The following is a 72,089-nucleotide window of genomic DNA, read 5'->3' as shown; positions in this document are numbered from 1 at the left end:
TTTTAGGAAATCTATTACTACACAATTGTATGTGCGCCAATCTTTATGAACAAAATGTAGCGTTAATAATTACATCTACAAAAAAGAGTGACAGTGGTGGTCTGTACAGCCCGGAAAATAATGCTTACTAGTTCTGTGTACAGAGGCGGGTCCAGTAATTTTTTAAAAGGGGTTCCCAACCAAGGATAAAGGGAGAGGATCCAATCTTATGTTCCTATTAAACTAGAGGCTCTAAAGAGCCTGTGTCGCTCACCTTGGTATATGTGACTATTAAACAAAGGAAGCAGATTGATTCATGACAAAATTGTATTTTGGTGATAGTGATGTGTTTGTACATCTTACTTATGAACTTGGCCCAGTAGTTTCAGTGGAAAATGTTAGTAAAAATTTACAAATTTTATAAAAATTGTTGAAAATTGACTATCAAGGACAATAACTCCTTAGGGGTCAATTGACCATTTCGGTCATGTTGACTTATTTGTAAATCTAACTTTGCTGAACATTATTGCTGTTTACAGTTTATCTCTATCTATAATAATATTCAAGACAATAACCAAAAACAGCAAAATTTCCTTAAAATTGCAAATTCAGGGGCAGCAACCCAACAACGGGTTGTCCTATTCATCTGAAAATTTCGGGGCAGATAGATCTTGACCTAATAAACAATTTAACCCCATGTCAGATTTGCTCTAAACGCTTTGGTTATAAGCCAAAAACTGCATTTTACCCCTATATTCTATTTTTAGCCATGGCGGCCATCTTTGTTAGATGGCCGGGTCATCGGTCACATTTTTTAAACTAGATACCCCAAATATGATTGTGGATAAGTTTGGATTAATTTGGCCCAGCAGTTTCAGAGGAGAAGATTTTTGTAAAAGATTACTAAGATTTACGAAAAATGGTTAAAAATTGACTATAAAGGGCAATAACTCCTATATGGGTCAACTGACCATTTCGGTCATGTTGACTTATTTGTAAATCTTACTTTGCTGAACATAATGGTTGTTTACAGTTTATCTCTATCTATAATAATATACAAGATAATAACCAAAAACAGCAAAATTTTCTTAAAATTACCAATTCAGGGGCAGCAACCCAACAACAGGTTGTCAGATTCATCTGAAAATTTCAGGGTAGATAGATCTTAACCTGATAAACAATTTTACCCCTGTCATATTTGCTCTAAATGCTTTGCTTTTTGAGTTATAAGCCAAAAACTGCATTTTACCCCTTTGTTCTCTTTTTAGCCATGGCGGCCATCTTGGTTGGTCGGGCCAGGCACCGGACACATTTTTTAAACTACATACTCCAATGATGATTATGGCCAAGTTTGGTTAAATTTGGCCCAGTAGTTTCAGAGGAGAAGATTTTTCTAAAAGATTACTAAGATTTACGAAAAATGGTTAAAAATCGACTATAAAGGGCAATAACTCCTAAAGTGGTCAACTGACCATTTTAGTCATGTTGACGTATTTGTAGATTTTTCTTTGCTGAACATTATTGCTGTTTACAGCTTATCTCTATCTATAATAATATTCAAGATAATAACCAAAAACAGCAAAATTTCCTTAAAATTACCATTTCAGGGGCAGCAACCCAACAACGAAATGTCCGATTCATCTGAAAATTTCAGGGCAGATAGATCTTGACCTGATGAACAATATTACCTCTGTCAGATTTGCTCTAAATGCTTTGGTTTTTTGAGTTATAAGCCAAAAACTGCATTTTACCCCTTTGTTCTCTTTTTAGCCATGGCGGCCATCTTGGTTGGTTGGGCGGGGCACCGGACACATTTGTTAAACTAGATACCCCAATGATGATTGTGGCCAAGTTTGGTTAAATTTGGCCCAGTAGTTTCAGAGGAGAAGATTTTTGTTAAAGTTAACGCAGGACGACGACGGACGACGACGACGACGACGACGGACGACGACGACGCCGGACGCCAAGTGATGAGAAAAGCTCACTTGGCCTTTCGGCCAGGTGAGTTAAAAAAGGGGGGGGCAAAACCCTCATTCCCCATCAAATCCGCCACTGTGTGTACCAACGACATGACATTTTACAAATATGCAAATCGATACTTGATCTAAACGGACCGTTTTCGATTTTGTATAATAGAAGTAGGTGAACTATACAGCAGACATATATATATATATATATGAAGAAGAAAAAAAAAAGATGAGGTACACGTATGTGTGCCAAATACGATATCTTTCCACCCAAGACACACTCTGTTTAAGTAAGCAATCATAATTTCAACGCTGAAAAGTAAGCTATAAAGGGACCAAAATTTACTAGTGTAAACAATTCAAACCAAAACAAACAAAATGAGAAGAAAAAATATCTAATAAATAAAAGAAATATAATAGATGTAGATCCAACGCTGCAATTTTTGCTAAACATATTATAGTTCACGTCCTTGTCGCACATACACATGGATAACATCTTTATGATTTTATTGAGGTTGGCAATTGTCCGAGTCCTTTAAATTTTTTAAAAAAAATCCAATATCTCCATCAGAACGAAAAACAAAACGAACTCTCCAAAGACGAAAACAAAATGAAACTAGAACTGCTTGCTTCATAACCTTCAGAACAAAATGAACAGTCTAAAAAAAAATCCAATATACTTAAATATGTCTAAATCAATACTTATAGAGTTTGTTAACATTGTCAGAAAAAAATTAAAAATGTCTTGAGCAGTTTTGATGGAATATGATGGATGATATAGCTTCATGCATGTTCTGTACCGGTCAAATAGTGAACATGAAAATATTACTTAGTTTTCTACAGTAAATATCTTATAATGGAAAAACGATCTTTCAGAAAGATGTTTGTATACAAAATAAGGAGATGTGGTATGATTTCCGATGGAACAATTTTCAACTCAAGTTCAAATGAAATGGATGAAAGTAATGATACGCAACCGTAATGCCTTCAACAATGAGAAGAATACATAACGTATAATCGGCTATAAATTATCCCGCTTGATGATTATACGTTGTTGTTTCCTATAGAGAAATAAATACATACATACTTTTCCTCTATTTAAATTATTTTTTACATCATAAAAAAGGTACAATATCATAAAATCAATTTTGTGAAAAACGATGAAATGTTAGTGACCCCAATATAAGTTTGAACCACTCTAAATCTTTCCCGTTTTTACGAGAACAACATTCAAGGATCCCTTATTTTTGTGCCCCACCTACGATAGTAGAGGGGCATTATGTTTTCTGGTCTGTGGCTCCGTTCGTTCGTCCGTTCGTTCGTATGTGCGTCCGTTCAGGTTAAAGTTTTTGGTCAAGGTAGTTTTTGGTGAAGCTGAGGTCCAATCAACTTGAAACTTAGTACACTTGTTGCTTATGATATAATCTTTCTAATTTTAAAGCCAAATTAGACTTTTGATCCCAATTTCACGGTCCACTGAACATAGAAAATGAAAGTGGGAGTTTCAGGTTAAAGTTTTTGGTCAAGGTAGTTTTTGATGAAATTGAAGTCCAATCAACTTGAAACTTAGTACATATGTTCCCCATAGCATAATCTTTCTAATTTTAATGCCAAATTAGATTATTACCCAATTTCACGGTCCATGGAACATGGAAAAGGATAGTGCGAGTGGGGAATCCGTGTACTTTGGACACATTTTTGTTTTTAACTGTCTTTATGAAAAATGCTGCCCTCGTAAATATTAACACCGACGGTTAGCTTTACACTAGTAAGTTTGTCTTATAGGTAATTGTGATAAAACTGTCGTTTCGTTCCTGTCTTGCGGACGAATACCTGAAATCTCCGTGTCATCATCAATCATAAAGTAATGGCTATATATCGGGTTATTCGATACTCGATGTTCTTTGCATAGAAATAATTCTTCGCTAATCTGAGCATTGAAAGAATACTTCATATCACAAACTATAAATATGGATACACAAAAAAAATGAAAATCTAAGCGATATTGATAATACCGCAAAGCATGGAAAGATGTGTTGTATTTCAGTAAATAACACGTGTTTTCGTTTGATTATAAACATCAAGTTGTAGCCCATCATGCATTGTTTCTTGTTAAGTGGATTGGTAAAAAAAAAGAGGTCGAAATAAATTACGTCACGCGTAAATAAACTATAACAAATGCGCGGACATACGTATGCTAATTCATTCATATCCCTAAAAGGTAGTGTTCTCGACCTGTTCAACTATTTTATTACTTCAAATAACAAACGTGTGCATGAATATGAGCAAAAGACAAAATTCTTATTATACCGATGCAAATCTACAGACTCTCCTGGGCGACGTGGAAAAGTGATAAACTTTGCTTTTTGGAAAATTGTCATATGTAACCAATAACATACAAATTATCTGTCAGAAATATTAAAGAATTGAATAACTCAAGGATTTGTATAGTAAATCCTTGATGTACCCTATAATATGTATTGCTTTTAGAAGACGTTTTATATTATTGAAGTTTTTATTTTTTTGGCGCAAATAAAAGATTGGATTTTTTTTCAAAATTAGCGCATATGCAATGCATCCCCTCGTTGAAGTCCTCCAAAAATAAAATTCACCTGTATTGGTATGTCTGGTGTATGTATATCACACGTTCCATCTACAATAAACGGAAATGACACGGCCGGGTATTGTATAGCTTTTGAGGGACTTTTAATGTCAAACTCATATCCCTGGGCGACGAAATTATCGATTTGTAAAAAACACCTTGTGTACACTGACTTATAAAAGTGTTTTAGTCTTTCATGCTATCTAGTCTGAGCAATTTTTGTAGGTTATAAATAAAAAAGGAAACACGTAAAAAAAATTATGTGAACGGTAAATGGGCTTTGCAAACGTGTCTCTAACGATAAAGAAGATGTAGAATATGCAGGGTTGGCAAAGTATTACCCGCCCGGGAAAATCCAGGCGGGAATTCCCGGGTTTTCCCGGGCTGGGCAATACTCCCAGAAATGGGTAATACTGGGTAATACTGGGCCATAATAATTTTTGAAGCTTATTTTAACACAAAATAGTAAAGTCTTGTTGTAGTTTCATAGTATTATAGCTAAAAATATACATTTTATACAGATAACCATTGATAGTCATGTTTCTAGAAGATTGAAAATTCAATTTCATTCTTTTCTCCACTACTTTTATGTAGGCAGAATACAAAATTTGAATATTTTCGGATTATTAATACCTTGTTAATTTCCATGTATTGTTTCAACTATCCAAACTTTAAAAAAAAATTGCATTTTATAGCAGTGTTTATGTGAATGAATCAACAGTTGAGCCTATCCTATTCTATGGAAGTGGTATATGGGGAACAAAACAATATGGTGTGATTAACAGTGTTCAAAACAAAGCCTGCAAAATATTTCTAGCTGTAGGAAAACGAACTTCACACTCCGCAGTACGTGGCGATTTAGGACTGATAACGTGTTTCAATGAACAAAAACTGTCATGCATCCGTCTATTATGTAGGCTGAAACGCACATACGATGCTAGACTTATTTCAACGGTGTCGGACTGGGCCTCAAGACGTCGGAAAGGATGGCACAAGCAAGTGACCGGTTTTATAAACTCTATTGAATGTGCAGATTTAGTCAATAACACTCAAATATCATTAAAAACAGCAGTACATCTAATTAAAGACAAACTGACAATTCTAGATAATGATGAATTTTTATCAGAACTTTTTAATGACAGAAATCAGCCAAACGAAAATAAACTACGCACTTATCGCTTATACAAAGAAAATTTTAAAACTGAACAATACATACAGCGTAACATCCCACGTTCCATAAGACGAACAATGACACTTTTTAGAAGTGGAGCGTTGCCATTGGCTATTGAAACGGGACGATATTCCAGACCGCAGATACCCTTGAATGAACGATTATGTAAACTATGTGACTATTCAACCGTAGAAAATGAAATACACTTCATGATGAACATCATTTATTTGTTTGTATATATTGTACATAATTGATTTGAAATTTGAATACTCGCCTGATCGTCACTTTAAGACTTTCAGGTCAACAAAAGAGTGTTTGGTTGGTGGGTTCTTCAATCATCAAACATGCATTTGTACATGGTAGAAAGTCTGTCGATGGTGTAAATTTAGGTTTGGAACGAATAAAATCTACAATATGGTGGCAAGGAAAAAGTGGAATGAGGATTTGTGAGATAATACCCAAAGTCAAACATTTGCTTACACTTGAAGAACCCCTGCAAGTATTAGTATTTCACTGTGGTGGAAATGATATCGGACAAAAAGTGTCATGTGTATTAGGACACGATATTTTAAAAGTAATTGATTGCCTTCGGGTCTTACTACCAAAGTCAAAATTTGTTTGGTCTCAAATTTTACCCAGATTGAAATACAGGAATGAGATTGTACATAGATCTATGAACAGAACTAGAGTTAGATTAAATAGTTTAGTAGCTACATATATCATCAAACATGGCGTTGCTTATATTAGATATCCAGAAATATTTGACGACAACCCAGATTTATTTTAAGACGGTGTTCATTTATCAGATATCGGAAATAATTTGTTTTTGTATAGGTTACAGCAAGGTTTATTTGACATTATAAAATTTGCACATACAATTTGTTCACAAAACGGTGAAGTAGGTCCATGGCTTCGGGAATCTGTTAGCTTGTAGTCACGGCGGTCAGATTCTTTAAAATACAGGTTATTTATTTTCAAATAAATCACCTTCATAGTACTGGTTGGCGGTAACAATTTTCGAAACATTCTGTTATGACAGAAAATTTCGAATTTGTTTAGTGGCGGACTTTATAGGCTGCACCAGTACCGATAAACTTGATTTATTATTATTTAATTTAGAACATTAATCTTCATTTACACTTCAAACGTAGTTTTTCATGTTGATTTTGGACATCTGTTGCCAGGGTTCAATTCAGCACACTATTAATTCATAATTTCATTACATTTTAGTTTTATTTCAATTTTAATTATCTATTATATTTTGAAGATTTGATTTATAATTTTAATTTACGGTTACCCAAAGACCCTTTGTTCATGGGTTGGTAACCGACAGAAGCCGTGATCTTACTTCGCCAATAAATATATATTATTTTTAACATGTGTTATCTCTTATAATTCGATTTAAAGGGCTCGACCATTAAATCGCGTTATCAGAGGAAGACCAGCAATAGTTCATTAGCAGGTCAAAGCAGACTCGCATGTCTAAATTTATTACACTACATATAAATTAACTGCTCTTGCATTCTCATCACAAATATTGCAAACGCTATCTTCAAGGATTTATATTGATCTAAGGTCAGACTATTGATTTAATTTATTATACACATGATTACTTGATACCCACCCAGCCTCTCCCTTTTATTTTCGATACTGCTGTTTTTGTTCTTATTTTACAGATTTATTTGTGTTGTCTGTACATATAGTCCGGCCGATTGGTGCAGATATAGAGCAGAATTGCTCACTTGATGAGGAAAGCATGAAACTTTGCAGAGTAGTTCTTGGTTATATACCCTTTGATTTCAGCTATGGACCCGCTCTGAAAAATCCAATATGGCTGCCATTTTCAAGATGGCGGAAAAACGGTATAAATATCAAGATTGTCCTAAAGGTATTCTATATAATTTCGGAAGTTAAAGTAATGATTCTTCAAAAATGGACTTCATGTTCTTGAATTTGTTATCAATTAATTTTAAAATATAAAAAAAATAATTTGGTTATTTCTGTAACACATTCGCAAATTTCGCTGCATATACAAAAACAAATATCGAAATTCAAAATGTTAATCAATATGTTACATGTTACTCTTTAAACGCTTTCAGTTTTAATAGTTGGAATGAAATAGGTTGAAATGAGTCGATTGAATGTTAATATAGGTCGGTTAAATGTGATGGAATAGTAGGTAACTCATCTGAACTTTGAGGCAGTGCCGAGGGCACATTGTCTCGTGTCTCTTCAATGTCACGTCTTACGTCACTTATCGCGTTTTCATCTGCCGTACCCACTACATCGTCAAATTATTCTATGTAATCAATAGGTTTACCTTTCTTCAGGTGGAATAGGCAATTGTCATCATTTAAAATGGTTAAGGGGCAACTATTTGCTTTTCCAACTACGTGCGAAACCAATTCGCAACTATTCAGCGAGCATGGTCCTAAAATGCACTTCTGGTCAGCACTACTATTAGTTTTAATGGTAACAGTCATTTCTGAGTTTGGTGGAACTGTGATGGTTCGTTTTATGCAAACTTGCTGAGTTGAAATCTCGTTTCCACCGTTAACAAATGCCGCATTTATCACTTAATTGTTGATGGTAATTGTGGGAGTACTCAGGTTTATCACTGCGCTCAGTGTGTCCAAAATATCTAGCCTAAGTATAACATCGTTTGTTAATGGCTCTTTGCACACATCCCATTGTCTGTTCACTCTATTAATGTCGAGAGTCGTTCTTTATAATCTTCCCAATAACAAGCTGTTAACCCAAACCACGTAGCGTTACGTTCTCAAAATCTCCATTTTCTGCCGGAATTAATTTCTCATTTACTAATGTTATCATTGCAGCAGTGTCCAAATTCATGCTCACATTCTGGTCATGTATAGTACCTCGTACTGCTGAGCTCTTTCAAATGGTTCGTCTGATGACAATATCGGACGAGGCCGTGGGCCTCTGTTCGATTTTGTGATGAGGTGATGTTTCATGACCAATAGACTGTGGAATCGTGTGTTGGCCTACTGTCCCGACCCTTTGCTGTTTAAAGACTCCATTGTTGGGGTTGCACTTTGATTTGCTTCGTATCCTTGTGAAGGTGATCGTTGTCTGAAATAACCGGGATTTCTGGAGTTTGCCCGTGGAGATGTTAACCGTTGTCTTTAGGGACTACTAGTATATGATCTCTAGCTTAGTGGGGTTGTTGCTGATTGATAGGCATTAAGCTTGGGTGTATTTCTATCATGCGATCTACCGCAAATGTATTGCTCAGGAGATCTTCCACGTGTATATTGATCAGGTGATCTTCCATTGATCATGAACTGGTGATCTTCCATGACTATTTGATCAGAAGAACCGAGTTTATACTAATCGGTCAATCCACGGTTATGCTGATTAGTTGAAAGCATAACATCAGCTAGTTATGTGACAATTTGTGTGAGGTTATGCCCCTCATTATCCCAAAGTCTGCTCATATTTCCTTTATCGGTCGGTGATACTGCGCCATCAGCAAAGTAGACTTGTCGATGGTTATAATTGTCACTTTTTTATCCATACATCGCCATCTGGTTTGCTATTGAGGTTTTTAGTTGATTTAACGCCTTGTTGGAATTTTCTGGGTTCCTCTTTATTACATGCCTTTGTCTTTACATTCTCGACGGAATGCTTCGGTTCCAATCTGGTTTGATCGTCTTTCTTACTGAAGCTCCAAATGAATGCTTTTTTTAAGGCCTTGGAATCGTCATCTGTGCGAGCGTACTCAAAGTCAACATCGGCCTGCAATATGGGACCTACACACATTTTTCTGTTTCCCCATTGTCATCTACCGGCAGTTCGTTCAAATTGGTAAATGAACGACTCCCAAGTCATGGATCCTCTCCAATTGAGTTTTTTTTGCATTTTTGGGAGCTGTGGGCTTCGTCTCCGGTCCCTTGCACCAAGATTTTCTTGCCATCGGGTATATTCTCTCTCCAATGAGGAGTCTGAAGAATAGGTGTTGCCACCCTCTTTTTGGTTTCCTCTGCCCTTTCCTAGATCGGTCAGTGGAGTCAGCTTGCTGTTATGGGAAGCCTGTCATAATTGGAGTGATAAATGTGGGATTTGCCATTGACTCGACGGGGATGATACTGTAAGTATGCACTACATTCAGCATTGGAGAAACTTGATAGAATCCACTTGCAGCCAATTGTTTCTATAATTGAGTGCTGCTCTGAACCAAATATTATTGACTCATAGTAGATGGTAAGTGTTTATAAGAAGACACATAAGCCTGTTGCTGGTATCCTTGATAGGTACTAGAGGTTTTTAGTATGTTCGTAATTGGAGATTGTTGTTGAATAATTTGAACTGTCTCATACAGGGCCAAGGACCCTGACATAGGACTTTGACTTAAGGTGAAGACACCTTCAACAGAGTTGGCGCGGTTGCTGGTTCATGCGAACTATAATTGGGGAAAGACCCAATGCATGGGTTTTGTTGTGTACTTTTGGTAAACATCCATTGTACTGGCTAAGGCCAAATTTTGGCTTAGATGATGTGTCCATTGCAGGAATTTTAACTTCTTTATTTGGATTGTCCACTAATTCATTTACAACAGATGCCAGTTGTTGGAAGGTACCCTACTGTTCAAATGCACTTTTAAATTGAACTGTGTCTACTTCCTCAGTTGTTGTCAGCTTGTCCATTCGTCTCACCACAGCATTGAATATCTTATTGGTCTGACCATCAATTCCGCCAAGCAATTATTGTGGTCTATCCTGTCTTCAGACTGCTGAAGTTGCTGAAATATTGCTCTCGTCTGTTCGTTATTAATATGCATTGCCTCTTTCTGTTCAGCTTGAAACGTAATGAGACCAACACATATTTTATCAATTCGTGATGATTTGCTCTGTTTTATATTGCTGTGGGTTTCTCCATATCCCCAAGTGATTCAGTTTCTGCCATTTCAATGTTCTTGTCCTTGTTATCCTCAATTCCTGTCATTTCACTGATATGTGTTTAAATCATTCTCAATTCGCAGTTTAATATCTCAAATCACAGATTTTATGTGTGACCCAAGACAACAAATAGTGCAGCTTTTAATGAAAGCTACTACTGCAGTTTTTTATGAAAGCTACTACTTTGTGTATGAAATGACAAGCAAGGCAAAATCAAAAAGGACAGATACTAAATGACACTGTACATCAATAAAGTGTTTATATTCATGCCAATTCTCAATAATGAATATTTGCTCCTTTTTAAGGCGGCCATTTTGAAAATAGCCACCATTTTGTATTTCAAAGATAGATCAAAACAAAATCTTGCTAAGTACACCAAGTCATTCAAATATGTTGATTTTGTGCTTCCAGCATCAAATCCGCTGTGGTTTGTGTAATACTAGAAAATATTTTAGAACGTACGGCAGCCATCTTGAAATAAACCGCCATATTGAATTTTGAGGGTGGGTCCATAGCTAATATTGCTCAGTACACGAAAATGTACCATCATGCAAAAATTGGTGCTTTCCTCATTATTTGAGCAATTTTTTCACCGATCGGCCGGACTAATATACTTCAACTTTAAAGAAAACCTGTCACGGCTTCTGGATTTGTTTGTGTTTATGTAAACACAATTAACCGAACTACGACCTCCATATGGTGAAGTGATAATGTTTGACAATAATAATGCACTGACCAAAGATGATTTTATGACCGTCTGTTGCCAGAGGTCATGAACGGCGGACTTTTTAGGCTGCACCAGTACCGATAAACTTGATTTATTATTATTTAATTTAGAACATTAATCCATTTCTTCATTTACACTTCAAACGTAGTTTTTCATGTTGATTTTGGACATCTGTTGCCAGGGTTCAATTCAGCACACTATTAATTCATAATTTCATTACATGTTAGTTTTATTTCAATTTTAATTATCTATTATATTTTGAAGATTTGATTTATAATTTTAATTTACGGTTACCCAAAGACCCTTTGTTCATGGGTTGGTAACCGACAGAAGCCGTGATCTTACTTCGCCAATAAATATATATTATTTTTAACATGTGTTATTTCTTATAATTCGATTTAAAGGGCTCGACCATTAAATCGCGTTATCAGAGGAAGACCAGCAATAGTTCATTAGCAGGTCAAAGCAGACGCGCATGTCTAAATTTATTACACTACATATAAATTAACTGCTCTTGCATTCTCATCACAAATATTGCAAACGCTATCTTCAAGGATTTATATTGATCTAAGGTCAGACTATTGATTTAATTTATTATACACATGATTACTTGATACCCACCCAGCCTCTCCCTTTTATTTTCGATACTGCTGTTTTTGTTCTTATTTTACAGATTTATGTGTGTTGTCTGTACATATACTTCAACTTTAAAGAAAACCTGTCACGGCTTCTGGATTTGTTTGTGTTTATGTAAACACAATTAACCGAACTACGACCTCCATATGGTGAAGTGATAATGTTTGACAATAATAATGCACTGACCAAAGATGATGTTATGACCGTCTGTTGCCAGAGGTCATGAACGGCGGACTTTATAGGCTGCACCAGTACCGATAAACTTGATTTATTATTATTTAATTTAGAACATTAATCCATTTCTTCATTTACACTTCAAACGTAGTTTTTCATGTTGATTTTGGACATCTGTTGCCAGGGTTCAATTCAGCACACTATTAATTCATAATTTCATTACATGTTAGTTTTATTTCAATTTTAATTATCTATTATATTTTGAAGATTTGATTTATAATTTTAATTTACGGTTACCCAAAGACCCTTTGTTCATGGGTTGGTAACCGACAGAAGCCGTGATCTTACTTCGCCAATAAATATATATTATTTTTAACATGTGTTATCTCTTATAACAGTGTTCAAAACAAAGCCTGCAAATTATTTCTAGCTGTAGGAAAACGAACTTCACACTCCGCAGTACGTGGCGATTTAGGACTGATAACGTGTTTCAATAAACAAAAACTGTCATGCATCCGTCTATTATGTAGGCTGAAACGCACATACGATGCTAGACTTATTTCAACGGTGTCGGACTAGGCCTCAAGACGTCGGAAAGGATGGCACAAGCAAGTGACCGGTTTTATAAACTCTATTGAATGTGCAGATTTAGTCAATAACACTCAAATATCATTAAAAACAGCAGTACATCTAATTAAAGACAAACTGACAATTCTAGATAATGATGAATTTTTATCAGAACTTTTTAATGACAGAAATCAGCCAAACGGAAATAAGCTACGCACTTATCGCTTATACAAAGAAAATGTTAAAACTGAACAATACATACAGCGTAACATCTCACGTTCCGTAAGACGAACAATGACACTTTTTAGAAGTGGAGCGTTGCCATTGGCTATTGAAACGGGACGATATTCCAGACCGCAGATACCCTTGAATGAACGATTATGTAAACTATGTGACTATTCAACCGTAGAAAATGAAATACACTTCATGATGAACTGTCCGCTCTATTCGGACATTAGATTTGAACTTTTTCAAAATGCCAAAAGTTGATTGACAATTTTGAAATAATAACAACTTCACACAAGTTTACATCTTTAATGAAATGTGATGAAATCCAACCACTTTTGGCTAATACACTCCATAAATGTTTTATGAGACGTAAAAAATTTATATAATATTGTTTAAACTTAATGTATTGATTTAAATTTCCTTTTTTGTATTTTTACATTGTAAATCTTTACTTTACGAATTTATTTTGAATTAATCGTTAAATTTTTACTGTAAATTTTACTAAAATTTTTACTGAACTATAACTGAATTCTTACTGATATTTTTTTAACCTTTACCCTAGTGGCGTTTTTAAGCGAACTAACCTGTAATTATACTTCTTTTGTATTTATTGTTGATTTTTATTAGTAACTTCTATATTATTATTTTGAAGCATTCATGAATAGATATTTTATAATTGTGTGTACATATTTAATGAGTTTTAAATCATGTAATGCATGACTATGCCTTTTTATAAAAACATTTTCCTTCAGTTTAACTGTTAAAGCTTTTATTTGTGTATACAGTGTCTCGTAAGTCTTTATAGGCTGGGTATTGATCCTTTTTTTTATGATGTTAACGTTTTTATGTATTTTAATGTAAATCAATATGTCACACTTTAATAAACTATTATTTATCTTATCGTATCTGTGAATTGTAAATTTAAATGTCTATGCAATCATATTGCTAAATAAACACCCTACAGGGTCAAGTCATTAACCCAGAAAAGGCTGAATATTGTTATATAAACATATCAATGTCCTAATCTGAATAATTACTTATTAATTAGTGATGTACATATAAATTATGCAAAAGTAATTTTTCTTACATTTTCTTGTTGATTCTTAATGTAAGATAAATACATTTGAAAAATGAATTCTTTGAATTTATGTTAACAGTTTGACCAATCTAGACGAAAGGGTGATTTAATAGACTGTCAGAAGAGAATTATTGATAAAGGCCTTTTCCATTAATATTTGTGTAATGTGTGACTACATGTTTACTTGTTACATAGTTGCAAGAATAATACTTTTTCAAATGTATATACACTTGTATTATCACTCTCAAACAAGTAAACTAATTTATAAATCAAAATATCTTAAATGTATTGCAATTGAGTTTGATCACTGAATCCTCTTTAAAATTCAAGCCAGTATTTTATATTACCCAGTATTGCCCAGTATTACCCATTAAAACCCAGTAAAACCCGGGTTTTCCCAGTATTTCCCACTGGGCTGGGCAATACTCATAAAACCCGGGTTTTTGCCAACCCTGAGAATATGTGACAATAATGAATATTTATATTATTTAGACTTTCATATTTTTTTTTTTAATATTGTATTATACAAATTCATGCCGATTTAGACCTTGGCATTTCGTGTAGACACCTGTTTCTTGTTGAAAACTAAACATGCGGTCTTGATTTATCTCTGATGTTTTTGTCGTTTGATTGCTGTCAAATTGAAGTATATCCCATATCTCCTATAGTATGTGCTTTAAAATCAGCTTATAAGAATTCATAATTGAAAGGGTTATTTGCATGAGTATAGATCAATTCCATTAATATACTAATATATATAATCGGTGTGAGCTGTACCACATACTTAAATGAACCTTATTAATTTCGATCTAAAAAAGTTCCTAAAAAGAAATAGATATTATGAAAAGTCTTAATAAATTCCAATGATCACAAATCTAATCTAAATTCTATTTCAATTATTTCGTAATACTAAAATACGGTGTTTTTTGGGGGGGGCAAAAATTACATTTTTTTGTATCTGATATGTCTTTGACTTTAAAACACTGATTGAAGATATATTATGTTCACAAAGTATCATAATATTCCCAGTTTAAGGAAAACAAAAGACGTTTTTTCTATTATTGTTGTTAATTGATTTAATTTTGTCGTAATTTGCTAGTCAGTCAGTCAGTGTCGGATTCCGGGCGACATTGTGTACGCTTTGCCCTTTGATTTGAAAATATATAATTTTAGCATTATTAAAATCGGGTTTTTTTTATCTTTGCTACTCTCGATAGTATTGCTTCCGCTGTCTCAAAGCTAGTGAATAAGTCTAAATGTTCGTACAATGTATAGTAATATTTCTTTTCATGACTTGTTTATTCTTTAATATAAGCGTTGTCTTTTTTTTATCTGACAAGTCCACACATGGATGTTCATTAGTCTAGAAAGTTCGCTATAGTGTTCCATCAATGTCTTAGTGCAGGTTCGAGAGCTTAGTGCACCAATGCGGCCTAGGTGGTTTTTAGACGTACTGGCAAGTCACTGGACCCCAATTGCACAACCGTCCCGTCGATGATCAATTTGTTAAATTGCTGGGACTATCATACTAATAGCATAATAGTCCCCGTTAAATCAAAGCTCTACCGTTAAATAGTAATTGTTATTAATGTTATTATTTTATTTTTACGCTGTCTTAATTTGTAAATAGTTATTAACATTTATCAATTTTACATAATATGATACTAAACCCCTAACGGGAAGGATTGTGCCTGATGTTCATATGATGAAATCATAATCTTTCAGTCAGTTTAATTGAAGTCTTGAGCTGGCATGTCAGTTAACTGCTAGTAGTCTGTTGTTATTTATGTATTAATGTCATTTTGTTTATTTTCTTTGGTTACATCTTCTGACATTAGACTCGGACTTCTCTTGAACTGAATTTTAATGTGCGTATTGTTATGCGTTTACTTTTCTACATTGGCTAGAGGTATAGGGGGAGGGTTGAGATCTCACAAACATGTTTAACCCCGCCGCATTTTTGCGCCTGTCCCAAGTCAGGAGCCTCTGGCCTTTGTTAGTCTTGTATTATTTTAATTTTAGTTTCTTGTGTACAATTTGGAAATTAGTATGGCGTTCATTATCACTGAACTAGTATATATTTGTTTAGGGGCCAGTTGAAGGACACCTCCGGGTGCTGGAATTTCTCGCTACATTGAAGACCTGTTGGTGACCTTCTGCTGTTGTTTCTTTCTATGGTCGGGTTGTTGTCTCTTTGGCACATTCTCCATTTCCATTCTCAATTTTATTAACTTTAATATAGTGTCTAGTAAGTCATTTTTGGGCAGGATATTTTTATTGCAATCAATTTATAAATTCATTATAAAAAAAAATAAACTATACGGACCGTATGTCATCGCATACAAGACAGCTGATTGGATAAATGTGATAGGTTGTTACGCCTACATTGATACTGATGTCCAATCGAATACCAGCAGACACCTGTCAGTAAAAACAAATTGCAAGCGTGGATAAATTAGAGATTTATTTGTGTATTCGATATTTGAAAAATAAGTTAGATAGTCACTATTCTTTTACCCTTGTTTAGGTGAATTTCAATAACTGTTTTTTTTTTTCTCACTTTCTTATTAAACAGAAAGGTATTAAAATATGAGCGTACCACATGTTACGGAATTTTACAAGCATTTCATATAGCGACTTATGTTTTCCGGAACGTCCTATTTTTAATATTTCACAGACCTGAAAAAGTTAGATCTCACAGGTTTCATCCCCCATGTGTATAAAAACACTATCAAATTATATTTGTAAATTGTAAAAGATTAAGAATATTTGTATATCTGTACTAAATAATCTGAAATAAAATAAAACATATGTCTCTCTGCCTGAATGCAATCGTAAGCAAAAAAGATTGTCATGACCAAAACTAGTATCTACTTGTCTCACTCTTGTTGAAAAAACTCTGATGAATTAGATGATGTAGTCGATCTTGAATCTAGTTCGGAGAATTGGGTGTAAAGCGTAAAAAAACAAACCAAAGGTTCTAGTATTACTGTAAAATTCTAAAAATTGTAAATGGAGATTTTGAATTAAATCTTTAGAATATTTAATATTTCACATCTAACAAAGTATATCTTAAAATGTTATGAGTGAATATATTTATATATGGCATTTTTGAATTGATTTCCCTACTATTGAGACTTTTATCTCGTTCGATGGATTAGTTTTTAATCAGAACAGGTTAAAATATGTATTTACAATTGTAGATAATTCTAAGACTATGAATAATGCTCACAATTGTTAAAACACTGGGGAACACAACAAGAAATTAATACAGAACAAGAACATAAAACTTAAAAACTAAATCAACATATCTAAAAATGTGTTCATTGATAAAAGAAATTACAATTTGACAATTGGCATGTAAACCAAACACATACGTTAAAACACTTACAAAATTGCAAGTCGATCTACTTTTATTGTATTTGATACCCAAATCTACGGGGTGATGTGAATTAGATGTGGGTACTAAACAAATAAAATGAACTAAATAGTTCATATAATATAAGTCACTCTCTTCATACAACTTTATAAAACATTTGACATCTCTTCTCTTTCTCTTTAGCCTGTACTTTCCATTCTTTAAACTTAGATACAGATAGAAGGATAAAGTCCAACTTTGAATTTTAGATCAGAAATTATGTGCATTATTAAAAACGATTACAGTTGATACTGAACGCTTGAAAGATAATGTATCTTTAAATCTAAATTTCTTTATTTAAATATATGCTAGTTGAAATGGTGCATTAAGACAGATTCTTTTTTTAAAGATACAAACCATACTTGAAAAAAAAGTCTGATTTAAGCTGAAAACCATAAAAGGATAAATCGGCATGTATGTGTGTCTTTCTGCTTTATTCTATAATTAGACAGACTTTATCGATAAAATATACTTCAAAACGTGAGGAAGGTGGCATCATCTATCAACTTCATTTTCCGCTATAGATGATGTCCTTTGACATGATATTGTCATTGATGAAAAAAAAAAACAATGACAGTACAAATGTATATCACATTTATAGATCTGTCTGTACACTCATATTTATATTATTATCAATGAATAAACTAATTGATATAAGAAGATGTGGTATAAGTGCCAATGAGACAACTTGCCATCTAAGTCATATTTTGTAAAAGTAAACCATTATCGGTCAAAATATGAAATTCAACACGGAGCCTTGTCTCACACCGAACAACAAGCTATGAAGGGCATAGAAATTACTAGTGTAAAATTCATCATACAGGAAAACCAACGGCCTAATCTCTATAAAAACAACAAACGAGACAAACAAATATACAATAAAAGTCTTTTTTTATTTTACTTCTTTTATGTAAAATTATGTCAAAACTTTTCAAAAGAAAAGTAATCATATTCATGTATGGTAACTACATAATTCTCACATGATTTGCATCGAAACAATCAGGAAAGGATTAGGAATAAATGAAAAAAATTCCGAAAAAATTAGTTTCACTTTTTTGTAGAGGTTGTAATAATGAGGTCAATGTCATAATAAAGACAAATACAGGTGCTGTCAGAAAAAATAAAAAAAATATTAGGAAAGATGCAAAAAATTAGAAATAGTGCATAATCTAGCAAATTAGAAAAATACTCACTGATGCCATACACTTTGATTTTGTCTCGTTGATGAAATAGGAACAGTAATAAGATATACTTCAGTCGACCGTACATAGTTGTTTATATGTAAGACACAGACCTTAAATGCGCTTCTAGTCCGGTTGATTCTTAGATGTAATGAGCTTATAAAGACTTTAACGTATCCTTTACGTAGACAATTCTAACCATGCAATTAAAAAATCGAAAATTATCTCAATAATTTGTTTGACTTTAAAAACATTTACAAAACAAAAATCTTTTTTTAACTCGGGTAATATTTGGTTTCAAATTAATTGTTGTTGTCTGCAAAGGAAACATATATTTATGACACAGACGTGATCAGTAAATTGTGCAATTTAAAAATAATATAATAAATAAATATAATGCAAAAGTAACAAATATTGGATTTTTTTATTTTAAACATAGGGATGCCTACTTTTTTAACTCGTTAGTTTACGTAATTGATTGGTATTCAAAAGAAACTATCATGGGTGTGTACCTCCATCTGGAATCAACTAGAAATTTCAAATTTTAACATGTGGTAATTTTCCATCCTTTCGGACGGATTACAATAGATATGTGAAGGATGTATATTGACCTATCTGTTATGCATAAGGACGTAGTCAGGTGATTTGTTTTTTTAAATATGGATTTTTTAATAGATACTTTAAACTAGAACATCATTTGTTAAGAAACAAAGAAAAAAGCTAAATATATTGATAGAAATTTTCATACTTTTTTTTTTTTTTTTATCTATTTGCAAATGACGAAGAATTCTCCTTAAACTGTGAATTATTTAACAGACAGACTTACTTTAAAGGACAAAATACTAGCGTGTACTACCATCCAAGGAAATGAGTTTCTATAAAGTTACTAATAATAATGGTCAATATATACTGTCAATTATTTTTTTTAAATATGGTTATATTGTTGTTGCATTTATTAAAAACAAAAAATGTTTTATTTGTAAATGTAATAATTTAACCCGGTTTAACCTTATACATTTTATATAAAAGATAAAACATGGAACTTCATTAATTTTACATCCACGAATGGGTGATTATTTAGTTAGTTAATGATCATCCGTTTCGGTTGACTGCTTAAATAATCCTTTTATTAAAATGTAAATAACTTTCACCAAGCATCTGTCATCTGTGTAAAATTTTAAAATATAAAGTAAATTATATACTTAAAATGTACGTTTCTTGACCAAATATAGATAAGAACTTTTACTCTACATTAGAAACAAAAAATGTTTAAGAACATCTTTGAGATATATTACTGATCATTATATTTTTAGAGGCGGAATGCATACATACAGGACTACTTTATGTCAGAAAGCATGACTGTAAAGTTTTTATGACACATTTCCCGGTTACAACAATTAATCTTTTCTCATATAACCAATGAAATGTTAAAGATTCTATCGGAAATAAATGAATGGTTTTTAAAGTTTGCATACTTTATTTAATGAAATAAGTATACAGTCATATTAAAAGACCACAAAAGAATATCAACCAAGATATAGAGATTTTATTCCTAAAGGGGGAGTAACCCCTGATAAAAACAGATAAAGTGTCGCCTGTTTTATTCAAAATATTTAAAATCTTAACACAACTGAACACGATCTTATAGCAACTAAACAGGTTTTTTACATTTGGTCTTATTTGATCTGAACGTGATCTAATCAAGTCTTATTTGAATGCTAGATGAATCTGTCTTGTTTATCTTGACACGACTGATCTGACTGAACACGATATGGTCAGCTCGACAGTCCGACAGTTCGATAGTCCGACTGTTTAATAGTCCAACAGTTCTATAGTCCGACGGTCCGATAGCCCGACATATACAACCAGATATGATATAGACTTATCACAAGCACAAGACGTTCTACCTGGCTTTCGACCTAACTTTTCCAAAACTGAATCCCCGTTTTTGTTTTTAAATTATTTCACAGATAATCATCCCCGCCCACCCACCATTGTGTAGATAAATCAATTTAGATTAATGGCATAATAAGTTTGAGTAAGTTTGGCAACCGAGAAATCGAAATAAAACGGAATTTCGCGACCTGGTGACATTTTTTTTCAAAAATTCTAGTAAAGTACCTTGTCTTATATTAAGGTATATATGATTTTTTTTCTCAGACTAGTGTCTGTGCTTAGAACCACTTGATATATATAAACCTATGGTTTCAGGAAAGGTATCATTGTAGTTGATTGAAATTTTCTTTTGGGGCAAATTTTGGAGACTTTTGTGACATGTTCACCCCTTTTTTTTTGCTATATTTTGTATCTAAGAAATGCAGATTGTTGCCATGGTTCCTCCCAAAAAGGGATTATATTTCACCATTCTGACCATCAGAAATCAAATCTATAGACGATTCCCTTTCTATAAATATATACATGCATAACACAAATATTAAGCCTTATTCATTAGAAAGTAAGGGAAAGAGGGTGTTTAAAAATTATGAGTGTCAATTTTAAGTTTTTTCCCTAACTGTGTATTGTTTCCTTTAGTCCTGCACTTCACAACCTTCAGACATATCAGATTTCAGTGACAAGACACTTTGCAACATTGTATCATTTCTAAATGTAAGTTGAAAAACTATAAACCTTGTGGTCTAATTATCGTGGATAACTATTGTCAATGTAACTTAACCTTTAAATGTTACAATACTCGTAGTCGCTAGGATATGAACCATATTACGTACGGCAATGTATATACTTAGTGTGCACTGATATATGTCGGTGAAACACTGCTAAGACTAAATGAAAGATTCTAATACGACGTCCTTCTTGTTGCACTTTGGTGATCCTGTTGTTCCTTTGTTTTCCTCTTATAAATGCTATGTTTCCCTCGGATTTTGTTTGGAAACTGAGTAAGTTTTTCTCCACCGATGTATGACTTTGAACACCGGTATACTACTGTTAATTTTATCCGTTACTATTTGTAAACAAGGCAGTGTTATGTTTGACACATGTGCACAAGTTTACTGTTTATATTCTTTACTTTCTGTTTATATTCGCTACTTCCATTGTTATTCTTATAAAATACGTACATTGTGGCAGCTTAAATAAACTTTATAATAAACTGTTTATAAAACAAATCATATTTACCCTGCTTTTAGTTTTTAAATGTAAATGTAATGTACAGTCTCATGACATGAAGGAATTATTGAATAGATGAATATTGATCGCTTTACAAAACATTTATCTATAAAAAGAGATTGATCATTATGTTGTTGTGATGGAAGTCATGAATGACAACAAATATCCTGCAAAACGTAAAACCAACTCAAAACCACCATTTTCTACATAAGAACACAATTCAGAAATATTACAAATGTTATCTATTCGTTTGATGTGTTTGCGCTTTTGATTTTACAATTTGGTATCAGACCTTCCGCTTTGATTTTTTCTTGGAGTTTTGATTTTAATCATCTTTTTATAAACAAACCATCTGCTGCTAAAACATATAAATAACTTTACGAATGAATCAACCAGTCTTATTCAAAGTTAAATCTTTTTCCGATAGATTTAATGTAAAATGCAATTTCCATGTTCCACAACATCTACAATACAAGAAGTTTTGTTTTTTGTATGCACGGAATGAAGATATTTTTAGGGTAGAACTCGCAAATGGTTTTCTGTTGTGTTAAGTAGGTATCGGAAAAGTAGTCAAACAACATATTTACAAATATTTTATTGAAGCCGATGAACAGTTTTCACTTTTTTTTTAATAAAATCATAACACATGACACTAGTAATTTATATGGCAATTGGTAGTTGGTAACAGTTCAAGATTATTCGCTTCTCTTGTTCTTGTACTTTTACCAGTCATTCGGATATTCTCTGGTTTTATCCATGTAGCGTCATTTAAAAGTTTTCGCCTCTTACATCTACTTTTCTTTTCAAAATATCATTACACATAATTTTAAAAGTTTATGAAAGGATAAAGTTGTGAATGTAAATTGTATGCACAATCTAGAGAGAATAATTTCTCGCTAAATGTGCAATGGCTTATATTAAACAACAAGCACATGAACCCATAATTAAAAAGCATGGTTTTTTTATCTTCCGAAATATATGAACCGGTATCTTCTCTTTTTTCTATCTTTATATTTCCCTTCAAATGCAGGAATACAGATCCTCGTCACTTTTTTCAAAGTATGACCACGTGACATCACTGGTAAGATCAGCAGACGACTTTGATTTGGAATTAAAAAGTCTACATACATCGTCATTATAATTGTATCCTTTACATTGCCAATCTTTTAAACAGGCACTCGAGCAGGACATTTGACTTCTGGGCAAAAACTCTAATAGAACATCATTTGTGGTATGTCGCATTGCATTTCCTAGAAATTGGGAAGTCATAGATCGGTAGCATATCAAATCATCTGTAATATAATATAATAAGTAAAATCGTGAAAAGTAAAATCTCAAAGGAAAATTTAATCGGAAAGTCCCTAATCACATGGCAAAATCAAATGACGAAACTCATCAAACGAATGGACAACAACTGTCAATTGCAGTTGTATGTTTGGTTGTTGTTTTAGTCGGTTCTTTTTCTCATTTATTTGTATTTGACATTTTTTATTAATCAATTTTCGTTAATGTAACAGATATAAACAGGGTAATACAAATTTGTTGATAGATGATTGCTACTCACAAGCTATTTAACAAAGAGATACAAATGGTAATTTTAATCTTGGTCCTTGTAAACCAATATTGTATTGTCGCAAATCGAATTAGTTTATCGACGTAAACAGATAAAATTAAGTTTAACAAAGGCACAGTTTAAAAATGCAATACCGTTATTTAAAATAGTATGCCAAATCTGAAAATGAATAACGTTTAATAGTTTGCCTAAAATCATAAATAAACAAGTTTTCGAAAGTTTTCATTGTTATCTACAATATGTGTCATCACAAACATACTGCTAATGTCAAACAAAAACTCTGGACGTATTTGTCGTCCGCTTCTAAATGGAGTTATCATAGACAAAAGTAGATTTTAAGTTGTGACTTTGTTGTTTATCTTTTAAAAGATTACAATTTCAAGAACGTGGAACAATAAGTATTCAAATCATGTCAACGTCCTATGAAAATTATCGTTATAAACAAATTGCATTAGAATATAAAAATATATTCGTCTTGTATTTTGTAAATGACAATTACAGACGTGAAACCATGTGATTTTGGTAATCAGCTTTGTTTTGTGGACAGTTGATGAAAATATTATTTTGTTACTAATGTCGTATCTACAATCCCTTTCCATTTCCTAAATTTTAATCAACTGAACTAGACTATTTACCGGGTTCGTAATGATATGAGCAACACAACGGGTACTACATGTGGAGCAGGATCTGCTTACTCTTCCGGAGCACCTCAGAACACCCCTAGTTTTTGGTGTGGTGCGTGTTGCTCAGTCTTTTATTTTCTATGTTGTCTCTTGTGTACTATTATTTGTCTGTTTGTCCTTTCTTTTTTTGCCATGGCGTTGTCAGTTTTTTCTTGTCTATGAGTTTTAATGTCCCTCAGGTATCTTGCAACCTTAATTTCAATCCTGGTATTTATGATGAGTTTATTTATTTCTTTATAAGTCAGTAGAAAAGAAAATGTGCCTTTAAACTATCATAACATCATGTAGATTTCAACATTTTTCCGAATCTTTTCCAATTTCGAAGTTTCATTTTTTACTGAATTATATTAATGTACATATTACCTTGCCGAGTACAGATATCGTCCAAATTCTCCCATTTTAAACTATTTCCATCGCATGTTATAATCTTTGTTTGTGATCCATTTGAAAAAGAATAGTATGGGTCACACATATATTCCGTTGTATTGGAGTCCTTCAGATACTTTGAAGCATGCAGCAACGTTGGTGTTTCATCACACAAGTACACTAAAGAAAAATAATTTAAACTTTAAAGTATGTGGACGATTTGTTGTTTTTGTCTCTCTTCAGTCACAACAAATGAACATGTTCGTAATGAGGGAAATTTACAATTGTTTAAAATAACTTGAATTACTTTTGAAATACAAATAATTAGAAGTTTATCCTCAACTCTTTCAAACGGTTCAAACGGAACGCATCAGTCTTTCGTATCTTTTTTGATACATCTTTAACATAATTGTTGTATAAGGATTATTATTTGTGACACCAGTACCAATTTTAGTGTATCGTCGACAACAAATATTTCTATGACGATGTCAGACAACTGTATATAAGGACAACTGCTGGCCTCCGGGCATGACATCGAGAGATATGCATTTTTCATTTTCATATTATAATCGTAATTAACCACTTCAAACTTTGGTCAACCAATATATTTATTTTCCATTTGAATTTATGTAATAACGATGAGTAACCTTCTCTTGAGATCATAGAAAGCTCCATCAACAGAGGTATCAGTCAATTAGTAAAGTTATTAACATTAAATTTTGGCATACAGAAAAATATTTCGGCAAAATGTATTTCAGCAGGACAAGAAACGTTGAAAAAGCTGCTTTAACCGACAATTAACAATAGCACCATCAAAAAAGCAAGGAATGATAATGTGAGCACTACATTTCTTAATCTTAGGAACGTTAAAAGCAAAGGAGCGAAAACATGGCTGACACCTCTTAAAGTGGTAGACAGATTAATACAAACCATCACAATGTTTTAACGTTAAATCCCACATGCCTGTCTCGTTACATGTTACATACTGTAATGTGTCATTGTGTGACGTCATAAAGTAGTGATCACATGTAACAGCTATGACAGTGTGCACGGAATCTTCGCTAGAATTCGCCTTTGCGTTCAATGGTGACGGTAACTGGTCACAAAAAGCTGGAAATATAGATATTTAAGAAATATATACGGACTCAAATATTCCTCATTACCCTAATAAAGGAGACGTTTTCTCATATATGTGCTCATACTTTGATCATCTTTATTAACATAAAAAGAGTTCAAAATACCAGAAGGACATTAAAACAAATATAAAACAGACAGTGTCGCATATTAATGAGGGGTTCATCTATAAAACAAGGTTAAGTCAACCATTTGCTCCTAAAGGAAATGCCTGTACCAACAGAAATATGGTAGTTATTTTTTATTGGTTTGATATGTTTCCCTTTTTTACTTCGCCATTTGTTCAGTGTGTTTCAATTTTGGATTATCTTTAAAGCGTTTTTGTTTCGGTTTTTTTTTTATTTGACTGATTGTTAATTGTTTTTATAGTTATGCTCTGATGGGTTAAACCCTTTTCGTACAGCTACACCACTGTCACAAGATAGTGAAAGGCATTGGTGCTTATAATTTATATAGTGGTTGTTGTATGTTGCTGTATATCATATGTGTTTTCCCTTTGTTGTTTTGTTCACAAATCTAGCCTATATTTTCTCGACGATTGTCATTTAGGTGCATTCAATAACCTTTTTTAAACATTGAATTTAATTTGATTTCTACGTCAGTTTGGAACTTGCAATTGTATCACATGTTTTATGTTCATAATCAAGGACGAATAAAGGCTTACAATTATAAACATAAAACTGCTATTCGTTAATTCGATAGATACTTTTTTCAGTACACAAATATGCTACATACAGCTTGCTTTAGCTTGATCTACTATGTTCAATCCACTTTTGTTTATCAATAAAATCCAGAACAAACATTTTTTCAGTCATTCTATTAACTCATGTAGTCGGGCGTTTATTAATTTGTGTAAACGTTCCTTGTTTGAATACACCTTAAATTTGTTTTCAATTATTCTGGTTTTCTGTTACAAATCTGTTGTATTGAAGAATAAAATCATGCTTCATGCTGAACCTTGATTGTAGAAAATATACGCAATAGGTATATTGTAAAATATCATTATTACGAAAGGTCATTTATAAACACTGTCGGTCTATGGAAAAGACGGGTTGGTAGTTTTGATTTATTTCCTTTCTTATAAGAATTAAAAATATAAATACCTTCACACATCAATATATCTTGTGACCAACTATTATCTTGTAGACATGTGTACGACTTTGTCAAGTTTTTATCTAAAAATCTTCCATCAATACATGTATCCGTCAAGGTTGACTTGTATGTGTATAATCCTGGAACAGGCATTACATAGTTTCTGGTAGCTTTATACTCTGTAGGAGGATCGGGGCATAGTTTGTCTAAATATAGAGAAAATATAAACAATAACAGTATATAGTTATATAATCATAATTAGTAGATATAATTTAGAATATGGAAAGCGTTTTATCTGATAGGTTATAGGGTATCGATGGTATATAGTTATCAAACGTACCATGCTTTTAATTTGATACGCCAGACGCGCGTTTCGTCTGCATATGATTCAACAGTGACTATCAGATGAAAACTGTTAAAAAGCCGAACTATAACGGTGATAGCTTATATTCGATTTAATAAGTGGGGAGTCTTTGAGAGCATTATAGATATTGCTAACACGTCTGTATTGTTTAGCTCGCTGTAAAACATTGAGACTATTTTTCAAGATGCTATTGTATCATCAAAATCTATTTTGCTCTACTGATCTAATCTTATATTGCGCTATTCCAAAGTTATCTACAACATATGTACTCTTTATTAGTAAAACATGTGCTATAAATGCTGTTATAACTTGTGTTTTAATACACATATCTACTATTGCATGCACAATTCAGTATTAGAAATGAATCATAAGATATACATAAATTCATACCATATGTTTTGTAGACTAATAGTCTGTTGTTAGTGTTGCATGTTTTATTTTCAGAGGTCCCGTATGTAGACGGCAGGGTATTCCAGCAATAACAATGTGTTGAATTATCTAAAATCAAATTATGTGTCGTAGTATATGAAACATATTGGTAAAACATGTAGATAAATACAGAACGAACAGGTGACAAGCCTAATCAGCTAATATCATATAAGAAAAAATATCATAGATACATCAGGCACTATAGCGTGAATAAAACTTTTGAAAATTAATAGCTTTAAGTTAGGTTGCATAATTTAAGTATAAATACTGACACATAACTTTCTGAAATAATAATTAAACTAAATTATTTAACACAACTCGATTATTTGTCATTGCGGGCCCTTTAATAGCTGACTATGTGCATTGTTGGAGGTCGTAGGGAGACCTATAGATATCAATTTCTGTCATTTGATCTCTTGTAAATGATTGTTTCATAGACAATCACACCCAATCTTCCTTTTCTTATAAATATATGACATTTATTTTATTTCTGCATAAACATGTACATAAAATTATGTCTTATACATGATGTAATGTTATTTACAACATTTACCTTTGTAAAAACTGCATAACGGATAATCAAGTTGCAGACATGATACTTTGCAGTTATCTAAGGTAGAGGCAGGTGTAGAGTTTGTATTCTTTCTTATTTCGTCCATCACATTATAACACTTGACAATCGACTGACTATCTGTGTAACCAAAAGAATTTTAAGACATATTACTATACTGGTTTTCTTTATGTTTATTATCGTAGAGTGGTTGTATCGGACACAAATTAAGGCTTAGTAAATAAGAACGTCTGCTTGCAATGATACTTGTATTGAACTCTTAAAAGCTAAAGTCACAACAACGGTGACGTCGTGTACATGGAGAGCGGTAGCGGGAACACCTCATGTGCAATTCTTAACATTTATATTGTATTGCGTATAACTACAAAATTTATGTTTAATAGCACATAAAACATTATCCATTACATTTTATTGATAAAAGCAGATGCATAATTCAAAAAGATGAAATGTTAATAGAGCATTTCAAAACGTAGTCAACGGTGTACTTTTACAAATTGTGACTTTGATGGAGACTGGCTTTGGTAATCATTCCACATCTTGAATTTATATTCAATTACATTATGCTTAGTAAATAGTTTTATAAGTCAATTGTTAAGTAAAGTTGCCTTTAGTGAGACTAACATAATGTGTGGATACGTTTAAACTATAGATGGTGCTTGCATTAACATTAAGACGTTTATAAAAAGAGAGGGCTTCTTTCTATGAAAATCTTTCTGCAGTGCACGATGTTTTGTTCTCTGTCTGTCACCCTGTCTCAATTGGGATTGGGAAAAAAAAAGTTTTGACAGAAAGGTTTGCAGTGCTCTTTTTTGTATGTCTGTCAAAAAGTATAAAACTAATTGACAGTTGAGTGTTTTCGTATCTTGTTGTGTATTTACTCATATTACGTTGGTAGTCATACCAGATACTGAATGGTTAAGGTTCAATTAATTTACATTTTTTATAAGCACCATTTTTAAAAATGGCATGTATTGTAAAAAGCTTTTCACTAAAGGGATCGATTGATCGAGTTTGACACTTAATGTCATTTATTTTTGTTTTTTGTCATTAGGTTCCTGTTTTAAGAATTTGTTTTGCACATTTCTGTCAACACAATGGAATTTTATGCGACTATCAGACAGGTGAGAGGTTAAGCTAGCAAATAAACCAGTTTTGATCCACCCTTTTCGTCATAAGAAAATGTCAGGAATATGACAGTCCTTTCGTTTGGTGTGTTTGAGCTTTTTGATTTTCATATTACTTTTCACCCCCCCCCCCCATACTTTAAATATACAAGACACAGATCACTGCTTTCGGATAACAACTAAGGGATTATATTGTTACAATATTTTCGTTTCAAAAGACTTAAATACAAGGGTAAGATTTGTACATATTTAGATTTTTTCCCTCTAATATCAGTAATACCTTTATTTTCAAAGTTATATTTTTCTTTAAATACTATGTTATGATAAAGTTTATTAATTCATTGGTGAGAAAGAAAAATACGTACAGTTATAAGACGACAGAGGTTGACCAAGGATCTGCACTCGTAAAGCTGGCCAGTTATGCCAATCAGTCAGTTGTATCGTAAACTCTCTTGTGATAATAGGGTTCGAAAATATATTGTACTTTAATGAACTCCTATCAGTATTGCCTTTGAACTGTTAAAGAAAAAAGTGTTATATAATTGAACATCTACCACAGACTAACTTACATTCCTTTTTTAATCCCATGACATGTTATTCTATAAATCTCTATATTTAAGTATCAATATAAAAACCAGCTGGAACAAAGACCATTTGGTTAGTTTGTTTGTATATGCTCGAATGATTAGTAAGTGTGTGCATCGACATGTTTACAAAACGGACAAGGACACTTATTTTTGGTATTTATATACTGTTTTTGGGGAGGGACAATATATGTCGTGGCTAATAGAAACTAATATAATAAATATTTCCTATAAATATTTATGCATATCTCCTCTCTTCACTCTGTTAAATTTCGTTGTTGTTATTCCATTTTATACCCTGAACGTGTGTACGTGGTGTAACCTTTCCTGTAGATGAAATTAACTTACATTCACTGGATTTCCTTCATGACTATATGTAATCTCCTGCTCCAGAGCATCATCCAAGTATTTAAAAACAAATTGGCGGGTCCATTCGTTGTTTTTACCTAATGGATTACCTGAAGTTAAAAAAAGGTGAATCAGGTTAACACTGAGTATAATTGTTCTTTTCTGTTCGGGTTTTCGTCTAAAGCAAAGCAGTCATTTCGATAAAGGGATGGAATTTTCATATTGACCGAACTAAAGGGAATACTTACTTTATTAAAAGAAAATGACAGGAAGCTAGATGTATGCAACATCAAATTATATTTAAAAGGATAGGATACAAATACAATCCTAACAATAAAAAACCAATATATTTCAAAATTGCATTATAAAAGTCCAATTTAAAAGAGAGATACCCAGCTATTCATGCGAGTAACAGTACGAACAGGAATAAGATAAACATATCAAATGGCTAAATTTGAACTTATATTGGTTTAAATCACATGTAAATATTAATACTTCTTACCCTGTGTAACCAATCCAGTGATGATAACATCAAATGGATATTTGAAAGTTAAATAATGACTACCATTCAATGAAGATGGTTTCCATGAATCTTCTTCCTCATATGGCCATTTCAACCTGATTTAACAATACAATAGGCAATAAAGAACACATATACATACGGACAATCAGTTAACACTTTTATAATCACTTGAACGTAAGTGATTCATTGAGCTATTTTTATAGTATAGTATAGTTTTAGGGTAGGGTGGTATATTTAGTTGAGACAGCAATCGACCGACCAAAATATAAAAGACAACAACCGGTCACTAAACGGTCGTCAATACTTAACAGGTGCCTGTAAAATATTTCAAGTTAACAACCGTACAAATTGCATAAAATGTTTTTACTTTTTGACATTTATGAAACATCTTCTAATAAAATAGGTATGCGTATTCTACCATTCCATAAAAAACAAATTCTTTAATTCTATGAATACATGATTATAGTAAAAACATCTGTTATGTCAAACTTAAATCTCATTTTTCTTATATATGAATATATATCCTTTTATTGTGTTATATGCATGTTAGGAACATTTTGACTGAATGGGGATTCGCATGGCCGCTGATGCATGCAAATCAGGAGACACTAACATGGTAAACAACGGTCTAACCACCTTTTTTTTTACTTCAATGGATTTTCTCAACCATTTGTTAGATTTATTTGTCTGTTCTTCGTCAATTTTAACATTGATAAATTACTATCAACTTATTTTAAAAAGAAATGGAATTGCTTCTGAATATTAGCAATTATATTCCTTTACCTTGATTTGGAGCTATCGTGGTTAGACATATATGTTGAGGACTTTAAATCAGGCAGCGTAGAAATTGGCATGAACGATTCATCTGTGAAGAAAACAATGCACATTATAAGCCGTTAAATTCATCTGTAGACTTTTCACTTAACCTGTAACATATACTTATTTCGATTTCAAATTCACAATTTAAAAAACAATTTACTGAATAAATTCAAAATTAGTTTCACCTGGTATCATGTAGAACAATATTTAAAGAAACACAAACGAGTTCAAGGGAGTATATTTTTCAACTTTAATATACAAATTCATTAATTACTGGTCCTTATATCATGCCTTTAAATATATGTATCACACTATTATATCTTGAAGTTTATTGAATACTGTTCAAATGGAACCATAAAGGTGTTTTACCGTAGGCAGCATTTATTAACAATCTTACCAGTGTCGAAACATTTTACTCTGTAGGACTTTGAAACATAATGTGGTTTTATATAATACCAAGACGGTTCTGTAATTCCATATGCCAAAAGTTCATCACAAGATTCATAAATGTCCATGTAGAAAGCTGTAAAAATGTAGATATTTTTTAATCTTCATTACTAAAACTTCAACATATCTGCAAAAAGTAGTAAATAATGAATACTGTGTGACATGGACCATTTGAGGATTTATATGAGTTATGGTGCATTATACAAATTAAGATAAACAGCGGCCGACTTCCCCTATACATGTACTTTAATTTTTTTATCTGACCTCACTTAAATGCATAAATTAGTTAAACATTTCTCTCTAAAACCTTACATTAATAGCAATTTGTTCTGGTAAATGACAAACTATAAATCTATTGTATATGTGTTAAGATATGTGGCAAATGTTGATGATCTATTGACCTAACATGTCTTATTTCGAGTTGCCTAGTGAACTTTCAGCTGTAATGCTTTATTTAATGTTAGCTTTATCACAAAAGAGCCAAAATATAGTAATATGATATATACCTCAATATATAAAAGTAATCACCATATCATTTCAAACTGCTTATTATGATTAAAGGCTTTTTTATAAGGAGAGTCAATTCATATTTTTTTTTGGTAAAATAAACGGCTAAATATCTTTTTGATAAGCAATTCTAACAAATTCATTATGACAGTAATAATCTATCAAAAATAAAAAATAATGGTTGATACTTGGTGGTTCGGCATGATAAGAGGATCCAGCTATACATGTATTTCAAGACGTGTCAATGAACTCATCATAGATATCTGGTTTAAAATTGTTTACGCTAGAATCAAGAATTTAACATCAAAATAATAAAATGTGTCAATGATGAGTTATGTTGGAATTATATAACCATTTGAATTGAATGCACTTGAATTAAAATTATTTATAAAAATAAAATGTGGTATGATTGCAAATGCGACAACTCTCCACAAGAGAACAAATGACACAGCTATAGTTCACCGTACGGCCTTCAACAATTGGAACAGCCCATACCGCATTGTCAGCAATAAAAGGCATCAAAATCACAAGTTTACAGTATTAAAAGTTTACTTACAAACATTGTAAAGAGCTATGGATTCAATACTACCACAGGCCTGCGAACTGTACCCTGGACATATATCGCAAGGATCGGATGACATGGTAAAATTAATGACATCATTATAACATTTGCAGTCTATCGTATTTGTAATGGCAGCATATTCTGCATTATGTCCCACACAATACTGGATACAAAATGTTGCCGACATGCCGGAATTACTAAAATGGCTAATTACCGATGTCGTAACGAGACTAACTGCCTCGACACAGCCAATATATCCTGAAAATATATATAAATCTAATTAAATGTTTATTCGAAACTGATTTGCATGTTTAAGTTACTGTTTGATTTTGTTATCCATGATGCAAAACTGTTTTCTTCAAAAGCTTCGACCTGCACCGAACCATTTATAGCTGTCATAAAACATGAAACCCTAGTTAAATGTAATACGTGCAGGAAACAGGTAATTGTAAATATTTCACTTGATGATAGCTTCTTGTAAGAGTCTTCGTATCCTAGAGTTTTATTGTCTCCACCTCTCTCTCAGTAGACACCATATTGATACTTTCCTGCGTTTACGTTGGTTGAGATATCTGATAAATTTTTTTAGATTTTTTTATTTAATTCGAAGGTTATCCTGCTTTTCATTATTTTCTTTGGGGCAACTAATTAACCTCCGGTTATTTTGTCTTTTTGTGTTTACTAAGTGGTTTCCAACAGTACCGAAAAGAATCAAATAAAGTTATTTGTATCTGCAATTGTTCATGCAATTAAGTTATACACTCATATCTCCATACTTACGACTTGACGTCTGACAGACAAATGGACTAGACGATAATTCGTGTTCAGTTGTTAAAAATCCATTAGTTTCATTTAACCATGTGAGATACACCAAGTGACCAAAAGCACCATTCGCATCAAACAAAGACACGTCTGAAAAGCGTTGTCCATCACCATGCAAGTATTTCTGGTTTCCAAATTGATTGCTTAAACTTGTCCAGTAGTAATCGAAACGTTTATACTTAGGAACATTATTCAAAATGTTTAGAAATGTTATGCTAGACATTGTTGGTGATACAAGAAAACTGTTACTGTTAATGCATACTTGAGCTGCTGCTTGATATGATTCGGCGGTAAAATTAAATCTGAAACAGGCTCCTTGGTAGCCATACCATCCTGCTTCACAAATAGTTTCATCTAAAATCATCAGCGATAAAAACATTTATAGGCGTGTATATCATTCAGAACAAGGTTTACATAAAAAAAAAATTTGATAATAATCATAATTTAAAACTAATGTCTTGCTCACCATATTTCTAATTCATAACTTCAAGTAAGCCATATAGTATGATTTATTTCAGTTCACCAAATCCTCCATAAAATTACAAAATATGTTCATAAAAAAGAAAGATCTTTAAAATCTTAAGAAATTTGATTCAAATGATTAAGCAGAGTTACAACCTTTTTATATAGCACGGGGAACTCGCAGTGCATTTTACAGATCCGTTATACAATGATACATTTGTATGTGTTTTGATCGATGATGAAAATAAATCAAGTCTCAAATATTCAGTATTATTGCTATTTTACGAAATGAAACAAAGAGTGCATGTGCCGCTGTCAATGTAAACATCAACGCCGTCATAGGCAAAATAGCGATAGACAGATTATCATTGATACCAGCTCAACCTATAAAGTCAATCTCTTTTAGATGATCAACGATAATCTATAAAAATCGTATAAGCAACTAATGCCGTGACTTTAAGTAAATAAGATTCATGTTCGATCTTTTTACTATTGCAAAAATAGCGATTAGATAGCATTACAAAACAAATGAAAGCATTATGTCCATGCGTTGTTTAAAAAGCTTGCAATGATTAATTTTACATTTTTGTCATTTCTTTTACACTCGCTATAAAAAAATGCACGCAAAAATAATCAATTTTCTCTATATTAACAAGAGTCGTGGATACTTCTTGTTTTATTACACAATTACTTGAAATATAATATTAAGTCACAGAAATGCATGTTACTGAACATTCTTGCTGCTAACAATTATATCTATCTATAATGAACTTGGTCCAGTAGTTACAGTCGAAAATGTTAGTAAAAATTTACAAATTTTATGAAAATTGTTAAAAAATTACTATAAAGGGCAATAACTCATTAAGGGATCAATTGACTATTTTGGTCATGCTGACTTATTTTTAGGTCTTACTTTGCTGTACATTATTGCTGTTTACAGTTTATCTCTATCTATAATAATATTCAAGATATTAACCAAAAACAGCAGAAATTCCTTACAATTACCAATTCAGGGGCAGCAACCTAACAACGGGTAGTCTGATTCCTCTGAAATTCTCAGGGCAGATAGATCTTGACCTGATAACAATTTTACCCCATATCAGATTTGCTCTAAATGCGTTGGTTTTAAGATATAAGCCAAACACTGCATTTTACCCCTATGTTCTATTTTTAAGCCATGGCGGTCGTCTTGGTTTGTTGGCTGGGTCATCGGACACATTTTTTTAAACTAAATACCCCAATGATGGATATGGCAAAGTTTGGTTAAATTTGGCCAAGTAGTTTCAGAGAAGAAGATTTTTGTAAAAGATAACCAAGATTTACGAAAAATGGTTAAAAATTGACTATAAAGGGCATTAACTCCTTAAGGGGTCAACTGACTATTTTTGTCATGATAACTTATTTGTAAATTTTACTTTGCTGAACATTATTGCTGTTAACAGTTTTTCTCTATCTATAATAATATTCAAGATAATCACATAAAACAGCAAAATTACCAATTCAGGGGCAGCAACCTAACAACGGGTTGTCCGTTTCATCTGAAAATTTCAGGGCAGATAGATCTTGACCTGATAAACAATTTTACACCATATCAGATTTGCTCTAAATTATTTGATTTTTGATATATAAGCCAAACACTGCATTTTACCATTATGTTCTATTTTTAGTCATGGTGGCCATTTTGGTTGGTTGGCCGGGTCACCGGACACATTTTTTCTACAAGATACCCCAATGATGATTGTGGCCAAGTTTAGTTTAATTTGGCCCAGTAGTTTCAGAGGAGAAGATTTTTGTAAAAGTTAAAGACGACGACGGACGACGGACGACGGACGCCAAGGGATGAGAAAAGATCATTTGGCCGTTTGGGCAGGTTGAGCTAACAGTTAAAGTTCTGATATCTTTCTCCCATTGTAATTTACTTGCCTGCGAACCCACACTGGGTACTTTCCTGTGAACCAGATATGTTTAGTTTATATGTGTGGTTGTAGAATATACCAAATGAGTACAACTGTTCACAAGACTGGGCTAAAGTTGAATTTGCTATAATAAAAAGATTGAATTTAGATATTGCTTGACCGTAATTTTATTACATTGAATCAAATATTGAGATCATATTTTAAAATACTATTTTTAGAGGTGTAGCAGATGGTTTTTTGTGCTTATGTTCTAAGTCAGGAGCATCTACCTTTGGTAGTCTTGTATACTTTATAATTTTAATTCAATTACATGTTTAAGAATTTAGTATCACGTCTATTTTGGCTTTACTATACACATTTTTAGGTTAAAGGTCAGCTGAAGACCGCTTCCGGGTGAGGTATTTTCTCGCGGTGTTGAAGACCTTTTGGTAGCCTGTGGTTGTTTTCTATTCCTTGGTCGGATTGTTGTCTTTTTTACACATTCCCAATATTTATTCTCAATTTTGTTTTTCTTTGTTAGACATGTTAGAGTTTGAATATTTAATATGAGGTTATACAAGTCGTGGTTTGTTGGTATATAGTGTATGCAATTTAGAAGTCGTCGTCGCTTGTAACTGTGTAACATATTTGTTTCTCGCACGTTATTTTGTATACCAATCATAATGTTAGTTATCTCGTTTTTTATTGTTTTAAAATTGTCATTTCGGTGCCTTTTATAGCTGAGTTTGCGGTATAGACTTTGTAAGACCTCTAGTTTTTAATGTTTGCGTCGTTAGGTCTCTGATGGTGAGTTGTCTCGTTGACAATCATTCCACATCGTCTTATTTTATATTGTTTTGTGTTGTCGTATTTTTTTCGTTCTGCATCTGTATGTTTTTCCACGAATAGTTTTAGATTAACACTTGTTTTTAATTATTCTTTCTTTTTTATTTCATACTAGACTATTTCTTTTTACCCTGTTAATGGGTTCCTACAAATGGTGATGAAACAATAACAATACATCTAATTACTTAAGAATTGAATGCTTCTTTTTGTAAATTTAATGGGGTGCAAAAGCGTTGACCGAAGTACATTTTGTATGAAGCGCGGAAGCGCTTCATTCTAAAAATGTGCGCACGGTCAATGCTTTGACAACCATATAAAGTTACAAAAAGAAGCATTCAATACTTATAATTACATTTTTTAGCTAGGATCACGAAAGGACGATTTTTATCAAGTTTTTATTTAATTCACCTGTGCACTTTATTGTGGGACCTCGTGTCATCATGAATGATAATTTATTGTGTAATGCAATTGATTAACGAATAACACGTGATGCGAAGTTAGCCAATCAGAATAACGTATTATAATAAAACATACATCTAATGTAATTATTTACCTATATCATATACATTGATATTATTTCCCGATCCACAGTATTGAAGAAAATTACCAGGACATCGTGTCGAACAGTTTCCGGAACTTAACTTTGTCATAAAATCTAGATCGTTTTCATTAAGACAAAAGCATGCGTCATCCCTTATTCCTGCAAATGATGTATCATTGGCGATACAAAGCTGTTTACAGAGTGTTAGTTCCATCGGGTAGATGTAAAAAGGTATTTTGTTCAACATTTTACCGTCATAACATCCCACATTATCTAAAAATGAGAATATATATTTATAATCATTTGTGTGTTTTACAGTGTATATAAACATCAGTAAACAACTGTCGCCTTTACTCAGAAAAATATAAAAGATTTTTTAAACCGTGATGCATTGTTATCAGAAGTTAAGCAAGTAAAAATCAAACGATCATTATTAACAATAGTTTGTTTTTTAATTATGAGACTCACGCATACATTTTTGTTGTTTTTTGTATAACATGTATCAGCTTGCAGAACATACTTTCTACTTTTGACAAGAGTAAAAAGTTAACCGTATGATTAGCTTATTAAATGTTTTTTTGTATTACTATTATTTTCTAGAATTTTAAACACAAGTTTTCAGTTACCATACACACACAAAATAATTTGACACTGCTTCATAAATGGAAATTCATAGTGACATTCCAACTTCTGATATATCTTAAACATGTTAAACACAATCATCACTTCAAGTTAGTATCACGTGTAAGATTCATTTTTAATAAGAGATTGCACATGGTTCTAAGTGATCTATCAGCAAATCAACTTCAATAAAAAATGATGTTACTTAAAGCAAAACCGAAATGTGCCATGTGAGAGATGGGTCATTAGTTTAGGAAATTATAAGTTATATCCCTTTATTTTCTAATTCAACTAATCGGCATACATTAAAACTGTGCATACCTTTCATCTCCTCACACAGCAAATTACTTGATGTCGAGGTTGACTCTGTCCCAGGTAAAATTTTGTCATGGTGGAAGTACTTTTCTAATGACATATGAAAATATTGACTATTTTCGTTTTCCAAATATGGAAAATAGTCGGTTACTTCACCTGATGCCCAAGTGCTTGTGTACAAAGAAAAGATATTCAGCAATCCAATTCTGGTAATTTCTTGGAGTCCTAGCCAAGGTGAATCTAAAAATAAAATTAAAACTATTCAATTCCGGATATAGATTTTTTTTTAAATATATGAAAATTAGGTACTATTGCCCAGAGACAAATCGCAACTAAAGAGCAAATGAGGTAGAGGTTAATAACTAGTCATTTTATGAGTATTGGACCAAAGACAGTATTAGTAACAACTAATCAACAAAAAATTGATGAACAGAAGATATTTTAAATATTTTAGACTTTAAATAAGAAGGGACATCGGCCATTTACACGTACAGTGATTCTCGTGAGCACATCATCTTTTCCTCTTAGAGTATATCCATATTTTGGAAATACCACCTATATATCGTGGTTCATTAGTTTAACGTTAACTTGCTGTCTCAAAAATATTAAGTATTACATACGATTGTAAATATTTAAAGAAATAGCATTGTGACTGTAATGACATCGACAGAAATAGATAACGTCTTTATTATTTATTTAAAGTAATAAATACAAACGTTTAATTAAGTTGAACCTTATTTAGATAAAACAGATTACAATTTCTTCTTGTATTTCTTCTTGTACCGTTAACTAATTTTTCTAAACAATAGTATTGTTCCAAAAAAATACGATAATAATTCAGGTGCTCTTGGAAGAAACGTAATCCTTTACCATACTTGAGACTAGAAGTTTTGAAAGCTAAACCATTGAAAAATTTGCCAGTATTAAACAAACCTGTCCAGCTTTTCTTAAAAGAAATTGATACCAAGGGGAAACGCAAAATATATAATGACTATATCGTTTTCAAATTCAAACAGTTAACCAAACACAAACTAAAGTAACAAAATGTTTACAAAAATACCGCATTCGGCAATCCTCGGTAGAATCAGCTACTCTCCTTATGTTAGATGAGGGTACGGAATCGGCCGAGTTGAGACGAATGCAAATACCGATCTCCAAGGCAAGTTTATATAGGGGGGGGGGGTCAATAACAACTGGTCAAATCCAAAACTATCATTCAACGCAGCAAGTAAAATATAACTACCATAATCATGAGTTGGTAAACTCTATCGGGTGACACAACCCAATTTTCATTTCAAAAGTTGCTAAATACAAAGTCGCATGAACATAAGATATAATATCAATGTTTTTAAAGAAACTCAACACGCAACGATGTATGACACTAGAAGTTTTTAATGCAAAACCTTTGAATAGTTTGACAGTATTAAACGGAACTTTTGAAAGTTTATAATAAGAAATCGATACAAACAACTGCCTTTACATGCTTAATCCTCACTTTAAAAACTAGATCCAGGAACACAAACCTTATTGACATTGCATAAGGTGTTGAATCCAAGGTTACGCAAATGTGTATGTGTTTTTACAAATACAAGAAAGAAAGACACAGAATTAATTAATTTTACTACTATCTCTTTCGATTTACCTTGAAAGTTATGAATGGCATTCGAAACTGCTAGCAGTCATTAATATATTTCATAATGTGTTTATGTCAAATGATAAAACTAGAAAGAAATTTTATCAATTTATACTCACTGGCTACATAATCATACAAGATTGTGTGGTACTCTTGGTCATAAATTGTTGCCAATTGTCCACCAATATTTCTACACGTTTCTGTCATTGTGTAGAGGTCTTCTTTGGGGTCAATGATTTCGCCAATGAAACATCTGCCTTTAACTCCTATCCATTTTTCTTCACAAATTGTTTCACTATCTTAAAAAAAATGTACTTATACAAGCTACATATTCAATATCAAACTGATGCAAATTTTAAAAGATGGAAAAAAGTCGTAATAAGTACCGTAAGACAAAGTTAAATGTAGAAAAAATACATTTGATTTGAAAATGAAGTGCACAACCGATGCAGTAAAAGGTTGCCTATTTGATACAATGTTCCAGGTTTTGCGTTTTCCTTCAGGTTTTCCTTGATAAAGTCTTACTTTTTACAATCTGTCATATACCCGAAAGCGACCATCTTCGCTACCCAAGGGTTACAATCTCCTCCCGTTCTCTTCACCCTTGGCGGATTGAGATAAATTTTGGAGACATAAGGTAAGAATTTTTATTGTTTGCAGTCGAAACTCGCTGCATCCAATTAGAAAGCGCCTATAACATGATCACGTGTAAATGTAGAAAGTGATTGTAAACAAGTGCCACGTGTTTATTGTGCAATAAGTCTTTACATCCCTAAACATACGACTATATTTTTTGACAACTTGAATGTTTTTAATCAACTAATAAAAGCTCCTGTGTATGTTTCATGCACAAATGCATGAATATTGACGTATATTTTCATTTCCGGATTAACCAAGTGTGTAGAATCTAGACGCTACCGTGTTTTTACCTCCAAATTGAAGAGTTCAAGTGCTACCATTGGTCAAGAATAATGTATTCGAAATGGGCATGACTTTAATCTTCCGATAGATGGAGCAACATTGTTATCACAAATGTTGACTTAATCTGCCAAGGGTGAAGAGAACGGGAGTGGATCGTAACCCTTTGCTTGCGAAGATGGAAAGCGACTAGTAACCAAACTTTTTTTGTTAGACAACATGACGAATCTGTTGATATGTTAGTGAAAGAGTTGTTCAACTACTAAGACTAATCGGCCACCGAGTCCCTTTTTATACTATTATGTCCAAAAAAGGGTTTTATATGAATGAATGAATGATTTATTATAGTGCAACCTGTATATATACAATAGATACATATCAATACAATATTACATTACAGCCAGCCAGAAAGGCTTACGATGCACTGACAAATTAAAGTTCAGAATTTTGAAAAATAGAAAACACATAGTTTCGGACGAATGTCTAAATTATTAGAAAATTCAACAGTTCAAGTAGAATAGTTAAATAATTTCTCTTCTGATACGATCACAGTCCAAGATAAAGTTCGCTACACTTTTGTTGTTGTTAGATAACAGTTCATTTAAGGCATCATTTGGTGGAAGTTCATTTATGCGTAGAGGATAAGCAGGATCTGGTGATATTGCAGTAAATAGTTTTTTTCTCAAAACCGAGTAACGATCACAGTATAAGATGAAGTGTTGCTCATCTTCAATAGATCCAGAATTGCACATTTTACATACTCGTTGTTCGATTGGAATGTTTCTATAGCGTCCTCGCTCGACTTCTAGTGGGAAAGTACCACAGCGAATTCTAGCGATTGCAGATCTTTGTGTCCTTGTTAAATGCTTTTGTACGTATGGCTCGGCTAAAATTCGGTTTTTAAATGTTTATATGTCCTCAACTTTGACATATTGTTTATTTCGTTAAACCACTTGTCTTTAAAGTCAGCTAAAAGTTTACTTTTTACAGAGTCTAGTATGAATCTTGTTGAGATAGCGGAGTCGTTTTACATACATGATGTTTAACAATATATTGTAATAAACGTAACTAATTACATTATTTAGAACATATATTCTCAGTTCATTGTATAAAACACATTAATATATGGTGGTTATTAGGACTATTGTCCGATTTCGTCAAATTATGACCTGGTATACTGGTTTAACATTATTTGTTTGTTCCGTATCATTTTTATGTTTTATTTCACACGGGTATTTACTTATACGATCTTTAACATTATTTTCCGGAAATCCCGAACTGTTGGTCAAAATCACTTGCCGCATTTAAATTTAATGACACAATAGGTATAGTTTATTCCAACAATACAAATATGGATTATTGAATAAACTATAAACAAATGAAATCGATACAAAATGCAATAAATGTTTATGCCTTAGTGAATTCAAAGGAAGTTTGAGGCTTTTAATGTGTTGTTTATTTGCTTGATAATCGTTCTGCATTTGACGTCTTTGATTTTTCTACTTGTTGCATTTCTCAAATATCAAAATAATTTTCTATTGTTACCTTGAAATAAACAATCCTGATTTCCACTACTGAGTTTATATTGTCCAGACAAGGCAATCCCCGCTCGAAATAAGTCTTCACAGGAACTATATGCAGGATACATAGCTGCAATGCATTTTGTAATTGATTGGTTCCATCAAAAATAGATATAAACAATTAACGTTATAATAAAAAAATGCTTAAACTCATACATATAATGCAAAAGAGAGCAAATAAGATGAAATTTGTCAATCTTTGCTGACAAAAGAAGCACTTAAAGAAAATAAGTTCATTTGCAACTTTGAAATGTCAGTTTACAAGTTGAAACGATGTGTGTTTAACGTCATTTGCAGATTTAGTTCATAACTAATCATAAATTATTTAAAAAGATATACAAAAGTAACTATTAAAACGTTTAAATCCGCTGAAATTTTTTGCACCTGTCCTAAATTTTAGTGGTTGTCGTTTGTTGATGTGCTTCATAAGGGTTTCTCGTTTCTTGTTTGTATATAGATTAAACCATATTTCAGTTCTATCATGTACAGCTTTTGTTTATTAATTTTATAAATTTACTGTTTGCAAAAGTATAAATTGTTCTAAATGATAAGGATGTTCTGGTAACTAACAGAAAACCCTGGCCGTTTTTGGCACAAATTTTTTGATCTTTTGGTCCTCGATGCTGTTCGACGTTGTGCTTGTTTCGGCTTTCAAACTTTTGTATCTGGGCATCACTAGTAGATCTTGTGTGGATAAAATGCACTTCTGGCGTATTAAAATTTTCAACTTGTTGCCTTTTGTTGACTGTTGTTCGTGTGTTTCTTTGTCAATTGTATTCTCAAATTTATTTATATTGTAGTCCTGTGGTGTTGAGTTGTCATCGTAATGTTATATTTCACATGGCTTTAAAAGGGGAGGTTTGGCATGCCACAAAACCAGGTTCAACCCGCCATTTTTTTCTTTAAAAATGTCCTGTACCAAGTCAGAAATATGGCCATTGTTATATTATAGTTCGTTTCCGTGTGTGTTACATTTTAACGTTGCGTCGTTTGTTTTCTCTTATTTTTGAGTGTAAATTCACATTGCGATAAGACGTGTCACGGTACTTGTCTATCCCAGATTCATGTATTTAGTTTTGATGTTATATTTGTTGATCTCGTGGGATTTTATCTGTTGCTTGGTCTCTTTGGCACATTCCCCATTTCCATTCTCAATTTTAGTAGTCTAATTGACACTTATTCCACATATTCTGATATAAACTTACATATGTTATATACAGACACAAAATCTCCTTCTCCACCACAAGGCTGACCTACTGGACATATATTACTACAGTTATGTCCGTCTACCTTAGATCCTATGGTGTTGCTGCATGCACACTGGTACGACTTCCCCACCATTACATACAAACTTCCCTTTTGTCTGCAGAACTCCAAACATAATATAACATCACTGTGCTCATACACTGCCAATTGGTGGGTCACCTCTGATCCGTTAGTCTGGTGGCAACCAATATAATCTGGTAAAACAAATATGAATCAGTAATGTATTTTGGTGAATAATTATAAATTGATTGATTGGTGTTCATCGCAAATTTCAACACCACTGTGACAGTTAATCGAAGTCAGATTTATTGTTTAAGGAAGCCAGATTTCCAATAGAGAACCACCTACCTTCAATAGGAAATCTGACAGTTCTAGTTAATACGTTGCAGTCGAAAACATGCTACTTGCGGTGATGAATAAAAGTGCACAAAAAAGCATTAAATACTTTCTACATAGCAGCTGTCACATTTACATACACAAAGATTTTAAAATATCCTAAAACAGTGTACAGATATAAGCTTTAAAACTTGGAGAAAGTCGCAATGCAAACACAATAAGCATACATATGTGTAAGAAAATACATCGCATCCAACTCTTATGGTATATGTTGTCTTAAATGCAATTGTACCTCTTGATAGTTGTTTTAAAAATATAGGTGATGTTAACTGCATATGTTAATGTTTATTCTTTCTCACACATTTGTTTAAAGGTACATTCGATAGGTGTAGAGCGATTTTAAAAAAATGGTTTAAATGTGAATATGTGTATCTTCTTCTGTAGTTTACGAAAGCCGTCTATCAAACATATACCAAATCTTTACGTAACTTTTGACAAACTTTTCTGTATTCATTTAAGTCTAACTCCACCATGGGGAAAAACTGTAAACGCATGTAGCCTATTCGGAATTGTATTTAAGGTTTTAGTTGTGCATAGTTTGAAAAAACTCATCATAGATGACAGGATTGAATTTTTTTCTTAACGCCACACGTGCGTTCGCCTACAAAAAGACTCATCAGTGAAGATCGAATCAAAAAGAGTAAAAAAAATGAAGTCTTTCTCTTTCCATAATTTGTATGGAAGTATAGAAATACAAAACAGACTTATTTACATAATAGTGGTGTTTGTTTTTTGTTGGACTTCAGTGTTGCTGTTGTTGCGTTATTTTCCTCTTATAATTTTCCTCGGTCACGGATTTTTGTATCTCTCAATCGACTTCTGACTATACTATTGCCTTCATTCATTTATGGGCATCATACTATTTCTGGGTGGTTGTAATGAATAATATACCGACGGAGTTAATACCATATTTTAAAAGAAACTGAACAAATAGGTACCAGGGTTGATATGTTGTACGCCAGACGCGTATTTAGTCTACAAAATACTCATTCCCAGGTTAAGATTGTCCTTAGCTGTATTTTGCACAACTAAGAGTCATTTTGGTTATTTATTCCCTGCAGCTTCATATTGGATTTTTATATCAAGAGGTTTTTTTTCTTTCGAGCATGATGTAGTCAAAATCTGGCGTTCAAATTATAAGAATGTTTAATGAGTTAAAATATTGTTATATGTATTACCTGTATTTTGTTCACAGACAAAAGATACTTCTCCGTTCCGTTCGGAATTACCACTATAAGTTCCTGCATTGGTTAAGCTGATGTGTAGATGCGTAAATGATGGTATAGAGTCGACTGTAGAATAATCTATGCTCTGTTGACCATTAAACCATCTATAACGTTTGGTGGGTTGAAATGAATACAATCCTGTCGCCCAATGTTTCACATTCGAAAACTGTTCTGTATAAGTGACAATAGATGAAATAAATGTTCTTTCGGCACTTTCTGCCAAACAGGCGACATATGCATTGTACTTGCTACAGTGCACTACGGCTTCATTAAAGGGTAACCGACCGGGAACAAATCTATAACAAGCAGAACTAGTATTGCCTCCTATCCATGATCTAGGACAAGCTAAAGATAGAAATGTAATACAATTAGTTATTTAGGTAATTAACATTTCATGACCATTAACTATTCTGTTGCACGTATGACTGTACATTCCAGTCAGTTTTCAGTCTCCCTTAAGCATATAAACAAGAAGATGTGGTGTCTCAGAGTACCAATGAAACATTCCTCCACCCAAGTCAATATGCATAAAAAGTTCAAAAACATGTCAAAGTACTGACTTCAACCCGTATCTTAAGCTCACACTGAACGGCAAGTTAAAAATGGCTTCAAAATTAATAGTGTAAAGAATTGAAACAGGAAATAACCATCTTACCTACACATGTATATAAAAAATGAACATTTGAAATAAAAAGAAATACAAAGCTGGGAAAAAAATTGTGTAAGTACTTTCAATTACACTTATCGCCTTTAGAAACCAAATTTCACACTGCATCAATGATATTAGATTGACCGTTTTTGATTTTCAAATACGGTCCTTGACCTTTCTGATCGCCGTTACCCCAATTCCGTCTTTTTCCCTCGACTTTGACATTAAATCCAGGTGATAAACCCTGTTGTAGGCTGTTGTTGGATGTTTTATCGTTTTTTCTTCTTTTCTGTGCTTCAGAGTATGTATATCCATTTGGTATCTTCTGTTATTCTATTAATAATATGTGTGTTCAGTTTTTTCATTTGGTTTATTTTTTTTCCAGTTTCTATTTTTGTACATGTTTTAACTTGTTTCATTTATCGATATTTTTTCTTGCTGATAGCTATAGCATTATAATTTTCGATTCGTGATTTTCTGTGGTATCCCTTTTACATAAGTCGATTATCCTAATACAACATATTATGCCATTTTTCTTTTCTTAATTATTTGTACACTAAGAAAGGTTACTTAGTCGTGGAACTAAAACATTTAAAAAACATTCTTTACTTGTTTGCAAATGTTATCCTAACGAATACTCGTAACATTAAACCAATCAGATATTCTTGTGATACCTTACAACTTTTTGATGCACATATTGTATTCTAAACATAAGTTTAATTAAACTAGTTGTTCGGCGCATAGTCTATTCAAGACGAACATAGTACCCTTCCGGAGCACCTGAGATTACCCCCAATTTTTGGTGTGGTTCGTGTTGCTTATTCTATAGTTTTCTATGTTGTGCCATGTGTTCTGATGTTTGTCTGTTTGTCTTTTTCATTTTTAGCCAGACGTTGCCAATTTATTTTCGATTTTTGAGTTTGACTGTCTTTCTGGTATATTTCGCCCCTCTTTTGAGCTCACACCGAACGGCAAGTTTAAAAGGGCTTCAAACTACATTATGCTTACCAGATACTGAACAATTCTGAACACTCGATGTGCCTGTTGTGTAAAATTCAGATCCACCTATACCAAGCAATTCCAATTCATTGCAAGACTGAGCCCCTTTGTATCCTGCGACTGAAATATATATTAATTATGAAAATAACCGTATGTTGGTATTTATTAAAATAAATATATTAAGTGTCTTATGAATCTGCCCTTTATGAAAGAATAACAACCCTGTAATATTTCGGAAAACATATGGATAAGTATGTGATACATGTGATATTCAATATTACATGTGTCATTAAAATATTCTCTTGGTAATCTTTCTTTTGTTTATCAACTATACGTGTGGATTGTGCCTACTACTTCACGTTTGAATTAATTGAATAACTAATTTTGCATCAAAACTACAATGCAGAGCAAACATGATAAACGTAATGATATTACCCAGTACATTTGAAGATTCGGTCGAAAATTCCATATACCAGTGTGTTCATGACATTTTATAACACAGGAGAAGAACATCATGCACATTGTAAGAACAGAAACCTTGTCACATTGACTGTTCGATCGAATGAAAATAAAGCTACATGTGATAGAATAAGAATATAGTAGTTGCTGAGAACATTCTGACACCAATAAGTATAGTCTGATATAATCCAGTATGTACTACTCGTCCCCAGTGGTGAATATATTCGCATATGTATTTCTAATTCACCTTTCATAAATATAAAGGACTATGTAAATCTCATGGTTCAGCACCAAAATAAAAATATATGTCATTGCTGAAAATAACTTTATTTTAGTCACAACGTTTTTGGTGAACGCTTTTGAAAATATAACCGAGAATGCAATATAATTTAAAATGGCAAATTGTACAAACCATTAATAGCTGTTACAGTAGTGTGTCCTCCACATGTTTGTCCTTCGTTACCAGGGCATACTGTATTGCATTGCTTATGTGATGCATTTCTCCTATCAGAAGGTAGATTGTCTCTGCACCAACAAGTTCTATTTTGAACAAGAGCATACTCCTTAAATTGACCTTTGCATATATGAGTACAAAAGGTCAATGTCATATCTTCTTCGGTTGACGTTAAAGCACCAACTTCCGTAATGTTTGATTCAATACATCGATAATTGACTGAAACAAAAACGATGCTTTTATAATAACATTTCTGAGTTTTAGTGTTTCTGTTGTATCGTTGTTCTCCTCTTATAATTGATATGTTTCCCTCGTTTTTAGTTTGTAACCCGAATGTTTTTTTCAATCGATTAATGACTTTTGAATAGAAGTATTCGAACTACTGTTGCCTCTACATGTATATATCTACAACTAATACTCACAAATTTATCGTTTGATTGGTTAATGATAACTTGATGCACGTCACGTCAGCGCAATTACGACATCGATAGTTGTCTGATAATTGAATATAGCAACAAAACATGAATACCGTGATAAATATCAAAGATACGATATGATGTTTAATCATTGGTGTCATAACGAGTTACAACTTGGCAGCGTTTAGCATCAAATCGAGTAATTCAATTTACTTAAAATAATAAACATACATCTTGCGAGATTATCATTATCATTTTATTATATTTCAATAGTTATCAAAGGTACCAGGCTTATAACTCAATACGTCAGCCGCGTGTTTCGTCTATATAAGACTCATCAGTGACACTCGGATAAAAAAAGTGATAAAAGCTGAAGAGCATTGAGGACCAATGACCATCTTCGATTTCTATTGAAGAGTATTGAGGACCCATGACCATCTTCGATTTCTATTAAAGTAAAAAAAATATTTAATTATTGAGAAAAGAGTAGTCCACGAAATATAATCAGCTACCAGACGATTGCATGTTTCATGAACGATTAAGAAGGGAATCAAATTGGATAAAAAGATAATGTGCATGTGCTTTTTTGTACAAAAAGGAAGAAATCCCAAAAATTAAAGAGTGTTTTAATGAATTGATATACATTATTGAAAAAAGAACATTTCAGAATATTCCGTAACGGTTTTATAGTCCAATTAATTTCACTTTAGTTTTGACTTAAATTTATATTTACCTGATTTCTTGCATATCACACTTGCATTAAGAGTACAATCATGAGAGAACCAGTTTATGACATCCAAGCCTTTTTTTCTTTTCAGAACCATACAGTCATTCGCAGAATTTTTAGATGACGGTTCACTTGGATCAAAGAATGTATATTGTAAAAGATTTCCATCCGTCCAAGTAAAGGGTCCGTCCTCTATGATTCTATTAAGGCCAATAAACCAGGGCTCGTCTTTTCTATCTCTCTCGTAAACTATGAAGAAGAAAAAACTGTATATCAACTGGGACACCTTAAGAAAGCTAAATTTATAATCTTATATAAGGCATATTTTGAGTTTTTGCTGTTCATCGTATCAAAGTAAAGCTTTCAACACATAGTAAATATAGATCATGTGTTTGGTACATCTACAGAGATCAAGAAAAGAATCGTTTTAATTTTATCAGATTTGGTTTTTATTTATTTAAAATGCACATGAACGATTAATTGATAACTGACAATAACAAATAATTACATTAGATGAATGTTTCATTATAATACGTTATTCTAATTGGCTTACTGCACATCACGTGTTTTCCTTAAGCAATTGTATTACAAAATAAAACTTATCGTTAAAAATACTAAATCCCTGTGATGTGTTTTAGTCGATTTTAGTCTCTGATGCATGATTTTTTATTATGTATTGGTTTTGGCTTTTAACTAGCTGTCAGTAACTGCGAGTACTCTCAAATCGTATTTTCTTGTTAATTCGACCTGTTGATACTGTTTATAATGCTTTTTTGTTATTTTTTATTTATATGGATCTTGTCTGTACACCAGCTTTCATTGTTTGTAATATCTTCAATTTTTCACTTATTCTTACAACATTTGTATAAACTTCAAGATTATAAAAAAAAACGTTTTTTTTTTCTAAAGTGAACATTGATTGGTTAAATATTTCTCAGTCATGTCCTGTGTTTGTATTTGTTTGTTAGCTTTTTGGTCATGAATGTTTGTCTCTAATATTTAATTAACTGTGCATTTGTATTCAGATATCGCAGATCAAATTTATTCGTTCATCACGTTTAATCCCGCTGCAAATGTTTGCACCTGTCCTAAGTCAGGAATCTGATGTACAGTAGTTGTCGTTTGTTTATGTAATATATACGTGTTTCTCGTTTCTCGTTTTGTTTATAAAGATTAGACCGTTGGTTTTCCCGTTTGAATGGTTTTACACTAGTAATTTTGGGGCCCTTTATAGCTTGTTGTTCGGTGTGAGCCAAGGCTCCGTGTTGAAGGCCGTACTTTAACCTATAATGGTTTACTTTTTAAATTGTTATTTGTATGGAGAGTTGTCTCATTGGCACTCACACCACATCTTCCTATATTTATCCTTCATGATAACACGAGGTCCGACAATAAAGTGCACATGTGATTTAAATAAAAAAAAAATGATAAAATTCGTGTTTTCATGATCCTAGCAAACAAATGTAATGATAAATATTGAATGCTTATTTTTGTAACTTCATTGGGTTGTAAAACCGTTGACCGTGCGCACATTTTTAGAATGAAGCGCTTCCGTATTCGGTCAACGCTTTGAACCCCAATGAAGTTACAAAAAGAAGCATTTAATTCTTAAATACAATTCATCTTCCATCTTTCAAACAATGCCATGGTTAAAAAAGAAACGACAAACAGACAATCAATAGCACACAAAACACATCATATAAAAATGAACACTCAACAGTACAAACCCCATCAAAAGGTTGGGGTCATCTCATGTAATTCGGAAGGGTAAGCAGATCTTGTTCCACATTAGGCAACCGTTGTGTTGCTCATATTAGTATTAATATAATAAACTAGGTTATAAGTCTAAAACCCAATGCACCGTTTTGATTTGAATTTACAATCCGTTAAGGACTTCAAGGAACATCAATACATTTTCCTTGCCGGAAGAGGGTTCCACAGTAGAATCCATTTAATCACACAGGCAATGCTATATTACACAAAAATAGATTTAAAATATTTGGGTTCGTTCACAGATACTTAATGGATTACTGAAATCAGTATTTCAGATGATTGTAATATAAAACAATACATCACCTTTTAGATATTCGTTAATAAAATTCGATTCCCCTTCTTGAAGAACAGACACTAGTGTAGAATTAAGAGCTGCACATTGGCCTCTTGCTTCCTGAAATGACTGGGGTTGTCCAACAAATAAATAACATGTACCATTGTAGCCAACCCAATTGTCATCACATGTTGTCCCGTCTGTTAAAAAAATGCCATTAATTTAACTGTTTAATTAAATATGCGTCTAACTTTCGATAGAGTAAACAATTCTAGTGAGATTATTTTGCAGTTCATATGATATGAATCATGATTTATATGGAACAAAATGACACAGAATGGCGGCTCTATATGTCACCAAAGTCACGTGATCGCTTACATTGCTGAAAATGGACCATAGCATTGTAGTATATTAAAAAAAAAATGCATACTTTTACTTTAGAATGATACGTTTTCGCGGTAATAGATATAACGAAACAAAAGATAATGTATTTAATCGTTTTGTCCATTTCATAGCGTAAATCAAATAAAATGGAGAATGGAAATAGGGATTGTGTCAAAGAGACAACAATTTTACAATATAAAAGACAACAGCCGAAAGCCACCAACAGGTCGTCAAGGCAGCGATTAACTCCCGATCCCGAGGGTGTCCTTCAACTGGTCCCTAAACAAATATATATACTAGTTCAGTTATAAAGGACGTCATACTAAACTCCGAATTATGCAAAAGAAACAAAAATAAAAAATCATGCAAAACTAACAAAGGCCAGAGGCTCATTACTTGGGACTGGTGCAAACATGCCGCGGGGTTAAACATGTTTTTTTGAGATCTCAATCCTACCCTCATACCTCTAGCTAATGTAGAAAATAAAAAAAAATACGCACAGTAAAACTCAGTTTAAAGTCATATGTAGCGAGTGAGTGGTGAAAAATAATGTTTATCCAATTCTTGAAGCAATGCTGGTATATATCATAAACTTAGTCCTCTGTGCACGATTTTCATGTTTTTTACGCTAATACATCGTATAATCGTCAATTTATTTTTCTCTGTCTGTTATGATTTAACAAATATGGCTGCTCATTAAATACAGTGTCTTTGAAGCCGAAATTTACTGATTGTCACCTTATAGTAAACAAATAACAACAAGAGGCTGTCACAACGACAGCAAACCGGATTTATTAACATTTATTTGTGGCCTGGCAATATCACAAGAACCATTACTGATGAATGGAGAAAGTGAAAATCGTCAATATCAAATTTGACCTCCATTTTGTCATCAGTATCAACATATTAAAATTTGAAAGCTTAGATTGAATGGTTCATGAGTAAATGCAACAACGTGAATGGAAACGCCATTTTACGATCTTTCAAGAACCATAACTCCTGAACGGTAAAAGTCAAAATCGTCATTATTGACCTTGTAATTACCTCTATTTTATCATCAGTAACAACATATTAAAATTTCAAAAGCTTTGGTTGAATGGTTCATGAGAAAATGCACGGACACGACAGGAAACACTATTTTTCAATCTTTCAAGAACCATAACTCCTGAACGGTAAAAGTCAAAATCGTTATTATTGAACTTGATCTCCATTTTGTCATCAGTAACAGCGTATTAAAATTTCGGAAGCTTTGGTAGAACAGTCCATGCATAAATGCACGGACACGACTGGAAACTCCATTTTTCAATCTTTCAAGAACCATAACTCCTGAACGGTAAAAGTCAAAATCGTCATTATTGAACTTGATCTCCATTTTGTCATCAGTAACAGCATATTAAAATTTCGGAAGCTTTCGTAGAACAGTTCGTGCGTAAATGCACGGACACGACTGAAAACTCCATTTTTCAATCTTTCAAGAACCATAACTCCTGAACGGTAAAAGTCAAAATCCCCATTATTGAACTTGACCTTCGTATAGTTGTCAGTAATAACATATAAAAATTTTAAAAGCTTTGGTTGAACGGTTCATGAGTTAATGCACGGACAACATTTGATTGCCGCCCGCCCGCCCGCCCGCCCGCCCGCCCGTCCGGCCACCCGCCGTACATCCCCAAATCAATAACCGACATTTTTGTCACAAAAATCCGGTTAAAAAGCATGGGTATTGAGCACGTGTTTTTTTTAGTTGTCCTTTCGTAAACAAAAAAATCGTCGACTGAAATGTAACGGATGATTGAAATGTTGTTGAAGAATATACTATACATCCTATATCAAAATCGAGAATATTTTGATTTTGATATACATGAGGTCGTTAGTTTTCTCAGTAATCGTTTCATGGCTTTTCATGTCGTAGCCTTTTATAGCCGATTATACGATATGAGTTCTTCACACTGTTGAAGGTCGTTCGGTTGTCTATAATTGCTTACATCCTCTTCATTTGACCTTTGGTATAAAGTTGTCTCTATGGCAATCAAACCGAATCTCCTTATTTTCATAATATAGGAAAAACAAATCTGACAATTCTTTATATATTGGATTAAATTACAATACATTAAAAGTAACTATTGTTCTGAATACAACTGTAGTATTTTGTTTTAATGATAAGTATTCAATTTTAACACGAATAATTGTACTATTGCTTACCTTTAAATGTACAAAATATTGGTGTGTTGTTATTGTGTAACTGGTAATACCCATTCAGCCGTATTCCGGCTAAATACAAAGCATCACAGTTTCCATATCTATCTGTTACAGACCCTAAGTAAAGAATATGATATAATGTTAATAACACAAATTGTGATTGAAGCAAATTGTTTTTACAGAACTTATTTCTGAATTATAATCAATGCCGTTTTTATAATATTTTGGAACACATTTTTTGTGTGGCAAAGATATAAAACCTCTGAATGAATTATGAGATTAAAACAATTATTTATTAATGTTATGTAAAGTGTTAAATATTGAAATTTGTGATTTAAACAGATATAGCCAAAATTGGTGGAATTCTGTAAAGCCATTAAAAGGGATGAGATAAAACAAACAGATACACACGCCATTGGCAAGTCGACTTTTTGATAATGAAAACTCCTTAAATTATTCAGCTCAAAATTATCAATAACAGGTGCACAACTTCATGTGTGGTAGAAGATATTGTGTCAATTTTACTTTATTCTTTCAAGTTGTTTTCGAATATTTACTGATTAACAAACTGATATGAGTATAAGCATGACGTCTTAGTAAACGTTAGTTCTAACTCCTTTGATCGATGACATACATGTTCGATCTTTTGTATACATGAATTTATTACAATATTTTAATTGATACGCTAAACAAAAAAAATCTAAAAAATAGTTAAAATATTTTTTTTAATAAATTACCTTAAAAAGCTTAATTTTTACGGCAAATTTGACATACGAAGAATTCAGCTTTTCTGTTAAGTTCAAAAAGATTTTTTTACCGATGCGAGGTATTTTACATCCTTGGCTGTCAAATGTTTAGGTCGGATTTGTTATGATGGTAAATACAGGAAAACTCTTAGAAGGCATAGAATTTATATTATAAAGTGTATGTTTATTCTTTACATCCTATCTTAAATATACAATTACCAGTGTGGTACACCATAGAGGCAGCAATTTCAAAGTCAGCAGGATTATAGTCATCATCTGAACAAAAATTATTTCCTTTGAAGTCAGCATCATTGTTGATTAGGTCTGTGCATGTACATGTAGAATTAACTATATCCAAAATGGCATATACATTTCCGTTACCCAAACAATACTGTTTACAGGTAATCTTTCGTTTAACGTTAACTGTTTTCACTGATGATGCATTAACACTAAGTTTTGTGTAGCAGCCACCTGTTAAGAAAAATGTGAAAAACATTTGGTTAATAGCTCTCTATGCAGTATAGTGTTTGCTCATTGTTGAAGGCTGTACGGTGATCTATAGTAGTTATTTGCGGTGTCTTTTTAGTTATTGTGGAGAGTTTGCTTATAGGCAATTATTTCACATTTTCATTTTATAATAATAATCTCAATCAATTTATGACTATCGAACAGCGGTATGCTACTTTATTTACAATTTATGAGTATTCATAAGACTAATAGACAACTGCTAATAACTGTAAGACAGAAAAATGATAGTATTTGATAAAATTAATATTGATGCTGCATTTCTTTTGGCTTTCAGATCTGAATTATATAATGATGTCAAATCCTTGTGATATTGATGATTTTCTCTCATAGCACAATGTAAGTTCATCAACAAAATGAGCAAAACGAATCCACTTGATTTGTAAATCCTACCTTTATTTTAAACAATATATTTTCTCAATAGTTTTTTTCTATTTTTCATTAGACAGCCTTTAAAAGCATACGATAAAGTTTTGATTCCCTGATGAAATTTTGAACAGATGTATCATGTTATGGAAAAGTATTGAACAGATATACCATGTTATGGAGGGGTATTTGCGAAAAATACCAGTCAGTCAATTTCAGTTTTTGGTCCCAAGTGTGAGGCATATTCACTGACAGTTCGGTCCGAAGACTGATATATTTCGCAAATACCCCTTCATAACATTATATATCTGTTTAATTACACGGAATAGATTTGGAATGATTTTTTTCTCTGTACAGGTGAAGTTATGTTTTGTTTACTTGAAAGCTGTAATTCATTAACATGTTTATGCATCACTTTTGTATCAAGGCATCACTAGTAGATCTTGTGTGGATAAAATGCACTTCTGGCGTTTTAAAATTTTCAACTTGTTGCCTTTTGTTGGCTGTTGTTCGTGTGTTTCTTTGTCAATTGTATTCTCCAATTTATTTATATTGTAGTCCTGTAGTGTTGATTTGTCATCTTAATGTTATATTTCACATGGCTATAAAAGGGGAGGTTTGGCATGCCACATGAACACAGGTTCAACCCGCCATTTATTTTTTTTTATATGTCCAGTACCAAGTCAGGAATATGGCCATTGTTATATTATAGTTCGTTTTTGTATGTGTTACATTTTAACGTTGCGTCGTTTGTTTTCTCTTATTTTTTAGTGTAAATTCACATTGAGATAAGACGTGTCACGGTACTTGTCTATCCCAAATTCATGTATTCGGTTTTGATGTTATATTTGTTATTCTCGTGGGATTTTGTCTGTTGCTTGGTCCGTTTCTGTGTGTGTTACATTGTAGTGCTGTGTCGTTGTTCTCCTCTTATATTTAATGCGTTTCCCTCAGTTTTAGTTTGTTACACCGATTTTGTTTTTTGTCCATGGATTTATGAGTTTGAACATCGGTATACTACTGTTGCCTTTATTTAAAAAAGGAATATCATGGTATGTGAGGCAAATTCACCGGCAGTGGTGAAAAATAGGCAAATTCGTTTAAAATGAGGAAAAAATATTAGAATATGCGAAAAATACACTGGCTATCAACCAATCAAAATCTGGCTTCTTTGTATAAGGTGTAATAACATGATATATATCTGTTTAATTACAACAAATAGATTTTGATTGAAATTCTCTGTACAAATAACGGGAATTCTTTTTTTTATACTAGTAAGCTGTAACCCAAATTTATGTTCATTCATAATTTTGATGATAAATGGAAAATATCATGGTACAGTGGAAAATATACTTGCACTTAAACGGGTTAACGTTACCTGTATGTAACGGCATGGTATGTGTTAACGTCATTGTCATCTTTCCTTTGTAAAGATGTCTTTTCCCACTTTATATACACTACGCATTCTTTAATATACGATAACGATATTGCTTACTTGTGCTGCTTTATTAATCGGGATAAGGGGAGAAAATTTCCAAATAATTTTGGCGGGAGGAGGCTCGCGAGGAAAAAAAATAAATATCTAAAATGGCAAATATCACGGCACAAAGGGGAATTTGAGGCATATTCACCGGAAGTAGTGAAATATTTAAGATATTTTTGTCCTTGGGTTGTTGTCTCATCAATACATGAAAGACCTTATGAATTGATCGTTTAAACAAAAATGTATATTTTATTTATTGATTCACATAAAAACGTCTTCTTTTGTTCGAAGTTAAAAGTCGTTTTTCATTCTAAGACTGGCATAAAAAAATCTTTTCATATATAAGCAAATCTTCTTTTATTCCTGATTAAACATAAAAGAACTGGTTTTAGTTATAGACAGCCATGGTAGAGATCTTTTTTTTCAAAATTAACATAATAAAATCAGGTAAACTGTTATTTACTTACTCCAAACAAAGTAAATACTCTGACTTCCATTTGTGCCTCCACAAAATCCATTTTCCATTGCCCCATTGCATGGAGCGCTGCAATTATCATTGTTAATTGATTCTGACACATTCAACATATTTCCACAGTAGCAGGATGAATCCGACATGACCGCATACTTTGAACTAAAGTTTTGGCAACTGAACCTACATGCTTCAATGTTTGACCCTGCAGTTGTCGGTTGATAGTTGTTTAGTTGTGAGTTGTAACATCCAGCATAACTTTCTTCAACTAAAAATGCAATGTGCATTTGAAAAATAAACAATAAAACAAGGTTCAATTCACCATTTTCAACATGTGAAATTGCTTGTACCAAGTCAGGAATTTGACAGTTGTTGTCTCTTCGTAGGATGTGGTTTACCATCTGATTTTGCCATTTGATAAGGAACTTTCCGTTTTGAATTTTCCTCGGACTTCAGTATTTTTGTGATGATACTTTTTAAAAATTGCAGATATGTTTTAGTTTAGCGATTTGTATGACATTTTTGTTATAGCTGTATTAAAATAGAATTTGAACAATTTATATATCTAAGTAATAAGGTGTCGTTTGGCACAAAAAGGTTATTTGTCTGATGATTTATAAAAATGGTTAAATACTATTTACAATAATTACATTAACCTATAAACAGCAGAAACACCAAAACATTGTGTTCAACAATACCTGGTGCTTCAAATTATAAAATTGATTTATGTTTTTTGTTGGATTTTTCGTTGGACTGCCTTTTCACCAATGCTTATTTCTCCTAGCCTTTCATTTTTGAATTGTTATTGAAAACAAAAATTAAACATCAATATTACAGTTATCTTCAGTCAATTATAACAAAGAATGTGTCATCCATTTAAAATCAGTATCATTCCATGGTATTGCATTACTGATTTTTTAATTGCGTTTTACGCTTATAAAAATTAGTGTACTGTTCCGTCAATTATAACAAAGAAATTGCCATTGTTACTATGTGTGTCATCTATTAAAAATCAGTATCCTGTCATTGTCTTTCATCACTGATTTTTTAATTGCGTTTGTACTCTTCAAGATTTGTATTTTATGCATTTGTGTATACTCATGATATCTAAATGGAAAAAAGATAATACTTAAATCTACTAGTATCTTAATTGGTTACAATACCGTAACATCTGAAGTCAAATAGTTCATGTACGTGCGCTGCCCATAGTCCACTTTCGTTACATCTCAAAGTTGTATAGGGTACGTCTCCAAATCTGATCTTGTATCCAGATTTACAGGCAAAGTAAAACACGCTGTCGTAGCTATTTATTCCGGTATAGTTGTTAAAACTGTCATCTAGGTCTGGAGCGCTGCATTCTATCGCTGTAGACGAAGAAAATATTCGTTAACAAGGTGTATATGTTATAAGATTGGATATGTTTAAGTTTTCTAATTTGAATTATATGGGAAAATTTGTAAAGGATTTTTAAAATTCTAACAACAATTTCTATTAAAAACAAATCTTAAAGGATTTTTTTATATTTTTCTATATATATATATATATATTGTGCTTAAAATTCTATTCATATTTTTCTAATTGTATTTATTTTAATTGTGTGCATAAAACTGGCAAACGTATATATGAAAACCAATGCAAATACAAAACATCATGCATTTTGTAAACTTTGAGCAATGAACTTGACTTCATTGTTTCTGTAAACATTTTAAATTTCTCCACTAGGAATTGATGGGATTAATCAAAATGATCTTCAATATTTACTTCAAGGATACACAATATGATATTTGATATTGTCTCATTTCCATCATCGGAATTAATTTCTAAATTCAATAAATTAGCTTAAATTAATTAGTTATGTTTGTATATCTTACCTACTTATTAAAATTAATATAAATAATATCTTAAAATAATACTCGAAGCTAGATATTTGAACAGAAAGCTTCTTCCAAAATTCCATAATATTAGTTACATAGTGTGATAATGACCTAATACAGTATATAAAGGGTCAATAAATTCTATATGGGATGAAGGCGAAGTTCGAATCCCGATATGGAATTAACTGATCCCATATATACCGTATTACGTCACTAGCACACAATGAAACGAATTTATCTTACCGACTATCTTAACATGTGAAATTTAGATTAGTGATCTAACAATTGAGTAAGTCTCCAATACCGTTAGCATTTAAACAATTACTTCCATTGATCCTACAAAAACAGGTGCCAACAATAACAATTTGTTTGGTTTATATGTTTTTTATGAAACTATTTCAATCTTCATCATCAATTTCTTCGTCTGTTGAAACCTTTAAGATTGTTTCTCAGTACCGTTTTGTTTTTTATAATGAAATAAGCCTCCCTACTAACCTAATATGGAATATATACGGTCTCCACGCGGACGCTTTTAGCCAATCATATTCCAAGAAATTGAGAATGGAAATGGGGAATGTGTTAAAGAGGCAACAATACGACCAAAGAGCATAAAACAGCACAAGGCCATCAATGTTTCTTCAACGTTGTGCGGAAAATCCAGAACCCGGAGGCGGCTTCAGCTGGCTCCTAACCAAAAAAGGCTACTTATTCAGTGATAAAGAACGTCACACTTACTACGAAACATATAAATGAACAAAAATTTAAAACAAACATACAAGACAAACAAACAAACAAAGGCCAGAGGCTATAGACATGAGACTGGCGCCAAATGCGGCATGGTTAAACTTGTTATATGAAATCTCAACTCTCCTACTATATCTCTAGCTTATGAAGGAAAATCAAGAACACAGCAATATGCATCAGTTGACAAGAAACCCGAGTATGGTGTTAGAATAGTTAAGGAAGTTCGCTTCTCAGTTTCAAAATAACAAGCTTTTTATAACATTAGTATATGTTGACAGGGGATAAATAAAGAAACCAAAATTACGAAAAAAATATATAGGTAAAGCATTCAAATGGATACAATTAGAGGAATCCAAATATAAGACAAAAATTCCAAAACATGACAAGCGAACATCCTTAACAGAAGAAACTTAACAATGATACATGAACTACCAAAGGACTGCTTGCAGTTACTAATTATATATATAACATGCCATTATTGTATTGAAAGTAATTATCCAAATATTTCTCAGGCTTGACGATAGCATTATTTATTTATTTATCTTTTTGGTGATTGTCTTTTTTTTATTACTCTTTTAACGATTAAAATGTCAAATGCCGGCTAGGATGCAGAATACTGCTAACATCATGTTTATTATAAAGATTGTATACTGAACAATAGCGTTTTTCATATCAAAAATCATAATTGTTTTTGAATTGCAAATTATGCAATGAGCAGATTCAGTCAAAAAATATACTTAATGTCTAAATGCACTTCTTTTACTCTTCAACACTGAGAATCTAAATTGATAATTATCATCAATAACATATTTTAAACATTGAAACATTTATTACATATTGCGATTACATAAAGTCAACCCTTTTGAAATCAAACAAACTTTTTCTCGACTATAAACAGTATACAGAACAAAATGTTGTGAATATTTCTTTTCATTCTTTCACATTTTATGCTCTTCAACTTTGTACTTGTTTGGCCTTATAATTATTTTGATGTGAGCGTCACTGATAAGTCTTATGTAGACGAAACGCGCGTCTGGCTTATTAAATTATAACATTGGTACCTTTGATAATTTTTTACCGCTAAAAAGACTTTGTTGCTTTGCTTAACATTTAGATGTTAAGTTGGATCATACTTTTTTTCATTACAGTGTGGATTTATATATTTTTCAAATGGTCATTCATTTTAGTCATTATTATCATTTTGGCAGAAGATGTTTTTGTGATAAAGAATATTTGATGCAAAATTATGAAACAAATATTTTCTTTTAGGATTTTTACTTATTGAGACATTATTTGCTAACATATAGCCTCAGGTTTATAGTTATCAAAGGTACCAGGATTATAATTTAATACGCCAGACGCGCGTTTCGTCTACACAAGACTCATTAGTGACGCTCAGATCAAAACAGATAAAAAGCCAAACAAATTTAATACGTTTGTATACAGCATCATCTTGAAATGTCTTCGAATGTTACGAAATTTTGACAGAGGTGTCTTCATATTCTAGCACTTGAAAACGTTTTTTGCCGTTTTGTTATGGTGATAGGTATAAAAAAGAAGATGTGGTATGATTGACAGTGGTCTTGTTTTTAGAGTCAATAGTACAATACATCATTGAACATAGGGTTAAAATGACTTCTTTAAATTTTTTGTCAGATTTTTAAGCGTCATTCACACACTGTTTCGTTGTCGGAATTATACCAGCAACAGAATTTGTGGAAGATTGTCAAAATTACCTGACTTGGTACGGCACATTTTAAGAATAAAACGGAAGATTGAACCTGGTTTTGTGACTAGCCAAACCTTCCGTTTTTATGGCAATGTTAAATATAACACAAAAACGATAACACTACATGACAGGACTACAGTACAAATAAATGCAAGAACATTACGGACAGAGAACATACATGTATAAAACAGCTGTTAAAGCTATAATTTTATAACACTGCATGATTTCATTGAATGATGGACATGTAACACTTCGAGATTCTTTCTTTTTTCATACTTGCATGTATTTCAATTTTTAATTTTACTTGATTTATTTATAAACAGAAAACATTAATCAGAATGACAATAAAGCATGAACTACCAAATGTCTGCTAGCGGTAAATTACATACCAGTATTGTATTGATAGTAATTACAAATGTATCATGATAATATTTCTCACACTTGACGATAACATTATTTATTTTTGTATGTATCTTTTTGGTGATTGTCTCTTTGAATTTCTCTTTTATCGACTGAAATATCAAATGCCAGCCTGGATGCAAAATACTGCTAACATCATTTCAATTATTTAATCTTTTTTTACTGAACCGTGGCGTTTTTCATATCAAACATCATTGTTTTAGAATTTCATATTATGTAATGATGATATTCAGTCAAAAATACGATACTTAATGTCTAAATGTACTTCTTTTAATTATTAGAACTGGGAATCTTAATTGGAAAATATTATCAATAAAATATTTTAAACATTGAAACAGTTATTATATAAACCGATTGCATTTAGTCAAACCTTCATGGAAATCAAACTGAAAATTAGCCTAAAGATTTTTCACGATTCAAAACAGAATCAAGAACAACATGTCGTGAATATTCATTTCCATTCTTTAATATTTTATTGCTAAATGAACTTTGTTGTTTTGTTTAACATTAAGATATAAAGCGGTTTCATACTTTTTTCATTGCAGTGTGCATGGGTTTATCTATTTTTTTCAAATAGCTATTCTTTTTAGTCATAATTATCATTTTGAAGCAAAATTATGAAAAAAATATTTTTTTAGAATTTTTACTTATAGATTCATTATATTTTTACAGACAGCTTTGGGTTAAGTTTATAGACAGCAACAACTTGAACATAATTCGAATGTTATTAAACTTTGACAGAGTTTGTCTTCATCATCTAGAAACATCCTTTGAAGAATTTATTTTGCCGTGTCGTAATGATGATAGAGCTTGTTTTACAGTCACTCAATATTACACTCTGTTGTACATAAAGGGTTAAAATAAAACCAACAGTGAACTAACGTTAAAGAAATTAAAAACTGTTTTACTTATTCGATTTTCGTTTGTTGATTTTTAAGCATAAATATGTCTTTTAGTATGCCATCTTTTAATTGTTTCGCTTTTTGTTATGCCGAGGTCTTTTACTGCTTACTATACGGTATGGGTTTTGCTCTAATTTGAAGGCCATATAGTGATTTATGTATAAAGGCAGCAGTAGTGTACCGCTATTCGAAAGTCATAAACCGATTGAGAGAAAACAAAGCCGGGTTTCAAACTAAAACTGAGGTAAACAAATCAACTATAATGGGAAAACAACGAAACAACAGAAACAATGAAGTGCAACAAAACACCAAAACGACAATGCAGCACGCACAGAAACAAACTATAAGATAACATCTGCCATTTTCCTGACTTGGTACAGGACATTTTAAGACACAATGGTGGGTTGAAACTGATTTTGCGGCTAGCCATGGCAATGTTAAATATAACGTTAAAATGACAACATGACAAGACAGGACTACAGAACAAATAAATGCAAGAACATTCAGGACATACAAATACACAAATAAACATTACAATAGGACATTGCGATATGCAAATAGTTATCAAAGATGACAGGCTTATAATTAAGTACACCATACGGACGTTTCGTCTACATAAGACTCACCAGTGACGTTCTGATCAAAAAGGTAAAGAAAGCCAAACAAGTACAAAGTTGGAGAGCATTGATGATCCAAAAGTCTTAAAGTTGTGCCAAATACGGCTATCAATGCCTTGGATAAGAAAATCCTTATTATTTAGAATAATTCTTACTTTTGCACACAGTAAATTTATAAAACCGACCATATAATTGATGTTCATGTCAACACCAAAATGGTGACAAACCACAGAATAAAGACGAACACGTAAAACAAAATAGGACAGCACACAAAACAGCACAAAAGAAGCATGCATTGTAACCGACTGGATAACGATATAGAAGTGACGTCACAGGTAAAAAAACAAATATTATATATTTGTGTACATCCTTGTTCTTCGGTCTATCGTGAATAGTTGTTTTATTGGCATCCATATCACATCTCTTTGTAATTAATATCAATTAGGAAACAACAGTTACTGTATTTTATTTCAAACTCTGCGACATCATTTTGTGATTGTATGGTCGCAAATTAAGTTTACTGACCATTAAATCACCAATTGATGCCGTCGGAGATTAAAATACAATCTGGTTATCTCCATTCTAAATTTTTTTTACAGAAAACAGATCTTGCATACGTCGTTTGCGCTTGCGGATACGATCCATAACAATTGATGACGTTATCCAATCAAAATAGAAGTTACAAACGATGTTGCATTATACATGTAATTAAACACTTACGTGAGCAAAACGGGATTTTCTCCCATTTTCCTTTTTGACATGTGTCTCCTTCTTTTAATTGAAATCCGGTATTACATTGTAGAATTGTTGTCGTTGAATTTTTAAACAAAACTGTAGCATTTTGTGGAGGTTCAAAAACATCACAACGGTCAACACAATCTACAATAAACATTAATGTGCTACATTTATAAATACATCAATTATGTTTCTGGTCATAAAATTAAAGTTGTTTTCTTTTAGTTAATCTATATGTCAATAAATTACAACTTAAAACGCTATGAACCCGCCGCAAATCTATGTTACACTTGTATTCTTTTAGCAATTTAAAACTTTATAGTCTTTAAAGAACCAAACAGTCTTGTACTGAAATGATAAAGTACTATTCAAATGCTTAAAAATTATTGTGCTATTTTAGTACCGTAATGATACAAAATTGGATTTTGTACATTTTGTCGTAAGCAGCAATTTTGTTACTCTATAATGTGAAGCCAATGTTATGCAAATCGTTTTTAAACCTGTTCAGTAATTTAGTTTTATTTCACTTTCAGCGGAATTTCCTTACTAAATTGTAGTACAAAAGAAGAAAATGATGCATTGTACCTTTATAGACCATATCTATCATTATGATATTTAAACGTTACATATTTTATGAAGTACTATATCAGTTGAAGTTATTTTCCAAAAAAAAAGATAATCTTGAAAAAGTACAATTCTGTAAAAAAAATTTAAATACATTCTATTTTAGAAAAATAACAAACGTTTACGTATTTCTTATCTCTTCAGACTTTTAAATTCAAAGAAAAAAGATGCTTCACCAAATAAATTGATTTTTTCCTCCTTCTGTATTTGTTAAATACAAAAAACAAGTTTACTTGAAATAATAATATGTTCAAAACTATCGAATTAATTTTCTTTCTTTTTGTTTTTTCGACAAATTTAAATTTTATGAACATCTCAGATTTTGATTATCATAAGTGCCCCATCCGCACTATCACTTTCTATGTTCAGTGGACCGTTTAAATGGGGTAAAAACTCTAATTTGGCATTAAAATTAGAAAGGTCATATCATAGGGAACATTTGTACTTAGTTTCTAGTTGATTGGACTTCAACTTCATCAAAAACAACATCGAACAAAACCTTTAACCTGAAGCGGGACAGACGGACGGACGAATGGACGGACGCACTGACCAGAAAACATAATTCCCATAAATGGGGTATAAAAATCCGTCCGTTCGGAACAAATCTTAACTTAAGTAGCTTTATGCATACATGCCCTGATTCATAATGCAAACCTCTTATCTGTAGATACTGAGAAGATCAGCCTTGGAATTTACCCAGAATACCAAGGTTGCAAAAACAACCTCAATTCAAATTGTCGCAGAAACATTTTTGACTCCAATTTTATTTGACTTGAATTGTCAGTTTTCGAAGGTCGGTAGTTTTATCCGTGCATTCCAGCTTCCTCCACCAATAAAAATCTGACTGCCACGAAATAGCATAAATGTGGTGCTAAAAAGTAGTGTTAAGACACCAAAAATTAAAAAAAATTTAAATTTAAAACACAAATGTCAACTTACCTAAATTCCATGCACTTAATAATATGACAAAAACCTTGAACGTTGCTCTCGTGTCCAAATGCATTTGCATTAAGTAAAAGTCCTCTTGTTGAATTATTATTCCATTTTACTTGATAAAATAGGCTTGTAATTGGCGCACTCCTCACACTTCAGCTACCTTTTATAGAATTAAATTAGATTAAGTTATGTTAAAGAAAAATTGCCAATGTTTTAATAAGCCAATAGAATGTTCGTCATATTTGACGTAAATTGAAAAGTACGGTAAAACCATTTAGCTCGTAAATACATTTCAGACAAAAAAATGCTTGAAAACAATTTTTAAAAAGATCGTTTATTCTTGTTTTTTTTTATAATGAATTTATTGAAATCTGTCTTTTAAAGATATTTCCGCTGGGAAATGTTTACAACATCAGAGTAAATATCTTTTTTTCTGATTTTGTTTTAACAGAAATATCCAAAGTGAATCTATATTTGTGGATCATGAATTACTCCATTAACATGAAAAGAGAATCATTAAACTAGTTTTATATTGTCTAAAGTTTTAATACAGAATTTGGATGTAGCGTGAACTTTGAACTATTTAAAATGACAGGGATTTTCAAAAAGGTTCACTAATAGAGGCCATTGTAAACACTGAATGTGTAAAGTTTAAAAAGAGTTTAATAAAATAAATGTATCTTCATAGATTTACAAATGTGCCAAACAATTATAAAAGAAAACCTTACTACTTCATATTGTATGTTGTTTAAGATATTTTTGTGAAATATTTTCCCGTTGTAATTTAATTCACCGTGAAATTGTTACCGATATTTATTATCTGGTTTTATTCAACATTTGACAACAGTACAGAAAATGTATTCCGTATAAAGACCCTTACATGATATTATAAATTAAGGGATGTATCTCCCCATGCAAAGCTCTGATTCCTTTCACGGATTTGGCTATACTTTTTGGACCTTTTGGATTATAGCTCTTCATCTTTTATATAAGCTTTGGATTTCAAATATTTTGGCCACGAGCATCACTGAAAAGACATGTATTGTCGAAATGCACATCTGGTGCAAGAAAATTGGTACCGTTAATTTTATTACAGCAAGACGAGGTATGGTCGTAAATGAGAAACATTTCTACTGTGGATCAATTTATATACATGCGTCATTTAACTATATGCACATGTCAACGTACTTTGGTTACATTTAAACAATCCATAATACAAAATATTTATTCCGGATATTCAACATTCTGCAGTCAAAAACATCCATCCAGTGGTGTGCATATAATATAGCCATTCATAATATAAAAAAGAAGATGTGGTATGATTTCTAGTCCACTAATAGCTTTGCGCGATCGATGTGCCCAATGCGAGCATGATTTTGACGCTGTTCCAACGAACGTTTCAAGCGTACAAGTTTTTCTAATTCGTAAATGGTATACAAGGTGACCGCAGAATTAGAGATTTTCAAGAAGAAACATTGTGGGGAAACTTACTACTAACGTACAAAAAAATGGTATGATACATGTAACTATCTTCTGTCAAGAGCCTTATGAGAAATGTTTTTATTCATTAACATGCACAAGCTTTGCCAATAGTTGACGCAACAAAACTTAAGTTGTTTCTAAAACTGAGGGCCCTCATGGGGTTTTTGATTATGTGATTACTTGGCCGTTTTTTTAATGATTATTTGATTATTAAGCCAAATATTTCATGATTATTTGATTACCTAGGACTGTATTTTTAGTTTATGATTATTTGATTACTAAAGATAAACAAATATTTAATGATTATGTGATTATATTGGCAAAAAAATGGTGATAATGTGATTACTAGGACCCCCCCCCCCCCATGAGGGGCCTCAAGAACGTGAGGAGTATAAAAACGAGACATCATCCAAACGACATATAAAATCCAAAGGCATACAAGTATAGAGATCAACAATATTCATATTGAATGAATTAACATTTACGGAATATATACCTTTATTTCCTCTATTATAGAGATTTTGTGTACATGAAATATATAAATCAGAAAATTACAAAAAACAAAGAATTAAAGTCACCGTTTAAAGTTAATATGATAAAAAAGTAAGTGTTCAACGATATTCAAGAACAACTTTCCACATTTGTCGCAAAGTAAATGTTCATCTTCGTAGCGTACTATAGAACATAAGTCAATCACATACTTGGCGGAGACACGAAGTTCGGGAAACTGTTTCGCAATTGTCCATGCTTTATGCGGTTTGATTGCAGAATGAATATGTCTAAACATATAAAAGTCATTATCGCATGAAATTCGACCACCATGTTTCTTCACTTGCATTTATATTCTGATTTACAATAATTGACCAAGAACCAGTATTTGCAAAATTAACAATATAATCTGTAATGTTATATTTTTCGGCTGCTTTATAGATGTCAGGTGAAAAAAACGTGAGGAGTATGAAAACGAGACATCATCCAAACGACTTATAAAATCAAAAGGCATACAAGTATAGAGATCATCAATATTCAACAAATGAACGAAAAATAAATATGTAACACACAAACAAACAACAACCACTGAATTAAGGCTCCTGGCTTGGGACAGGCACTTACATAGAGAATGTGGCGGGGTTAAACATGTTAGTGGGATCTCAACCCTCCCCTAAACTGGAACAGTGGTGCAACAGTACAACATATGAAATAACTATACAAATCAAGAGCCTTCTGACCGTTTATAAGTGTTAAGGTTGGAATATAGCATATAATCCCTTTAATTAAATTCTAAATTGTTATATCATGTTTTCTTTGTTCCTTTTTTTTTTACTTTTTTAAACTTATTTACACTATAAATCTGCAATGTAAAAAATAACTAATGATTGTTACTTTTTGAAATTGTCATTGTAGTTTATTAAACCATTACGGTATACCGCAGGCGCGGATCCAGAGGGGGGGTCCGGGGGTTGGAACCCCTTTTTTTTTTGGACGATCAATGCATTTGAATGGGGACATGTAATTGGAACCCCCCCCCCCTTTGTCCTGGGTTAGAAGCCCCCCCCCCCCCCCCATTTTAAAATGGCTGGATCCGCCCCTGTAATACCTGCGGGTGTCTCTACAACAACTTCATACATTTTTGTAATCATTGAATTATAATTAATTAATAATGAAAATAACCCTATTGTCAACTGTCCAACACACACTCATACACTTATAATTATGGTTTGAACATTAATCAATATATCGCACATAGACGTATGTATACAAGAGATATCGAACAGACCGTCAAAAACAAAATGAACACAGACACTCAGGATCTTATAGATGATGGTTTGTTGTTATGCAGGGGCGGACCCAGACATTTGTTTTCTTAAAAAGGGGTTCCCAACCTAGGATATAGGGTGTGTAGCAACTAGTCTCTATATGTCCCCATTCAAATGCATTGGTCGTCAAAAAGGGGGTCCAATCTAGGATAAAAGGGGTGTTTCAACTAGTTTATATGTCCCCATTTAAATGCATTGGTCGTCAAAAAGGGGTTCCCAACCTAGGATAAAGGGGGTGTTCAAACTTTATGTCCCTATTCAAATGCATTGATCGTTAAAAAAAGGCGGTTCCACTGTGAACTCCCGGACCCCCTTTTGCATCCGCCATTGTTAAGATTCCCTTGTAGGTATTAAAAGTATTAATATTTATCCTCGACTAAGTTACCACTTCGATTTGCACGCACTGTAATATCCACTTCTGACACTGTCTCGTTTTTATTGTTGTCCTACCGACCTTCGCATACCATATATGTTCATGAATGTTGGAGAGTGATACTAAGTAAATCTCGATGAGACAGCAAGCCAGCTACTCACAAGAAACAAAACAAGACTGCATTTATTATTTGTGAACGCTAATATTTACCAATATAAAATATTACCATTGCGATAACTTGCAAGTTTAATATAATTGTTTAACTGTAGATTGGGCAATAAAAAAAAAGAGAATGTTTGTTTGCTTACTAAAAATTTGTTATTGTCCTGCTGTGAAAAAGTGGGTTTTTTTATCAGCTACGCATGGAAACTTACAACATCTGACACTTCAAATTCTCTTTTCCGCAAACAATGCATATCGCCCTACCATCCGTCTCGACATTTTGGTAGGGTTAAGACAGAAATCAAAATAGTGTTGACTTGTTAAGCATTCGCTGACAAATATATATGAAAAATATCCAAGAAGCAGATATACAACTAAGAGATATAGATTATTCAAAATGGAATAAAAACGATTTAAATAGATTTTACAATTTAAACAATGCGTTGTACGTTGTTTACTAAATATGTTCAGTGGCAAATATTTCAAAATGTAGGAGGACATCGAAACCCAACACCTTGTCGGAAGTAAAACAATTTACATGTGTAATGAATTGTACCTACACATTAATTAAGTTTGACTAGAGACATCCGTTGATGCAAAGTTTTAATAAAATATGTAAAATCTACAATTTCGTATCAAAATGGCTTCAACGGCATTATGATACACTGAGTTAAATTGGGATTTGATTTAATAGAAATATGTTAACTATTGAAATAATAATATACATGATATCTGTTCCTTTTTCTTCAGAGATTATTTTACGTGCTAATTACGTTTTTGGACGAATTAATCCTCCAGTAAAATGTAATAGCGTCGACGAAATAGATGTCTCTCACTTTGTATTAATCTATCAGGCCCTGACAGAGGAGGGAATTCCAGGTTTGTTTCGATTTATACCAGATATTGATAGAAAAGATAAATTACTAGTTTTCAATAAAATTGAGAATGGAAATGGGGAATGTGTCAAAGAGACAATAACCCGACCAAATAGCAGAAAAACAGCCAAAGGCCATCAATGGGTCTAACTTTTCAACACAGCGAGCAAATCAGGAGGCGGGCTTCATCTTCCTCTAGAAAAAAATGTGTACTAATTCAGTGAAAATGGACACCATACTAAACTCCAAAACATATAAATGAACTAAAATTTGAAAAAAAAACCATACAAGACTAACAAAACCCAGAGACTCCCGACTTTGCGACATTTTTTTTAAATTCAAAATGAAAGAAATAAACATTATTTTATATTTTTAAATACATGAAGTATATCCTTCCTCCCATATTTTCGTCAAATTGAGATATCTGCTTACTGTTAATGGACTCGTACATGTTATATCAACATAAAGCAGCCATGAAACAAATATTCAATTCTATGCTGACCAATTGACAACTAAAAATAAGATTTAACCTTATTGTGTTACAATGTATAGATACAAGAATGATTAAATGTTACTTTAACATAAAAAAACTAGAATAAATGGTAAAATAATAATAAAATAGAAGTTGTGGAGTGATTGCCAATGCGACAATTCTCCACAAGAGATCAAATGACACATTAATTAACAACTATAATAGGTAACCTCACGGCCTTCAACAATGAGCAAAGCCCATACCGCATAGTCGGATATAAAAGGGCCTGAAATGACAAATGTAAAATAATTCAAACGATAAAACTAACGGCCTATTTTATGTACAAAAATTAAACAAAAATCAAATATGTAACACATCAACAAACTACAATCACTAAATAACAGGATTTTGATTTGGGACAGACACATACATACAGAGTGTGGTGGGGTTAAACATCTTAGCGGGACCCCCCCCCCCCCCCTTTCCCCCTACTCTGGGTCAGTGGTGTCACAGTACAATATACATTTTAAGAACGAACTATATAAATCAGTTGAAAAAGGTCTTTACTTATCAGACGGACACATATAGAAATACATATAAAACAAAAAAACAGAGTGGACGTTGCCGGGTACTTGTATATCAAAACGACACTAAGTACTGATCTGAGAGTTCTTGGGGGTTACTGACAGCTAGACCAAAGCCACCAACAACTAATAAAAAAATCTCATGCATCTTGGACTAAATACACTGCATCTAAGGTTTTTTTTTAAATTAAGGTCAAAGCAAAAGAGTTTTTTAATTGAAGCTCAACTATGCTATCTCACTTGAGTGTTTAGTCCAAAACGCTGGGGTTTTATTTCTCGGAAATAAAGATTTAATTATTTCTCGATATTTCGATTTTACTCCTTTACGAAATTGTAAAACAAACGATCGCCTTATCTTGTAATGTTTATTTCGTCCTTATAGGGTCAAATAAAATGACTTCCG

General features: G+C 32.4%; 3 protein-coding genes across 3 annotated transcripts in view; 1 reads left to right on the top strand and 2 right to left on the bottom strand.

Annotated features, from left to right (window-relative positions):
• Positions 1-22,352: 22,352 nt before the first annotated feature.
• On the bottom strand, positions 22,353-31,425 carry LOC139527279 (uncharacterized). The gene is made up of 10 exons (XM_071322622.1): positions 31,345-31,425; positions 30,541-30,656; positions 30,039-30,148; positions 29,472-29,622; positions 27,965-28,102; positions 27,373-27,480; positions 26,630-26,824; positions 25,323-25,502; positions 24,390-24,572; positions 22,353-23,062 (listed from the first exon to the last, which is right to left on the bottom strand). The coding sequence occupies exons 1-10, from the start codon at positions 31,413-31,415 to the stop codon at positions 22,791-22,793; spliced, it is 1,524 nt and encodes a 507-aa protein (XP_071178723.1). The 5' UTR covers positions 31,416-31,425; the 3' UTR covers positions 22,353-22,790.
• A 320-nt stretch (positions 31,426-31,745) lies between these two features.
• On the bottom strand, positions 31,746-58,688 carry LOC139526243 (lymphocyte antigen 75-like). Its single transcript, XM_071321373.1, has 18 exons — positions 58,504-58,688; positions 57,339-57,608; positions 54,717-54,968; positions 53,755-53,868; positions 51,198-51,368; positions 49,128-49,370; positions 47,937-48,197; positions 47,075-47,185; positions 45,370-45,762; positions 43,735-43,989; positions 42,495-42,599; positions 40,151-40,330; positions 38,405-38,638; positions 37,475-37,735; positions 36,104-36,220; positions 33,677-34,072; positions 32,891-33,154; positions 31,746-31,903 (listed from the first exon to the last, which is right to left on the bottom strand). Exons 2-18 carry the CDS (start codon positions 57,484-57,486, stop codon positions 31,746-31,748), a joined length of 3,663 nt encoding a protein of 1,220 aa, XP_071177474.1. The 5' UTR covers positions 57,487-57,608; positions 58,504-58,688.
• A 10,438-nt stretch (positions 58,689-69,126) lies between these two features.
• The window catches only part of LOC139527299 (uncharacterized), an 18,168-nt gene continuing 15,205 nt past the window's right edge, over positions 69,127-72,089 (top strand). Inside the window, exons 1-3 of the mRNA XM_071322654.1 lie at positions 69,127-69,227; positions 70,506-70,634; positions 72,069-72,089. The exon at positions 72,069-72,089 is cut by the window's right edge and continues 180 nt beyond it. Coding sequence (XP_071178755.1) covers positions 69,155-69,227; positions 70,506-70,634; positions 72,069-72,089 — 223 coding nt within the window. The 5' untranslated portion in view covers positions 69,127-69,154. The remainder of the gene's footprint in view (positions 69,228-70,505; positions 70,635-72,068) is intronic.

The sequence above is a fragment of the Mytilus edulis genome, chromosome 6, assembly GCF_963676685.1.
Source record: "Mytilus edulis chromosome 6, xbMytEdul2.2, whole genome shotgun sequence".
NCBI lineage: Eukaryota > Metazoa > Mollusca > Bivalvia > Mytilida > Mytilidae > Mytilus > Mytilus edulis.
This window is presented reverse-complemented; position numbering and strand designations above follow the sequence as displayed.

What these genes read in the sequence shown, in the direction of transcription:
- LOC139527279 (XM_071322622.1), bottom strand. Translation starts at nt 31,415, where the DNA reads ATGCCAATTTCTACGCTGCCTGATTTAAAGTCCTCAACATATATGTCT. An exon ending in CACGATAGCTCCAAATCAAG is followed by an intron (nt 30,657 to 31,344) that starts GTAAAGGAATAT and finishes TTGTTAAATCAG; the next exon opens with GTTGAAATGGCCATATGAGG. An exon ending in GTTATGCAGTTTTTACAAAG is followed by an intron (nt 27,481 to 27,964) that starts GTAAATGTTGTA and finishes ATTTGATTTTAG; the next exon opens with ATAATTCAACACATTGTTAT.
- LOC139526243 (XM_071321373.1), bottom strand. Translation starts at nt 57,486, where the DNA reads ATGTCGGATTCATCCTGCTACTGTGGAAATATGTTGAATGTGTCAGAA. An exon ending in TCAGGATTGTTTATTTCAAG is followed by an intron (nt 40,331 to 42,494) that starts GTAACAATAGAA and finishes ATTTTTTTTAAG; the next exon opens with ATAGTGAAACAATTTGTGAA. An exon ending in CATAGCTCTTTACAATGTTT is followed by an intron (nt 31,904 to 32,890) that starts GTAAGTAAACTT and finishes ACATTTTTACAG; the next exon opens with CTTTCTACATGGACATTTAT.